The following is a 71,634-nucleotide window of genomic DNA, read 5'->3' as shown; positions in this document are numbered from 1 at the left end:
CCCTGCCAGCATTCTCACAGCCAGCTTTCCTGATGTTCCATTGAAGTGTGGGCAACAAATACAAAAGTAAATACTAATACAAAAACATTAAGTATCAGATGCACTCAGACCAAAACCCTAAGTGAGATGGTTTGGATGAGTTTCTTTATGTTTTTCTGTCATGGACAGTGTAAAACGCATGTGATTTACAAAGAAAACAATTGTAACTGGATTTTAAAGGGGCAAAATCAGATTTTTTTTTAAAAGAATGAATTGTAAAGCAAAATTTAAGAAAATAGATTTTTAACTTTATTGATTCTTCATGAGGAACAAAGAAATGGATCAGACTCTTGGTCTAACTCGTCCTGTATCCTAACTTTGACTGTGCTCACTACTAGACGCTTCAGAAAATGTTGCAAGAAATGCTACCATTGACATGTGTGGAATAATTTACCATATGGGAAGTTTCTTCCTAACATCCATGAGTTAGATATTCATTTATGCCCCAAATCAGGGGAGTTTACAGCCCTTCCAAATTTTGGTTTCTTAAAAACGCTACGTAAGCTAACTGGGGATAGTCTCACTACACATATAAACGTCGAATCCTTTTTCTGACAAAACTTTATCACAATGATTTCTTCTGGAAATGACCTTCGTAGACCAATTATCGGTTGGATTTTTATACACACTTATTAATATATGATCATACAAGTTTAAAAATCCAAAACTCCTTCATGTAAGGTGTGTACTGTTTTTATCTACATACTTTTAAAATATGTGCCGTTAAAACATCAAGCCCTCCTTCTTTGCTGGAGTACCGTGGCAACATCATTGAAGATGAACAGTGACAACACTCCATGCTGAAGTTTTTCACAGGAACAGCAAAAGGCACATCCCTGCCACCAGGGCAACGCCTCCCATGCCAAATTTCAAGTCCCTACATCAAAGCACGGAGGTGCTAGATCTTCTTAATGAAACAGTTGCAAAACATTTGTTAATATTAGCAAGACACTGTGTTTTTCCTAACCGGGTTCTCAGAAACAGCTGAACCATTTTAGTTGAAAGTTTCTCCCCATCTCCTACCCTCCTCCCCCAAAAATTTAGCCTAAGGCAGATATCAAATATGGAAAATTTCAGCCCAAACCATTAAAGCCTGGCAAAGTTACAAGCAACTGAAAACAGGGTCTTATAATGAAAAGCAGGGGATAGCACTGCCTAGCATTAAGGTGACCAGCTCCACCTATGATTAGGGCTCTACCAAATTCACAGTCCATTTTGGTCAATTTCACAGTCATAGGATTTTAAAAAACATAAGTTTCACGATTTCAGCTATTTAAGTCTGAAATTTCACGGTGTTGTAATTGTTGGGGTCCTGACCCAAAAAGGAGCTGCGGGGTGGGATCACAAGCTTATTGTAGGGAGGGCTGTGGTACTGCTACCCTTACAGCTGCACTGCTGCTGGCGGGGCGCTGCCTTCCGAGCTGAGCACCTGGCCAACAGCAGCCGCTCTCTGGCAACCCAGCTCTTAAGGCAGCGCAGAAGGATGGCAATACCGCCGCCCCCCCCAATAACCCTGTGACCCCTCCCCACAACTCCCTTTTGGGTCAGGATCCCCAATTTGAGAAATGCTGGTCTCCCCTGTGAAATCTGGATAGTACAGGGGAAAAGCACACAAAAGACTAGGTTTCACGGGGGAGACCAGATTTCACGGCCCGTGACATGTTTTTCATGGCCGGGAATTGGGTAGGGTCCTACCTCTAATCATTACCGACTTGGCTCTGAAGTGCTCAGTATTTTTTCACTGCGGCTGAACTAACTGGTGCAGAAACTGCCGCTGAGTACGAGACACATCGTGATGGAATTCTTGAGTCAGAAATCCTTTTACCATTCATCTTTGCCAGCGTAGTTACATTTAATGCCTGCCAATGCCACCTAGCCTTCTATGAGATTGTTACGGTTGGCTCCTTTTTTATTACCTTGCTGCCAACGTGTATATTAATTCTGAATTTTCCAATTAGGTCACTAATTTTTCAACAGTCCCTGGGGTTTCTTACCATATGATGCTGCTCACTTACCTCCTGTTCAGCACATAGGCCCTGCAACCCTCCCCCTGAAATCCATTGCGAGGGAGTGATTATTGCGGCAGCTGACCCATGTAACAGGGATACAGCCCAATTCTAGTTCTCCACCCTAGACAGATCCATAGAGCGATGCCAGCGTTCCCCTGGGGCCTTGTCCCTTCGTTTGCAATGTGGAGTATATTCTCAAAAACCAAACTCTTCTTTCTCTCTTTGTCTCAAACCTTGATGCTGTCATTTCTGAGATGCTTCCAGATACACTGTGTACAATTGTATGAGCAGCCTTACCTGGAATAACATAAATGACCATGTCCCACACTTCCTGTAGCACCAAAAACTCCACCCGCGTGTTTTACATCAACAAGACAGGCTCCAAGAAAGCACTATTATACATTCACATAGGAGTTCTCCACTTGGTCAAATAAAGCTTTAATTTGGGTATGAAACAGAGCTGAGGTCCAGTTTACAGCACAAACTGTAACCATGGTCCTGCTCCTGCAATGGGACTCCATAAGGTTCTGCTTATGTGGATCCACCAGCATTTGTAACCAAGTTGCAATCAGGTACCCTGATATGGTTGAATTTGCTCTGTAGACAGGGCCTACATCAAAGGTTCAGTTCCAGAAGCCGTCAAGTTCTAGACAGGTTTTCCTTTCCTCATGCCTCTTTCAGCTGCCACAATTGAGGTACAATGTAACCCCCTCCCCATCCCCAACTCTATTATGCACAAAATCTGTAGGTTTGGTATCGTCTGAGATATTTTAAGATTAAGGTCATTCTTCACTGCTGTCTGGCCATTACTTCTATACAATACCCTGATGCTGTTCAGAGGTTCCCTTCCAGTAGCTTTATGGCACTGTAACAGGATGGATCCTTGATCTCTTCTTGTTGGAATATAGAGTTCTGTTCAGAATCGTGACATTGTGTTTAAGATAATTCTACTAACTGTTCCTGCTTTTAAAGGCTTGGGTTAGGGGCTTTGTTTTGAGTAAGTTGCATCCGTGTAATGAAATGACCGTTTTGGTCCAGTGGTCTAAGTGCAGGCCTGGTAGCCAGGAACTCCTGATCCCAGCTCTGAAAATGACTCCCTTTGTTGAGTTTGGCAAGTCACTTAGGGAAACTGAGGCTGAGAAACTCTCTGTAAAAGGGGGATAATTCTTACCCACCTTACGGGACAACTTAATGTTGCAAAAATCAAGAAAATTACTTGAGAATTACTCAAGAGAAAAAACTCTAATTCCCAATTATTTGGCAATGGATTATTATAGATAGGGCCTTGGGCGTCAGACTGAATTTCTGTGAACCACAGATCATCTGTACAAGCTCTGAGCGTAATAGACTAGGTGGGGCATGTGTCTGATCACCCCCCTCTGTGGAACGCAACAGGCATGGCTGCAGACGGGTTCTTTCTGCTGGGTGAGCTAGTGAAGCCAAAGTCAAACGTGCTGACAGAATGGAAGTGTCATATGTTAAATTTCAAGTGAAACACCTTTCGCAATAGGAGACAAAAGCATCAGTCAAGCCCACCAGTGCTTAATGGTGCTGTGACATCATACTGTCCATATTCCTGTTAAAATTCTAATAAGAGATGGCAGATGACAAATGATGAGGCAGGATTTTTTTTAAATTTAACTTGTTATAGAAATAATATCCGGATATTTTATATAAATGAGACGATTACATAGTTACAAAATGCTATTCAACTTGTATGTTAATGATGGACTGCTGATTTTACTTCTGTTTGAAGGCCTCTGCTCTGTTTGTCAATCAGAATAGCAAATAAAGTGCACACTGTAAGGGTTCTGATTGTGATCTTCCTTGCACTTGTTTTACAACAGCATAATGCTATTGCCTGCAATGTTACTCCTGTTTGACACCAGAGTGACAGCAGAATCAGTACTTGAATTCCATAAAATAAATCAGATCTCACATTTTATTTCTATTTAATAAAGTATGCCAGCTACGGAGGAAGTTTCTTTGCTCAATATTTATTACCATTAAGGCTGCTTTCGGAAGGATGCTACAGGCCTGCCAATCAGCAATCTGAAAGGTTTTATCTAGTTTCACTGACCTTTCTGGAAACATCTCTGCATCCTCCCCCCCAAAAGTCATTTAATTATTATACTTCTTGCAGCAGAACTCCAGTGGTTCACAGGGAATATCCCACCACTCCCTGCAGCAATCATGCAATAGGAGGGGAGCTGTTTTTCTTTTCAGACCACCGCTGTCACGAAAGTCTGCACTACATCAAGATGCCTGCTCTCCTACAGCCGATTACTTGCTAGAGACCTCAAGACTAGTGCAGCCACCTCTGCAGAACTATGATAAATGCTTTCCCTCAAGTGACTTTCCCTGCCTCCCCTAGCAAGAGTCTGGAGATGCCACCTCTGCCATTGGACTCCAGCCTGTTACATGGCAGCCTGTTCTGTGCCCACCACCAGCTGGCCCAGGGGAGAGAGAAATGTGACTGAAAAAATAACACAAAGGAAATTTCCAGCGTACAAAACTGCATTTTTCTATTTAAATTAAAATGTAAAATCAAATATTAACAGGCAAACCTGAATCACTTCTATCTGAAGCTTTTCATTTTCCATTCCAATAGGACAGCGCCTGTGCTTTCTCCAGGAACCCATGCTGCCTGTGCCTTTCCTTCTTTATCAAAGAGTCCAATCCTGCAAAATGGCTGTGCTTCCCTAACACTGGCTGGGTACTCATCAGAATCAAGCCCAAACCTGTTCTTACGCACCCATCATTATGGTGTCCATGCGTCAGATTTATAACACAACACTACATCTGATCAAAGGGATCATTAGGACAGCAGCACAATCTGGCAATGGCCAAATGAGCCCTGTAAACTACAGATTTTTGCAGATCGGAGTTGTTTAGTTGGGCTGCAAAACAGGAGAAGAGGAAGATACAGGACAACAAATGAACCTACAACAGCCTTCAGCCAGATACTAAGAGGAGTTTCTTCATAGTCCAGCCCAACCAGGCCACCTCATAGATGTACCCAAGTTGTAATCATCCCATTATAGTTAAGAATCAGCCCAATCTCCCACCACATTTAGGGGTGCTCAGACTCAGGATGTATTTTAGTTTCACCGCTATGCAGAAATAGATTTAGCACAGTGGTTTTTTTTAAACTGATACTAATCTTTAATGATATAATACTTTACTGAAGGAAAAGCACTTGCTAATAATTCCAAAACAGATCCTTCTAAAACACTCCTTTCCTCTTACCCTTCTTAAACAGTAAAGAGTTTTCTATGCTCCTTCCACAGCTGTCTTGAGTTAGACTACATGAATAAGCTTATTGGATAACTACCTAATGGCACATTAGCACGGAACCCAAACCCTTAAAATGTCACTTTACATTTTCAAGATGACTAACTGTTTTAATTATTAACATAGTCCACAGAGGGTCATTGGGATGCAGGGGTTCAAACCCAAACTAGTCAGGAGAACAGAGCAGAAAGAGGAATAGGATTTTTTTTTTATTTCATCACTCACATTTCCATTAAAAAAAAAAAAGTCTGCTGAAGTGACTACAGCCTCAGTTTAGCTTGACTGGTGCTCCTATGTGAATGTCCTGAACTTAGTTACTGTGGATTGCATTGATTGATAAGGACACATGGAACCTCAGTACATGGTTAAACCCTTGTAGAAAGAGGGAATTACAGATGACATTTTGAAAGATTAAACTTATTTTTACAACTAGATTGAAATGTGCTCCCCAGCCACCACATGTGTAGTAATAGGACTTTGCACTGATGTAGCACCTTTCATTTCCTACATCTCAAAACATTTTACAAAGGGGAGTTTTATCTCCATACTGCAGCTAGGCAGGACAGGCGCTAGTGTTTTTAGTGCCCTAGGCGCATGGCCATTTCGCCGCCCCGTGCGCTGCTCCCGGGGACCTGCTGCAGTCGTGCCTGCGGAGAGAGTCCGGTGGTCCGCGGCTCTGGTGGAGCTGCTGCAGTCGTGCCTGCGGGAGGTCCACTGGAGCCACTGGAGCAGTGGACCATCCGCAGGAATGCCTACGGCAGGTCCACTGGAGCCGCGGGAACAGGGGACCTCCGCAGGCATGACTGCGGCAGGTCCATCGGAGCCACCTGCCGCCCCCCCCGGCAAAATGCCACCTCCCAATAATCCTGGCGCCCTAGGTGATTGCCTAGGCTGCCTAAATGGAAGCGCCGGCCCTGCAGCTAGGGAAACTGATACTCAGAGAGCTGGAGCATCTTGCCCCAAGTCACAAAGTCTGTGGCAAAACAAGCAGCAGAACACACCTGCCCTAGCTCCAGGTCCTACCTAGCAGCATATTGCACTGCCTTCTGTTAGTACGTTACAGAAACTAGTCTTCATTTTGTTTTCAAGAAACTGAAGTGACTGAACAAACCTAGCTGTGTGCATTTGAGAGATGCTATTGCCATTCTTTACCCTTGTTTTCTACCCTTCTGAAGCTAATTGCTGATGGTTCCACTGTGTACCAGACATGTTAGGATCTTTCAGTATATAGTCCAGTGTTTTACTAGGGATAGAAGTTGGACAGTAATTACCAGGATCACTCTTTTCCTTCAATGAGAACTGGCACCAAAATCACTCTATTACAATATCTCTCAAATTCTCTTTGACTTTGATCAGATTGTTCCAGATTCCCTTATACAGGCCAGCTGATTTGTATACAGTAAATCTCAGAGTTACAAACAACAGAGTTATAAGCAGACCAGACAACCACATGCCTCATTTGGAACTGGAAGTACACAATCAGGCAGTGGCAGAGACCAAAAAAAAAAAAGCAAATACAGTACCATGTTCTCTTAAATGTAAACTACTAAAAAATAAAGGGAAAGTTTAAAAAACAGATGTGACAAGGAAACTGTTTCTGTACTTGTTTCATTTGAATTAAGATGGTTAAAAGCAGCATATTTCTTCTGCATAGAAGTTTCAAAGCTGTATTAAGTCAATGTTCAGTTGTAAACTTTTAAAAAGACCAACCATAATGTTTAGCTCAGAGTTCTGAGCATTTCAGTTACAAATAACCTCCATTCCCGAAGTGTTCGTAACTCTGAGGTTCTATTGTATATGCTCCTGTTGATAGTGGATCCTTGTCTACTCCTAATGTGCAGCTAAAAACCATGTTATCAATACCTGCAGGCACAGGTGTTTGAACTGTGAACCCACGGTATTTAACAAGCTAGACAGAGTAAACACTTGGATAGGAGAGGCCCACAGAAAACTTGCATGAAGTACCTTGGTGATGCCTTTAGTGGTACTCTCGCCTTGCCATCAGTAATCAGCTTGATGGCAGTGCACAGAAGACGGGGCAGCTACATCATTTTCAATGATAATGTACAACAAGCTATGTTATTTACCCTAAACCAACCAGGAGTCCTTGTGGCACCTTAGGGACTAACAAATTTATTTGGGCATAAGCTTTAGTGGGCTAGAACCCACTTCATCAGGTGCACGGAGTGGAAAATACAGGGGCAGGTATAAATTCATGAAAGGATGGGAGTCGCCTTACCAAGTGTGAGGTCAGTCTACCGAGACAATTCAATTAACAGCAGGATACCAAGGGAGGAAAAATAACTTTTGAAGTGGTATTTACCCTAGTTTCACTTAAGAATCTTTTTTATCATTTGTCCTAAGCTGTTGTGTGTCCACTGGGCACTGAGATACTGCCATACCCCATTCCACATGCACAAATCTATTACTAAAGAAGGGCTCCCAGTGATTTTCTAGGCAGGAAAATGGTCCTAAGGCCATGTCTACACTACAAACTTCTGCCAGCATAGCTACATGGGTCAGGGTATTAGCTCTGACTCACACAGCTGTGCTAGAAGCAGCTCCTAGAGTGGATAGTTTATACTGACAAAACTACACTTTTGCAAGTACATCTTATTCCCATCCCTTTAAATGAAATAAACGATACGATCAAAAGCAGCTTTGGCAGTATAATCTGTATCCACACGAGGAGTGCTCTGCTGGTATAGCGTATTTATATACATATCCCAAGCACTCAGTGTAGACATGGCCTAAGGCACAGATTCAGTTCCCTTGTAAACTGATCTTAAGGCAAACTCTAGGCTCACAAAGAGATGAGCTGGTGCACTGATCTGTTACATGCACGCAGTCCTCAGGAAAAGACCATCTTTAAACAGGAAATCTAAAATGAGAAGAGTGCCTTGTTAACTCTTTAGGCCCTGAGGCTTTGGTAATAAAACATATGGTCAGGATTATTAGCCAAAGCAAAGCAAACAGCTCAATGTAGATGTTGCAATAAGTTAGAAATACTTTAACCTGGGTCACAATGTTATAATTTCTCTTTATATCAAGGTTTTCATTTTTAATGGAAACCATTTTATTCTGCAATAGTTTAATTTCGTCAAAGAATAAGGCTCTAGGATATTTTTTATAAATGAAGTTTCACGGGCTTTGGAGCTAAAGTTGACAGTATTAATATGCAAAAGTTTCGTTTTTTCCCCTTTTTAGCACACAACTGGGGTGGGAGATCTTTGCCTTCCATCCACTCTATCCAAAGCATTACTGACCAATTCGCAACTTGAAATTCGCTAAGAACATCAAGAGATTTACAGCTGCAGCATTCATATAAATCTAAAAACAATCCAGCAGATCTTTAAACAGACCTTTGGACACATTCTTTTAATGAAAGGACAAATTTCAATTTGCTTTAGAAATCAAATCCTACATATGGAAACTGGAAATAAATGTAGGAAAAATCAGGTGCTTATATATACTTGGTGCAATTCTCCTTTGGACATGAACATGGGGCTTGTTCAATGAGGGGTATATTATATTAGGACTTGGTTATCACTTGGTTCTAGGGGATTAAATGTTAGGCCTGGCTTTCAGATAGGTGGCAATGACTGGTTAAATGCTACATAACCATAGGAAAAATATCCACCAAACAGTATGACTCTCCTTCAAAGTAAGAGTCCTTATAAAATGTAAAACTAAGATGCCCCAAGAAGGGTGAAGTGCTTCATTACAGAGTCGAAGGAGCATTTTAAAAATTTTTGCAGATTCTTTTCAATTGCTTTGTGGGTAATGGAAGTCCATATTTATTACTGGAAGTTGCCGCTCTGTTTGCTCTTGATGCAACTCCTTGTATCCCTCAGTTAGTGGGGATTCAAAGCTTGGTCCCTGCCCTCAGGCAAAACATATGTTCCACTCTAACCTGACTCCACCAAGGCTGTTTGGAATGGAATAATTGTTTTATGTTTATTAATCACCTGCATGCAGATGGGTGCCAGTAATAAAAAAAACTCAAGGCAGATCCTTTGCCAGGACATAACAGGGCTTTAATGGCACAACCCCCACACCCATATTTTGGTGTCTGTTAAAACAGTGAGCCTCCTATCAGGGGATAGTTAAACACTTTTTCTATTTGGTATGCAGTGAAGAAAACCTCATACCAGCTAAGCCAATCTGTAACGATGGCTTCTAAAACAAACAGGAAACATGCAAAAACATTCAAGATTGGTGGTAAAATAAATTAGAGATGCTGCTTACTAAAAGCTAAAAAAGACATTAATGCAACACAGTAAGGGTGAGATTTCAACTACCAAAAAGTCAGGACATTCCAAGTTAAGGTTCCTCTGATCACACTAAATGTGACCTGCCAAGAGAAAATAATTTTGTTGAGATCTTGTTTCTTTACAATGTACAAAGTATGAAAAGTTTTTTTTAAAGTGCTGAGCTTAACTCAGAATAAGATTGTTTCAGAAAAGCATGAGCCACTGGCTTAAAAATAAAAGCTGCTGCTGCCACAACTATAATAAAAAACTGATAAATAAGTGCAGACTAGCAAAGCCAGAGGTCAAAATTAGATACAACTAAGGATGGCCTAGAAAGGAAGAATTGTTTCCTGGTTAAGGCACTGGACTGGGACTCAAACTCTGCCACAGACTTTCTATGTGACCATGGACAAGTCTCAAGTTCTCTATATGCAAGGATAGGGATTGAATACTCTCTCTGTTGTCTGTTTAGACTGAACTCTTTGAATCACTGCCGCAATGTGAAATCCTAGCCCCACTGAAGTCAATGGAAGTTTTGCCATTGACTTCAATAGAGTCAGAATTTCACCCAAAGCATATGCGGAGCACCCATGATGAGGCCCCAATCTCAGGTAGGCCCTCTAGGTCATATTGGAAATACAAATATGTCCATAAAAGGACATTTCTGTAGGAGATCAAGAATGCTTTGGAAGTTAAGATTGCCAAGTCTATGCCACTCAGAAGGATCAAATATCTCTACTTGGGAACTAGACCATGACGGGTACACAGTGCTGAAAATACTATGCATTGTAAAGAATTTTTCACATGCCCACCTTTATTTCTGAAAAAAAAGCACATCTCACATGCACCATCTGAAGATTTTAATAAAGTATTTAATTATCCAAGCACAAAAACATCTGAACAGAACACATGAAATGGTTGAAAACTGCTTCAGCCCCAGATCCAGGTAACTCACATTTCTGAGTGAAGTCTGAGCCTTTAAAAAAGTTCAATTCTAGGCCAAGATTGAACAAATGCCAGCCACTATATGGCAATTATTTGAGGAAGTTACATGACAGATAATAGGGGGGTTTTAGAATGGAAGCACCATCTTACCCTAGGCAGGTTAGTGATTGTTTTCATGGAATGAGAAAGGCTCTTTATGTAGCATGGAATAGGTCACAGAAGATCCACGAGAGGCACAAGTAACATGTAAAAGTTTCCTACTGAGCATATTATAGTTAAGCCCAATTCAAAAGAAGTGTTAAAAATGGATGCAGCTTAGCACACGTTCTTTTGGACAGCCTGACTTGTGGTGCTCTCCTAATTCATGATTCATACTAAAATAATTATACTGTTAAATTATACTGTTAAAGGATGGTTAAGATCCAACTGTCAAGCAAAACATTACTTTTCAGAAACTGGATTTCTTCCTCAACCACTGAGCCATAAAGGGTACTAGTTTCTGCAGATACTCATTTTCTATCCCTACATATACTTTTTCCCAAAAAACCTCTTCCCTCAACTTCAACTTGGCCTAAATAACAACTAAGAGACCAAGAGAAGTATATTAAGATGTTCTTATAGTTGACCCCTTTACTATAAAATAAAATAGGATAAATTATTGTAATTATTCTATAGATCAAGTTAAGCTGTTTAAGACAAATGGAAAGTTATACCAGCTGCTTGCTGCACTGCAGCATGTACTGAAATGATGGATACTGAACTGCTGAAAGGGAAAATTAATATTCGAACAAGAAATTAAAAGGGAAAACATTTGGAGCAGCAAAACTGGAACAAGCTAAGAAAGCACAGAGACCCACGGATAAGAACGCAGAACAGCAAGCAAGGAAGTTGCTATCTGCACAGTCATGGATTGACAATCCCAGAATCCCATCTGCAGAGTGATGACAATTTAATTTACTTTGGGAGAAAAGGGTTAATGGAATAAAGTGATAAGACTGATATAGCCAATGTCAATCTTTATTTGATGTCTCCAAGTGCAGTACATTAATTGTGTACATCAACAGAGTAGAAAAAAACAAAAATGAACTGAAAGACTGCTCAGGAAAGATCCCAGGGGTTAGGATGACACTTTCGGAAAGGGTATGTTGTCCACTTCGTGGATGCCATCTTTGTCAATAAACCGGACGCTGAAAGAAGGCAGGTTCAGGATGAAGCGTTTCTGAAGCTGTTTAACAGACAGAGAGAGGGGAAAGATTTGTTCAAGGCTTAAGTGAAAAACATGTCTTTTCTTTGAGAGAGACATTGTTGCATGTCCTAAAAGCATTAGTTTCTGTCCTCCAATTTCTGTCCTGCTTCCATTTTGTTTCCGGACACCAAAACTAAGAAGTGCCTTTCATATTCAGGAACCCTGGAGAGCTAGAACTGACTGTGTTCTCTGTGGAAGTCAGTTTGGAAATTAAATAGAAATGGGAGGGTTTGAATAGTCACCTTAAAGAATTACATGGATTTTACAAGTGAAAAAAAGCCACAAGCAGCAACATTTTAAGCTTACCAACTTGCATAAGCAAATAAATATATTTTATTCTGCTCTTATGAGTTTTAGTATTTACCCAAAATTCCTTTTGAACAAATTTGAAGCAGGACTTGGGATCTGAACAAGGAGCTTGCACACCCAGTGATGTAATATGTTAGACTCGATAAGAGAACAAACTTGTCATGCCCAAATTTATCTTGTTGTACATCTTAAAGAATTTGTCTTAAACTAGTACCTAACAAGAGAACAACTCTGTTGAAAAATTCACTTGACTGTGTGCCAGGGCTAAGTATTTAACAGGTCCCCACTGTACACACTGCTTGGGATATAAACTTGTCAATCATGCATGAGACACTGGCAGCATGGGCTCCCTCTCCCACAGTGCCTCTTATTTCAGCGTGAATTACCTCCCTTCTCTAACAAGATTTTTCATTCAAGTTAAAGTGGAGAAGACTACAATCATTTTCTACATTACACTTAGATACAAACAGGCAAACATTTTAGAGGGGCCTGAGCTCCTCTGCTTGTGATGTATTTACATTTGTAAACTTCCCCACCCAATAACCAACACATGAGTTAAGGTCAAACCTTTCTTAAGCAAATGCTGAAGTCACCTTTAGGGCAAGACACTTATGAGCTCATAATAAATGGTCAGTTTGATATACAGAGGATAACACCACTTCTTGCCTTGCTTGAGAGCAGGATGCCTTGATTACAGAAAATACAACGTGGTATTGTTTGTTCCTTGTATTAGGATGAACTGCATTAAGTAAAGAGGCCCTGCTGTCACGTTATTTTCTTTTATAGCTTATTTGTATGTTTTGAATTTTTGGGTTACATGCATTGATTACTAAGGGTGCACCAATACAGTGAGCACTTGTGACATTCTTGGTTTTAATGTTTTTAGTAGTAGTGATAATTGGAGATCCTGAGGTCATTGACTGAAACAAGACATGGAGGGCAAAATGTCAGCAGATCCTGCCCCATCTAGCACTGTATGGTAATAGACTAGCCTTCTTTTAAGATGATTCTTCACATGCCCCAAGAGTGTTCTTGGTTTACAAATAGTTACTTAGCAGGCCAACTTCTAGAAGAACTGGTCCTGCAGTTCTTGAGGTATATTCAAGGCAGGATCCCTAGATTTATGCACATTTCTAAAGCACATTTACAATGGCATCCAAAGTTAAGCAAATTAGTTGAACTTGGTAGTTTTTGTTGCGTCCCAGAAACCATGAGCTCAACAGCATACGACAGCAGCAAAGCTAGTGTGTACTTATCTAGCTGCTGAGTTACCATGCGAGACTATCCTTTCAACTCACTAGCTGTAAGACATGTAATGGCCAGAGAACTATACAACACAACCTCTGTCAGGATAGGGTTGGGCAGCATACACCCAAGTCATTTGTAAAATACTTTGCTAACTAGTAGACACCACAACTGACAATAAAGCCAATAATCTACTAAAAACCTTACATATCACCAAAATGCTTGTAAGGCCCTCTGCAGCAGACTTCTCCCCAGTAACACCAGTTTAACTCTTTAACCTCCAAGAGCCAATGGCACGGAGTACTGCTCTTATAAAGATTTATGGTGTGAAAAGGATATTTTTGCTGAAGTTGCTGATCAACCGCTTCAGTGCCTGAGGTCAAGTTATTATCAGAGTTAAACTTGGTTATTCAACTTATGAATTAAGGCGTGAAAGCAGTTTAAAAATGTGTAATAGAAAAATAAACCTACCACAAGCACAGGGTAAGTATCAGAAGGATAAAAACATTTTAGGCAGAAATAACATAAAAAGACAAAAGTCAAGGGCTGTCTACATCAATATTATGTTAAGTATGGAAGGACCAGAAGTAAAGAAAAGCAATTAAGCTTAAAGTTTACATTCTGGAGGACATGAACCATGCTAAGACAACGTAAGTACCCACAAATCCTTTTCCTCAGTAGCTGGATCCACATCTGGCCAATGTATATTTATTACCCCTTCTGGCAAAGGCAGGAAAAAAACGTGACAGAGGAACAGGAAAAATATCAGCAAATGAAGGCAAACAAACATTCCTTTCTCAAGATCACACAGGCCCAAGTCTTTGGCGACTCACCTCCTCTAGACATTTCTTAAGGAGCTCCATTGCCTCCTCGCGTGTGATACCTGAAGGAGAAAACACCCACAGATTGCTTTAGTTAGAGGCCCTCTCTCTCAAGTCAATCTTTTTATTAAATTTAAACTTCAGCTGAGCACCGAAAAAACCCTCCTTTCCAGTTCACAGAAAACACATTCCATATGTACTGAGGATGCCCTGCACTGAAGCACTCGCGCTGCAAATAAGCCATTGAGAATCGATTTGTTATACCAATGGGAAGCATGACGGAATTTTGCCTCCCATGGCCAGGGACTGGGCTTCGGTGAAGACCAGCCGTCTCTCTCTCTCGAGTTTATTACAGTTTTAAATCAGCTCCATCTGTCCACAGCCGGCTGCAAGTCAGTGAAAGTGGGCGGGGATTGGTTTTAGCGCTACATTCCCTGCTGGGTCTGAGCTTTAATAATGGGAAAGGCACGTGTGTGATGCTCCTGCTATTCTCACACATTAAGATAAAAAAAATCAGCATTCAGTGGGGATGGCCAACTGTGACAACATATTGTACTTCATTTTTTTCCTTTTGGAAGGGGTGGGGAAAGAGAAGAAAGGCAGCATCGCTTCCAGGAAAGGCAGGTAATGAAAAAATTACAGAGATGCATATTTAGCATGCAGCCTACTTGGTTCAAGGGCTTTTGTTTCCGTCTCACACCTGCTGCTCAGGTGGGATAAGCTCCAATTAGAAGAGAACTGCCAGATTCCTGCTGCACGGACTGCAGGAGGCAGACAGAAATACTGCTAAAGGAAGGTCTCTGCTATGAGTCAGTAAATTAAACTTTGCACACAAAATGTTGCTGCCAATGGGTAAGGTCCTTTTGTGGCTAAAGTACAAGGAAGTCAGAAAAAGCTTAACTCTATCCCCAGCCCTGCAGACTTCCAATGTGGTCAAGTCATTTCAGTTGTGTTTCAAGCTTCCTCATCTGTAAAATGGGGATAATGTCTCCTGGCAATCAGAGACGCTAAGTTTGAATGTTTTTAAAGCTCTGAGAGCTACAGATGTGCAAAGAATTATTCCTGCTGTTTAGTGTTTACATCAGAAAAGGTTGCAAGGCACTCAAAACAAAGCATCCCCATACACCAGACCTGCAAAAGGATGAGATAAACATATTAGAAAAGAGTGCCGTTTTATTTCTCTGTCTTTTTAATATGCTATGAATTGAGCTGATGCAAGTTATGGACAAACGGGAAACATGGCTGCACTCTGAAGAGGGACCCTTCGAGAGATAGTTGTATGCACATCATAGTCAGCAAACCAGGTAACATACAGCAGGAGCAGAGACATTTGAACTATCGCTTATAGAGGCAGAGTCTAGTTAAACACATCTTCCTGCCTCACTGTTTACTTTTGAACACCGTGATTTAACTACCATTTGTTAGCATTTCTATCTTCAGATACCAAGAGATTAAGTAGTAAATTATCAGTGCAACACCTGGGGTAAAAAGTCAATAGTACCCAAAATACTGCAGTCAAGCCATCAAAACATTCATTATTAGATGAAGATGGCCAGGAACTAACAAGTAAGTAATGCAGATTAAAAAAAAAATCTAACTTCCTAACTTTAAAACAGGAACTGCAAGCACGTGAAAAAAGTCTAGTGTCAGTACAGCCTCCATTTCTGCTGAAAAGCTAATCTATAGATTTTTAGATCTTAACTCCTGAATGAATATCTAATCTCTGTGCCTACTACAGTAACAGAACCAGGCAGAGTGACTCAATATGATTCACAAATCCAAGATCCCACTTTATTAAGCCTCTGATTTACCAGTCAGTAGAAAGAGAATTGTTTCTTTGTCATAGGCTTCATACTTACTTGGCTTGTAATAGCGGTCAAGAATGCTCAGGGTTAGGAATGCACCATATCCATGTGCTGCAAAGGGAGCTTTAGCCAGGGCTGCAAGGTAATCCATATAATAAAGGGCGGGGCCTTCGTGTTCATCATAGCCGGCCAAAAGAAGATTGACATGGTAAGGGGTCTGCAAGCAGAAACACAGAATTTTGATTAATGCAGCAATACTAACCAGCCTCCCCTCTACTGTCCCCCATAACATGTAGAGACCGGTAATCCAGCCCGTTTCAATGTGCTCCTTTGGACACAAAGTGTTTCTAGCAACTGTGTAAATCGCTTCTGAGGAACACATTTGAATTCAAAACCCCAGAGTGGCTGAAATTTTGTTGTTGTTGGGAAGCAAACTTCTTTGCACACTGCATTCCTTTCAAAAGTGTAAGACTCTTACTTTTTCCCTTCAATCTACTCCTTGGGACCCTTTCACTGTTAGTGTTTCAATCTTATGGGGACAAATCATAATTAAAATACTTTCAAGCCACCCACCTTCATCTCAACAAAATGCTTGGATTTTTGACTATCATCATGTAAGCACAATGTGCCCTTTTTTGGCCGGTACAAAGTTTGTTAATTTAAAATGCTGTTTGTTTAGTTACACTGAGTTAACTATGCAGCATTTTAAGTCAGTATGAAAATAGAATACAGTGTCAACAGTTTTATATATAATGTTACATTGTAACATTAATTGCCAATTAGACTTTTATTCTATTACCAAGTTTAACTTAAAAATCACTAAGCTAACCTGAACAAATTTGCTTCCATCGAAGATTGCAGACTGGCCCACTTTCTTGTTATTGTAAGATCAAGATAATCAAAGTTCCCTCCCCCCCACCATCACAAACATTTAAGAAATAAATATTTTCACTTTTGTCCTTTAGGTTTCAGAAATGGTTTGACAGATGCAGAGAATTAAGTGTTAGTCTGCTCCAGTTTAATTCTTTCCTCCCTATTCTTGTTTAAGACTTTAAACACAATCCATTAAATAAAGATGTTTTCATGTTTATTCTTTAGCCAAGACAGACCACCCATTTCCACTAATACAACCGTGCCTTTTACTAGGTTATAAATACAGATCTAGTAATTCTGCAAAGCCCCAGGAGTCTGCATCATGTTTTATATGGGTTATCATTTTCTTTAAAAACCCGTGTATTCTTATTGCATTTTCCACAGTGGGGAAGTGGTTGTGTAAGCACATAGCTATAGATATTCCAAACACATGTGAACACATTATATATGATTCCATACTGTGCACGCACACACACACGATTACCAGTTTGCATAGCACAGGCTCATAGAAGGAGTACATGGAATCACCATTTGCCTGCTCAACACTTTTACACTTTTAGTAGTTCCATACTGATTTTAATACTTAGCATTAATAAGAAACTGTCATTGCAAACAGTGTGTTCATTAGATTTTCAGAAAGTTTAGATCAAACAAACCAGCCAGCCAGAGTAAGGAAGTATGACACCTACCACCAGCGCCAGAGCAGAGAGCAAACTCATTTTGAAAGTCTGGGATACATGCAGTTGGTAGGAGCTTGTTTCTTATATAATTGAGAATGTAAACTAGAAAGTGATTAAATCCTTAGGAGCAAAATTGATTACTTCCAACACATCCTTCCCAGGGTGCTATCTGTAGTTATTCCGTCACACTGATTCCTTCAATGAGAACTTATTATTATTTTGTTAAAAGATTTTTAGATTAGTATTACATGGTTGGGATAACATTAAGTTGAGAGCACAAAACTGTGACAGTAAAGGACCTCACTGGATGCAAGTATTACAAAAAACCTTGAGTTGAAATAGTTTTTCAAATGAAATTATAGTGCTATAGTTTGAATGCCCTCCTCACAAAAGGAACTGAACAGGGTGCTGATCTTTCCCACTTTATGTACCAACATATCCTCACAAAACAGTTTAGCAAATTAATTCACTGACTGTTTTTGGACATTTTATTTCACTCCATTGCTTTTATTATATACATTTTAAGGGTTCATCAAACTAACAAAGACAAGCTCATCTCAATCCTAACAGGCCAGCTGCATCCAAATACTGCAACACACCATATCTTTACAAGGCTTTTTGGTTTCCCCTTTCTTTAGGAAAAGTAAGGACAGACAACAAACGACAGCCTCATTTACCTCAAAAATATTAACTTTTAAAAAGTGTTACTGAAAGATATTTCATGAAAGATTGTTTCAGTCATTCTAGAATCAAGTTGCTACACAAATGTATTAGTTTAATTAGCGTGTGTATTATCATTTATTTATGCTTAAACATCGCACATGCACACCAAAGTTGTCATTTAAAAGCCATGACACGCAGCACAGAAGACAACTCACAAATTATTGTGCTACTTCGAATTACCAACTTTTGCATGTGTGAGAAGCTTAAGCACAAATAAGTGGTGTCACAGACTAATTAAATCAATACAGCTGGGTAACAACTTGCAGTTTCTGAAATTCTTCTGCAGAAGCTCCATGAAACATCTTTTGTTTGTGCTTTTTTAAAATTTCAAATGTAAATATATTATCTTATGCTAGTTTACTACTTGAGGAAGGTGAGGCTCAAACATTAGATAATTATTTTCACATTTTATTTACTATTTCTACATCCTTTCTAACTGATTAACACCCTTTGGGATGCATATAGTTCCTGACCTGTTTCAGAGTCTATGCATACAAAGAAATGCAATATTAAAAGCGCATTTTCATACATTTTGGGGAATAAAATTCACGTCTTCCATGGAAGAGCTCTCTTTTCAAGCCACATCTTCTCTTGATATCTAAAGTTATCTCTGCTTCCCGCTGCAGTGTCCATGACACTCACCTACTGCTAGAATTTTAAAGTATGCCAAGATTTGTTTCAAATCTAGTAGTTCAGGACTTGAATCCAAGGTCCCAGCAAGGCTACATTTTGGAATGCGGCACTCTAATGGGGAATTGTTTTGGGTTTTGTCACAACATTTTACTGGTTTTAAAACAAATATATATTTTCATATATGAAAGTTAAAATGGTTTAAGTTGAGTAACCTTAAAATATTTTAATTGCAATGGTAGTTGGAGCAAAAGGTAAAACACTAACCCAAGTGCTGTGCTCTTAACACCAGGTACTGCAAATTTTTTCCTGCTGTGAAGGCTTAAGGAACGAACTTCTAAAAACACTGGACCACAAGGAAATACCAAACTCCACATCTGTTGAATTATGTGCTTCTGACCCATCAACCCCACAATACTAAAATCAAATTTGTCCTACTCTTTTTTCAGTTATGCTGCAAATATCATGCAAAATGAGCTTTCCAGTATCCAACAAGCTGACACTCCCATTTACCAGAAGCACCAGCCAAACAAATAAAATCAAATAGTATTTACCCCCAAAAGGGAGGAGGATCCAGAGACTCCAGAAGTTCACTAGGAACTTTGCACTTTCTATGGAAAAATTAAGGCCACAGATACTATGGCGATGGGCAGCATTACAAAACCCCAACAAAACCTTCATATGAGCATTAATGTTAAGCTTTTTAAAGTGCATGGTTCTAATCTTTCAGAGCATGGGCAGGCATGGTGGAAGCTTCCCCTACAACAGATCATCGCTGCATTTTAACATGGACCAGCAACAACCTTGCTAGTCTAGTACCGGGGTCCTCTTGCACTCTTAATTCTTCTATGCCTGGTCTTCCAACTCTGAGGTTTCGAGCAGAAAAGCACCAAGTCAGACATTTGTTAAATACTCTCCATATTGAACTTTAATAGCAGGATGTTTATCAATTTCAAACTATGCATGGAATTTTGTTGCTAATTACCACGAGCAAGAGCTTTGAACTTTTTAGATTACAACTGTGATTACAAAGGTTTAACATGAGAGATGTTGGGCTAACACTTTGGGACTGAGTCAAAACAATGCATTTTTTCATCTCTCAAAAATACAAGCTTTCCCTTCAGTTAAAGGAAATATTTTCCATCCCCATCTAGCTTTGCACTCTATGCCGTTGGATTTAAAATAACTGCAGTGATTAAGAAGAGCGTGAAATTCTTCAGAATTTACAGCTGAAGAGAACAGTTGTGAGAAATACATTGAAACAACAAGATCAGTGACGGGAGGCTGGGCGGCGACAAGCAGCGGTGTGACATCTGGCGGAAGCCAAAGTCACAGCAAGGGGGAGAGAGGTGGGCGTGAGGAAGCATCCTGCCAAGCGTGGACAGCAAGAGAGGAATTGACAGTCTTCCTTTGGACTCAGTCCAGACCCTGCCACCTATAATTAAACATAACATCACAATAAGAAGCTGCACTTTAGAATTTGGGTTTTTTTAATTTAAACAATGTGCTGCAACTTAGTAAATGTACCAATCTTGGCACTGGCATTCCCAGCAGGTAAGTCATCTGGGAGGTTGGGGAAGGCAGTAGGTTGAGAAATGAAACATAGCAATAATTTCTGCACCATTAAAAAATGGTACCAGAGATGTATGTATGTATATTTGTGCTGCAGCAGCCAAACAGGAACTGACAAAAGGTCTTTTCAGACACACACAAAAAATACACTGATCATGGCAAAGTGGGTACTCACCTGCGAGGGTGTATACCCAGTATGAGGAGTGCTGCACATCAGAAGTGATCAATCAGAATTAAACACTTCCCTAACCAGTACAGTGCCAACAGTTCAGCCTGGGAGACATTTACAATAAAGCCCTTTGTCTCCTCCCTGGGAGTGTAAAAGGGCCTTCAAGTGAGTGAACATTGCCAGAGTAGTGTGAGGAGCCCTTCCCATAAATAAGAATCAGGTTCTATGATCCCAGTGGAAAGTCTGACTTCTACTCTGAGCTTAGGCAGAGTTCCACCAGAAATAAATCATGGACCCCCTCCCATAAGCTAAGGGTATGTCCACACTAGGGTGGGGTGAGGTGGGGGAAGCTATACGATTCAACTCGAGTTGCTAACCTGACTTGCCATGTCTTCACTGCTATATTAACCTGAGTTAAGAACACTTTCCTTTTTTTGCAGTGTAGATATATTTGGCTTCATTTTCACATTCCATACAGAAAACTAAGGCCTTGTCTAGACACAGTTTTACACCATTTAGTTAAACTGGTGTAAACCCAGGTGGAGGTTCTTATTTTGGTTTAAAAATGGCTTAGTACAGCTGTTTCTAACAGAATTAAACTAAACCAAGAGAAGCCTGGTTTAAAAACAAAATAAGAGCATCTACAAAGTGTTAACCCAATTGAAACTGATTTTTTTTTTAAATCACACCTGAAACTAAAACAGCATAAATGCACATGTAGACAAGCCCCAAGTCTAATTGCAATCTATTAAGTGTCAGAGTGTAAGGTTTATAGAGTTGAAAAAGTACCAGTTATAGATACTGCTGTGCGTCTTCAGGATTGCAGTGCAACACCACAAACTTGACTTAAATTAACATTAGCTGTTGTCCATCTGCAAAGAGGTGGACCATTTCCTTGTTGCTACACATGATTTTATACTCCAGCAGCAGCTCCAAGTTGCCTGCTTTCTTGTTAAAGGTGCAGCCATATTGTAATTAGAGGGGTTTCAAAATTTAATGACTTAAAATGTAACATGGCACAGATGCCTTATTATACCAGCTAGTTAACACAGTATTTGTTTTCTCCATTCATTTCACTTGCTAATCCAAAACGCTGTCTCTACCCAGCAAATAAAACTCTCAGATAAAATCACTGACTGTCCAATGGCAAAATGTAACCCCTGTGTTTGCTAATCAGTAGTGGTTTTAAGGGGAATTCAGGCAATATTCAATATTCTGGAGCAGACTCTACACGTTGAAGGAGAATTACATGCTGCAAGGTAAATGTAGCAAGTTATGAATGCTAAACACTCAGCGAGTGCTAGAAATATGAATAACTATGACTGCAGAGCATTACATTAATGCTGGATCATTCACAGAGATAGACAATGAATTCAAGCTAGCTGAAGTGGTGAGGGACACAGATGGTGGTTAATAGCGTAGAACATGCCTCGGTTTGGGTTGGGCTGTAACACTCAAATATCCTGCAGAATATTGTTTCAATATAACACACAAAGATCAAAATATCTATTTCAGCTGGTGAAATTTCACTGAAGTAGACCCAGTGCAAAACATCAAGGCCTCTGTATTGCCTTCACTGTGTAACATGGACAGCCACAAAACCAGGAAACAGCTATGAATGAAATGATTATATGAGATGTCCCCTCTCTCCTCCGCATCTGGCACTTCTGTAAACACACTGTGAGCAAAAAGGGGGAGGGGCCAGAAAGAAGGGCAACCACACACCCAGCAAGCTCCACCCCCTCCACACACTAAAGGACCCAAAACCGAAGATTCGTTAATGCAGCTCCTCTGTGATCTGCAACCCCCACTGAACAGGTCAGAGCACAAAAGCTGCCAATACCAACTGCCATGGGGGAGTGGGTCGTGAACAACAACAACAACTGAATGGAGCACACAGGGAGAGTTTCTATGGCCAGGGCATCTTGGGACTGAGGCATTCCACAAGTGAACGACCTCCTGGAAATTTTCTTGTCTTTCCTCCGCTTGCAATACAACACCTATGGGTCCCTCAAAGTAGGGAGTGGGAGAATACAGTTGAACTACATATCCAGTCCCAGGGGACTAGTGTGTGAGTTTTACCCCCCACCTCCATTACTTTCCACACAAAGGAGTGTCAATTACTAATTATAACAGGAAACTGAGAGCTGGATCCCTGTGTTGCATTTCTGACTGACACTACTCCATGACCTCGGGCAAGCTGCTTCACTGCTCTGTGCCTCAGTTTGCCCATTTTTGTAAAATGGAGATATTATTTATTCACCTTCCTAAAGTGATCTGAAATCCCTGGGAGGATGCAAAGTATTGTCATAAAGTTAGACCAAGACTTCAACAACAAAGCAGCACCAAGTGTTTCTTAAACAGCAGACGCACAAAGCTGAAGCTCAGATATAGAAAACTCTTCTAGATTTTGTAACCCACTAAAGTGATTTAAAGGCTACTGCATATTAATGACTAAACGCCCAAAAGTCCTGCTCATACTCAACTTTCTTCCTGTTCAGACTTATACCTTGTAACACTGGTTAGCCAGAATAAACCCAATAATTGAGGTGTCCCAGATATATGTGAATGGGGCCCAAGCACCTTTCGGCACGGAGCCAGTTCGCAACCTATTTGGAAAGACAGTGTTGAGAAGTGTTCGGGATTTAACTCGCCAATGCCAAATCATAGGTATTACGACAGTTTCCATTATCAGATTCTCAATAACTAAAACAAATGATGTTTATTCTGAAGATAATTTTTCTAATCAGTGTATCTACTGGTTTTAGAGCTGAAGTTATAGATTTAAGACAGCTGTGAGGGGTTAGTGTGAAACTCCTTAATGAGTAGATATTCAGAAAAATAAGGGATCAAGTAGACCTACAGGGTCTTTTTCAAAGCCAAAATCTTTCATATAAAATCACTATACTTCCAAAGGGACTATTTAGCACAGAAACAGGGATTTCTGATCTCAGCAGGCACCTAACTGGGTAGCACACACTCTCTAGGAGTGAGAAAGCAACACCTTCTCACATACAATCCTCCTGAGAGAGAGGATTTACACCTGAAAACTCCTAACTGTATCAGCGCTGTGATGGGCAAAACAGCAAGTTAAAAAAAATTCTAGTTAATTTAAACCAGCATAGCTCAGACTACAACCTCCAACAGCATTACTGAAACAGGAGAGTGATTCTATAGCCTGGCTCTTCCTAAAGGCCAACCCAACATAAAAGGTAGGGCTTTTGAGGGTACAAGTGAAGGAAAAGGCAGACGTGATCATGGATGAACTACACCCAAAAGCTGGAGTAAGGTAATACCAATACACAAATTAGGGGATGTTTTCTAACTTGCCTGCTCCCCTGCCCCCAAAATTAGGGGAATAATCAGAGATTAGTAGGGTCATCATCCTTTATAAAACTCTAGTTTCAGGTTTTCAGCCCACTAAGGTAACATTTCTCATTGCCAGACCTACATAACCTGTGCAGACACCTGATCCCGAGTTTGAAGTGTCCACTTATGTCAGTACAGAGCAGAAGCCTCATGCAACTCAGGTTCAGTCATAAGTGACTTTCCAAAATACATTGTTAAGAAATAAATTGGGGTTGGGCAAAGAAAATTGGTTTACACATTCCATTCTTGGCTACCTGAAAAAACCTTTTCATATTGGCCAGGCCAAGTATTAGCTATTAGTCAAGGGTCTAGGCTCAACTCAACTTGCAGGGAACTTCCCCACAACATGCTATGCATCAAGATGAAAATATATATTTAAACCTGTAGGTAAACAACCTAGTCCCCTCCACTTCCCTTCCCCACAAAAGTATAATTTAGCTTGGCATATATAGCCATAAAACATTATATAACCAACAGTATTAGATTAATAGACTTCCAGAGTCCTATGTGAATGATTTCTATGTACAAAGCACTACTGGCTATATTTTTATTGATTCTAATTGGGTCAGAACAGGTACAGTAATATAACCAATATCTTCTAAGTGATTGAGCAAAGAATATAACTTTCTGATGCCAATGTTTGTAGCTTCGTATTGAAAGCTCCGCACTTTCATACAAGCACTAAGAGCTAAGTTTCAAAAGATGATAGTGTTCTCCCTACAGTACAGAGATCCCTGTAGTGTGACAGTGGTGTCAAAGTGCGCCATTTGCTCGGGGGCACTGCCATCTGCAGCAGCACAACATTTTGTCTCCGGTAAATAAACACATCTGCCTTTGCCAGTGTCCTCCCCACTGTGCTGCCCATCTGGAGCAGGTGAGCTGGAAGGCAAGCCCAGGCACAGGGAGGAGGAGGGGATGCAGAGAAGATCAGGCCTCAAGGGATATGGCACATAGAGGAAGAAGACAGTGCCGCATCATATCACATCCTGCTAACCGCATTTGCCAAAAAGCATGTTAAATTATTACCCTTGTTAGTGATATTTTTATCATATGTAACAAATGGCTGTCTGTGCTTAAGTAGGCAGGACGTTCAAAGTCAATTTCACCTATGCCATCTGCTATGAGGGTCCTGTGACCTTGAGACAAGTAATCAGCCTCTTAAGCAACTGACAGACAAGGCTGTATATGCACAATGGAAGGAGGAGAATGACAATACTGCTTCTAATGTCACTCATGGAAAACTCAGAACAGCTCCATGCAAACATACTAGCCTTTCAAAATGTGAACATTTGAATGAAAGTTAACGTAAGTATAATTTTTATACATCTAACATCTACAGTCCAATTTGTATCCATTTAATTTGCAGGAGGTATATTACATTCATTTCTAAACAAAATGAGGTGTGTTTTAAACAGAGGACTGGGAGTCGGCACTCCTGTATTTTATTCCCAACTCTGTATGAACTTGGGCTAGTCAAAATCATTCTGAGCCTCAGGTCTCCCCTTCTTCCACCCCTCTTTTGTCTTGTTCATTTAGACTGAAAGCTCTTCGGGGAAGGCTCTATGTACATACGGGGCCTAACAACAGGGCTCTGATCTGGGTTGGGGCCCATAGGTACTACCCTAATACAAATAACGAACACTGATTGCAAGCTTGAAAAAGGTTCCCTGGGAAATTTCTATAAAATGTCCTAGCAATAAACAAATCTCATCCCCTGTTCCTCCCCATACAAATGTATTTGTTCAACTTAATTCACAGCATCAATTCTCTTGTTTTCGTCTTTTCTTCTTTGTGGAGAATATACATGTGCCAGGAAGAGGACTGTTGAAATCCTTAAACTTGTATATTTAGATATCACTTTGCCCTTCTGTAACAACTTCCAGTGAAGAATTTTAAAGTACTTTATAAGCAGTGAATTAAGCCTCCTCTCCTTATGAGGTACCCAAGGATTACATATTTCTACTCAATACCCATTTTATAACTGGGGAAAAGTGAGGCACAGAAGTGGCTATTTGACCTTAAACATGTCACATGGCAAGCCAACAGCAAGTGTAGAACCCAGAAGTCCTGACTTCCTCACTATAACTGCCAAGCATCAAAGGGCACTTATATAAGGCATCTGAATGATGAATGAGAAGACAGCATGTATTAGCAATGCTCTGAAATATTACCTTATGTCAGTCAGTCATTAAATTCTGCTAATTCGAAAAAACAGCTTCAACTTGGTTTGGATATTTACTGAAAGCTTCATGTCGCTGTTTACAAAAGGGGCTTGTTTTGCTAAGTACATCAAATAGCTTTGCTCTATTAAATCATTTTGGGAGAAGATTAAACGGATTCAATGCATTTGCATGAGAAGTGATTGTCTTATCTAGATTTTAAAGGGGCTTAATTCACTTAGCTGTTTGGTATTTATCACAAAATGTTTACTGGGCCCAGAGCTGGAATCTTAACACTGTAGTTGTATTAGTTTCCAATAAGTGAGGTGATAGGCACTTTAAAAAAAAAAAAAAAAAAAAGGCAAACCGTAGCTTACAATTTCCATAAAACAGACCACTTTGATGAGGAAAAACCATAGTTAAAGAAAGAAGAAACCTCTCAATTACAGAGTTCATCCAACTGCAAGTGAAAGTGATTCTCCAGTAGTTCACAGTGGGTAGTTAGAAGACATTTGGTCGTCACCAAGACCCTGGATTCTGGACTATATCCCAACTCCTATGCCACGCTTTGAAGACTATTAATCAGATCATGATTAAAACAAAATCTGAAGTTTTTCACAGCTGAAAACTCCCCCCTCCCCCATTACATTGCTTCTATCTATTTTCCATTTGGAAATACATAGATATAGATAATCAAAATGAATAGTAGCAGGGTTAACAGAGTAGCCATTTGGGGAAAGATATTAAATGATACTTAACATTTTTAGTATCCTTAACATGAAAACACAAACAAGCCTATTATAAAAATAGGTAAAAGTCCTTTCACAGATAACACTTTACAGGAAATAGAATAGTTGTCAATGTCATCTCCTTAAAACTGAACACAACGTTATTGTAGCTATTATATAACTAGTAATTCAGGCGAACTTTAATTTGCCAGATGTCTCCAGGGTCCCCAAACCAATAGGGTTTTTTTAAAAAGAGAACATGAAACAACAAACACAAGCAGACAAAGATGGACAACAGGAGGCACTACCGTTGTACAGTAATTCTTTATTCATACCACTGAAATTATTTAGGGCATAATATAGCACGGTAGTATAATTAAGATACAGGAACCACCAGGGTGGAGCTTAACACATGTATCTCATAATAGCAGTAGTTTTTAAGGTACTTTGTGAGGTTTATATTTTTCAGATAAGGCATTTCAGAAATTTGGGTTTAAGAAAAAATCAGGTTTGACTATACACAAGTTACATCAAGCAACTGTGAAGTAAAAAATCTAGTGACGCTAAATGAGAAATTAGCTAAAAATGATATGTACCAAGCGTAAGAAGAGAGCATGGAATTACTAAGTGAAAGTGAACTATATAAAACTGATAAAGGGAAATGTCTTCTCCACCCCTTTTGTAGCAACAAAACCTGACTGCTCTCAAGGGTCTCAGTTCCTCACTACTCACTGTGGGGAGTCTGTGGCTTCACTAACTCAGACCATACTCAAATCATTTGCTTGTTTCAGAAGGAGACAGACTTGGCCAGTCACATGTTATTTTCATTTTTATTTTGTGTTTTCTGCCCTCAAGCATTCAGTCATGTGTAAGCACATGTTTAAATTGTGAACCCGAGGGGAAAAAGCGAAACAAAAATATTGCTGAGAAAAAAAAGCAGTTGCAGTAGAAAGGGACGAAGGGAGGGAAAAGGGCAAACATATTGTTAGATTTTTGCAAGAAGGCCTTAGTAACTCCGGTCATTGCTAGTATGCCTCAGTTATTACTTACCCGACTGCGTAGGTAGTCAGCCAAGTTTCTGCGTGTAAAGTTTGCTGCTGCAGTAGGAGACAACTCATACCCTTATATAAGAAACAAATGCATTTATGAGGAAACTGGAGTGCAAATGCATCATTCTTACTGATATACTTTCACTATTCGTTTCATAATAAAATCAAAAGGCAACATGATTGAGGGCAATTCCAAGTTCTTATTCTGCCTCTGACAACCTATTTATTATGTTCCCTTTACCTCTGTCTACATTTTCCCTATGTTAACTGGAAATAATTATACTGACCTATATCAATAGGGTGCTAAGGATTCAAATTACTCATATCTGTACAGGGATTCAAAATACAAAACCCTAGAAAAGTGCAGAATATTACACATCTGTATTCTGAATATTTTTTCACACAAACTGTATCCAAAAAATGGTGTGGAGTTAAATAGGAGAGACACGAAGAGGAATAGAGAAGATGTTTTTCACCCAGGATTTGAAGATAGATGGAAAGTTCCTGCATTTCTCTAAATCACACGGTATGCCTACACACCAATTAACCATTCACAGCTGACCCAGGTTATCTGACTCGGACTGTGGGGCTATAAAATTGCTATGTAGACATTTGGGTTCGAGCTGAAGCCTGAGCTATCCACTTTCTAACAGCTAGGCTATCCTCCCTGTTTTGTACAGACTAAAGTGTACAAATTCTGGTGTGTAATTATACTGGGGCATATTGTTGATAGGGAAGGGAAATTAAAAAAAAAAACTGATTTAAGAAATGAATTATTGAAATCAAAATGGAGATATATATGAATGTATCCGTTTCAATTATTTTTATATTTTTAATATATTTTTATATATATATATTTCATTCAACAGGAATTAACTTTTTATGAATATATAAACCTGAGTGGATTCAATGCCAAGTATTCAAGCCCCTAACTACCTATCCTGCCATCATCACCATATTTACCTGAGCCCGTAAAAGGCAGAAACCCACAAACTAGACAGACTTTAAGAAAATGAAGTGTAGGCTCCCCCACCAACACCAACCAGAAATAATCTAATAGTTATCTTTAAAGGGACAACAACTTTATTAAGACTCACTCCTTGTGTCTGAATATTTTTTTAACTACTTGTTAGAAGCAACTCCTAAAATTACTAAGACTAAAAAAATTAGTATATTTCACAGTACTTTTTATACAAGTTTTACTGTTTCCCTTGTAGAAAATCTGTTTATTAGTTTTTCCTGTTTATGCCAGTTCTTCACACAGCAACAGGAAAGGTCTTCTAAAAAAAGGTTTGCAATAAACTATAAACCCACAAAAACTGGCATGGTCACTAAGGGACAGTGTAATACTCTCATATATTTTATTAAAAAAACCCCACACACAAGATTTCCAGCTGTCCTTTAAACTCTCAATATCAAGGATACTGAGCCTCTGACAACAAGCAGGCATATTAGTTCTTATTCATATAATTATAAAACATGACCTCTTGTTCTTACTACACTTTAAAACAAACCTAGTAAGGAGCTGTTCTGAGTTCTGGTTTTGTACTTACCATTTCTCATTTTATAGAGCTGAACATTCTTCTGGATGTACTCTGCAAACTGCACAGTGTCTCCAGCTTCTCCCACACACAACAGCAAGATCTTCTCACTCATTTTAAACATTTTATCATGGTCTAAGCAACGAGACAAGAACAAACACTACAGTCATCAGCAAGAATATGCTATTTTGCCAATACCATAGTAGTTTCACAATTTATTTAATAAGTACCAAATTAAAGGATTTTAATCACTCAATTATGCTAATCATAGCATCCCAACTAAATTAGAATATTTAGCTTCTCTCAGTCTTCCAATTTAATCTGTTGCATAGTGTTCCTATATGCTGTTAAAAGCTGTCACACTTCAGAGAGGTGACTGCATTCCAGTGGTTAACGTAGCACCCTACATCTACTTTGAATCAGTGTATGTTCCCAGTTGTGCAATGGGATCCATGCTGACAGCCCCAGCACCTACAGGAAGCACTCATGGAGACAATGGAGCTCAACACCAGGGTCCACATGTGCAGATCGAAGAGCAGAATCTGGGACAAAATAAGTGCTTTGATATTCTTCAGGAGGAAGATGCCACAGAAATGCAAGGTGTTACTCGTGTACCAATGTTGGTTAAAACTGCACAAACACAGAACAATACATTTAAAAAAATTAAGTATTAGCTCTTTCATTCTATTATTTACTCATAAGCTATTATCTTTTACTTTATATAAATACATGATGTGTCAGGGCAAGTGTAATTCTGGTTAGAGTTGAAACATGTGAACACATTAAGCAAAGAGAAATTATGAAAAATGTAGGATCAAAGTATATGTCAAAAGACTTCCTTTTCCTAGAATATCCAGATCCACTAACAGCTGTTTCAGAAGGGAGTAATTTGGACAGACAACGCTTGACAAGCAAATCCACTTATTTAAAATACAGGGGTATTCAGTGTCATGACTGAACTCTATCAGAACACTGGTAATAAGAAAAAATAATAAATATCAATTACAAATTGCAAAAATAGCCCATTGAAAAGCAACAAAATCATTAAATTGTAAACCAGAATTCTGTCCTGGAAATCAAAACTTTAAAACTGTAATTTTCTGAGGTATTTTTCAAATCTCAGCTATGACAACAAAACCATAGGAACACAATTTTGTACTACTCCTAATACTGTAATCTTATCTGACCACCAGTCTGCTTTAACTAGATAAGATAGATAAATATTCAAGCAGATGTTAGTGCCTAAGGAAAACTGCTTCTCCATATTCAGGCTTCGTCTACAGATCAACAGTCAGAAATCTCCATATCTGAATCTCACTTTCACTTTCAATTTACTAAATACTGCTGAATAATCTTCCCTGGAAGACATGCTTGAAAGCTTCTGAAATGTCACAATCCTTTAATAGGATTTGGAGAGTATTATGCAGTTGTTAAATACTTTAAAAGTTGCTTTTGAGTGTTCAGGGATTGCTATTCAGATTGATCATTCTCTGTAATTTGTTTACAATTTGAAGGAAAAAAACTACCAAATACCAATATTTTATATGAATATTGTTATTACACAAAGTAAAACTATTTCCCCATGTTTATTTACCGCCTGTTCAGTTCCTCACACCTTCTTCTCAACTTCTGGAAATGGGCCATTTTGATTACCACTACAAAAAGTTTTTTTCCCTCTCCTGGTGGTAATAGCTCATCTTAACTGATCACTCTCATTAGAGTGTGTATGGAAACACCCATTGTTTTATGTTCTCTGAGTGTGTACGTATGTATGTATGTGTGTGTCTCTAATATATATATATATATCTTCCTACTGTATTTTCCACTGCATGCATCCAATGAAGTGGATTTTAGCCCACAAAAGCTTATGCTCAAATAAATGTGTTAGTCTCTAAGGTGCCACAACTACTCCTGTTCTTTTTGCGGATACAGCCTAACAAGGCTGCTACTCTGATACCTATATCTTACTGTTTTTCAAATTAGGATTGATAAATCCCATGTCACTACGTTTGCCTGAATAGATTAAATAAATTCCAACAGGGATTAAACATGGCTAGTTTACAAAACAAACTTTTTAAAAACGTTATCTGTATTTGGTAATATTTAGAGTAAAAACTGCAATTTATTACAGCGATTTCTCCCTAACTTGGTATCCTGTTTATGAAACAAGAATACCGCCTCTGTTCATTTTTGTAGACATGAAGTAAGATATAATGGTCAGATTCATCTAGCAGCATAGCCAATCTTTGCAATTTTATTGAAATGCTCCCAGTATTTGGGGGGAAGGTGTGGTGTTTAGTTTGCTTTATTTTTAAAGTCCCAGCTGCTGGATTCATGTGATTATGTGAGAATATACATTTTTAAATACAGGAAGTTTAACCCTCCTCGTGGAAGAAAAACACTTGGAAGTGGAACTGCATTAACATAAAGGCTCATATGTGAACATGAAGGCTGAAACCCAAAGTCAAATTAAAAACTTTTTTTTTTCCCATCTCATGGTTTTGGGGGCCTTTTTCTCCAGGCTTGTGGCTGACAACACAGATTTAGTACAACTTTTTAAGAGGAAAAAATTATATGTGGAACGTGAACAGCTGACTGTACTTGTTTTACTTTGCTAATGTAGAACTCAGTCCCACAAACACGTGCGTAGCTTGGTGCATGCGAATAGTTCCACTGACTACCTGTAAATGCTTGTAGGATCAGGCCCTGAAATCCATTGCGCAGTGGGGAAATTTTAAAGTGTCCCCACCACCAGCTGTAACACTAGTTCAACTGAACCACAGTTAAAGTTGGTAGAAACCCTAATGTATAGAAGATTTCTGTCTGGACCCATGTTTTCTACCCCCTTCAATTAGGCTTACTTTTTAATAGGATTAACTAAAACAATAGTAAAAACAGGTCCACCCATGGAAACCTTGGGCCCCACTGGTTCAAATGAAACTGTGTAATTGCTGGGGGAAATATTGTATACATTTTTCAAGTGTAGACATAGTCAATTTCCTTTGGATAAAGGCTCAGAAAGAAAGTAAAACCTGGGAAAATGTAGTATCTGTACTATTCTCCAACACTTGAGTAGATAAAAAGATACACATGTTTGGGTAACTGTTATTGTTCAGCTGGCGCAGCACTCTAGCAACATTTTTTAATAACGAAAAAAGTTAAAAAAGCGAAAAGACCAAAATAATGGGTGCTTTATAGAATCTGAAGATCAGCAAAAGCTCCCTGTAATATCTTTTCATCTTTGGTTGTTACGTATGCACAATCTGAGACACAAAGTTAACTCTTTTGGTCTCACTCAGCTCTCTCACATGAGCAGTTACAAAGATTTTTCTATTTGAAGAAACTTGGAAATGGGCTGACAACTTAGCTCTTGGAAGATGTAAGAGCCAACAGCTAACACTTTACAGATGCTCATTTTTGCTGAACAGCTCTCACGTATCTTTTCACTTCTATGCTGCCCCTCATGGAAGGGAGGAGAGCCAAAAGAAGTCAGAAAAACCACTACACCATTAGCCATTAAATCTCTCCTTAAAACGCACCTTTGCTGTGATGCCTACGCAATGCTCAACAATGGCTAAACAGTGGGTATAGGGTGACTATTGCTTATTATACCAACCATGATAATTTCACTGATTCCTTGACCTCCCTGCTGCTTCTTTTTCTCCACCAGTTGCCTATACACCATGCACTTAAATACTCTATGCTGCTAGGATAGAGTTTTCTTTTATAAACGTGTGCAGTGCCAAGCACAAGGGAACCCTAACCTGGGTCTCTAAGCTCTATTGCAAAAGACTGAGGTGACAAATTCATGAATTCACAGTAGAACCAATAGAGAATAAATAAAAATATCTAAAGTCACAGTATAGAAAATAGGAGATAAATTGCTTTTTGAAAACTTTTCCCCTCTGCCAAGTTTGCCACACTGTGAAAATACCTTTCCAGTGGGCAGTTAGCAGCTACACAATACACGTTTTGGGGCAGAGGCCAGGCCCTGCTGGGTGGCTGCACTGCATGCAGCGTAATGGAACCCCGATTCTCACCAGGGCCCCTGGGCGGTTTCACAACACGCCACCACACATCTTGATGAACAGCTTGTTTTTTAAATAAGAAAAGCAAGTTCCTTCGGGTTCTGTTTCCCGGTGCAAAGGTGCATAAACAGTGACTGGCGACACAGCAGCAGGGGCACAAAGAGACCCGTAGTCAAGGGGGCAGGACCCTCCCAGCGGGCTGCAGACACGTACCAGACCCCTGGGCTCTGCAGCAGCGGGGCAGGGAGAGATCTTTGCGTCCCCCACCCGCCGAGCAGCTGCCCCCTCCCTCAGCTACTGCCCCCCGGGCAGCCCGGCCCCACACCGCCCCCGGCCCCGCCTCTCACCGCGCTTCATCTGGACGATGCTGGAGGCCGCCACCGTGTCGGAAGCCACCAGGATGTAGTCGGGGCCCTGGATGCCGATCAGGTACTCCATGGCCGGGGCGTTGCGGGGCAGGGGTGGGTGGGTGCGCGCGCGCGCGCGGTTCCTCCTCAGGCCCGGGCCGGCGGCAGCTTCCGCCGCCTCCGCAGCGCGACGTGACACAGCGAGGCGGCACGGCCGGCGCAGGGGGATGACGCAGTCGCCCGCTCTCGCGAGAGTCCCGCCCACACGCGCGCCACGTGACCACAGACGCTCCAGGCAGCGACCTCTGACCTCTGACCCCGCCTTTTACCCTGGGCCTGGGGAGCCTGCCCTTCTTCCGCCTCCTCCCCCCCCCCCCCCGCCGGCCTTTCCTTTTTTCCTGCCGTGTCCTCTGTGCTTCCTGCTGCTGCGCCCGCCCCTCCCCCCGGGAGACAGAGGCCTGGGTCCCTGCCGGGGGCGGGGCCTTGGTTCCCCCAAGCCCCCCCCGACCTTTCTCACCCCCCTGCAGTGTCTGAGCACCTGGCTCGGGTGCAGGCCGGCTGCGGAGTGTTCGCTCCCAGTGGGCCCTGGGGCGGTGCCTGGCAGGCCGGGAGGAGCACGTCCCCGAATGTGTTTCCTTCGGGCAGGCTCCTGGTGGCAGGACTAGGAGGGCATCGCGCTGCTGAGCACATCGCCACCTTCACCTGCTCATACTGAGCAGGCATATCAGCTCCCTATGTCCACATTCAACACCCCAGCCAGCCACTAGACTAAACTCTTGTTGCTCTGAGAATAAGAATGTCTAGACTGGGTCAAGCCAATCGTCTGTCTTGCTCAGGATCCTGTCTTCCGACAGTGGCCAGTGCCAGGTTTTTCATATGGAATGTACAGAAGAGGGAATTTATTGCATGATCCATCCCCAGTTGTCCAGTTCTATTTTCTGGAAGTTGGAGGTTTACCTCAGAGCATGTGGTTATGTCTTTGACCATCTTGGCTAATACCCATTGATGGACCTATGCTCTATGAACTTATCTGAACAATACACTTCGTGCAGTGGTTGTATGCCAGCCTGGAGTACTCTGTGCAGGTCAGGAAAGTATTCTGCAATCACAGCCTGAAGGGAGAACTAGCCACTCCATAATCTTTTCCTACATCACGCCTATCTGGTCAGTGTGACATCCTGGAACCCCAATATTCACTGCTCTCATGTAATTAGGATATGTTTTGTACAAAGTATGCCGTGTGAGGTATCATTCTAAAAATCTTGATCTGCTAGACATTAATATCTCGTTGGACTGCATGTGCTATCATATGTGAAGTTATGAAGTTTAGCTATGTATGTGTTACTGAAACATGTTAGGTTGAAAACACCCATAAGCAGCCTTTCAGGTACAACGGTAAAAAGGCCAAACAATGTTACTGGCTCACTGAGGAAATGCACACAAGCACAAGCATTACCCCAGAAACTGGGTACAATGGAAACCTCTCAGAGATAGCACTGCACAATGGGAACTGTTTGACCCAGGTCACAGGAAAAGAGCTTTCCAGCAAGTGGGAAGAAGATATAAAGGGGGGACAATGACATCATAATGATACCTCACTCCCCCTACAACAACACACCTGGAAACACCTGAGAAACAAAGATGGAACTGGGGGAAGTGATAGTCCCAGGCTAGAGGGATTTCTAGCCTGTGTATGAAAACTTGGAAAATCCAGGCTTGAAAAGCCAACGTAGCTTGTGCCTTAAGAATCTGCCAGCCTGTTTATCACTCAGGATGAGAATTTGTTAATTCATATCCTATCTATCTAGTGTGTTAAGCTCAGTTTGTGGTTTTGTTTATTTACTAAGGTAATCTGCTTTGATCTATTTGCTGTCACTTATAGTCACTTAAAATCTATCTTTTGTAGTTAAACTTGGTTTTGATTTGTCTAAAACGAGTGTGTGGAAATCCTAATTAGGGGCAGAAAGCTGTTGCATATCTTCCTCCACATTGAGGGAGGGGGTGAATTTCATGAGCTTACGCTGTACAGTTCCTTGTGCAGTGCAAGATGGTATAATTTTGGGTTTGCCCTTCAAAGGTGGGGGTGCACTTGAGTAACTAGGCAGTTACTTAGCTGAGCCTTCCCATGAAGAGTTGATCTCAGGATCTGTGTGAACCTGCAGCTGGGTGTGTCCCTGACTGTATGTGTGCTGGAAGGGGCTTGGGGGCCTGTCACAGCAATACAGTGAAAAAGTAGCCCAGGCTGATGGGTCAGGCAGGCTTAGTGGTATCCCAGTTCCAGACAGCACCCTGGGACTGGGGAGGGAACCCAGGGGAACCCATAACAATGAGGACACTAAATAAAGTTAGACACAACTTCCAAGTAACCCTAAACACTGTTATGCAGGCAGGTATGTGACTGTCTTCTCATGCCATCGTCAAGTGCTAGTCCCTGATGTGGCCAAATCTATGTCATGCTGAGGTGTACTTATACTCTAAAAGGTACAAAATCACACTGTAACGTTCCCTATTGATTCCCTTGGTGATTACAGATCAAATGTGCAATGGTTACAAGTCAAAAGATTTTTCCCACTGGGAAAAAAAAAAAGACAGCAGAAAACTGGGATCTGAGTGTCTCTTCAGTTTGTCTCCTACATCATCCCGAGAAATGAAGACTGCAATTAAAACTTGCAGACAATTTTTGTGATGATGTGCGAGACAGGATAGCCCCCAGCTTGTTTTTTGGTTTCTAGCTGTCAGCTCAGCAGGATCTGAAGGCAAGAGATAGAATTACTTTGTCAAAAATCAAGATAATCCTGGAAAAAAAAAATAGTGATTATGACTCCAATTATAGAAGAGGCCGGGTCAGGGAAGCATTTTTCACAATAATGACTCAACTCTTAACTTTAATAAAATATCTTACATTTACACACCACTTAGAACTGGTTGGGGGGAAAAAGTGATTCCCCCCTCATATCATTTTTCATGGAAATTACATTTTTTTAAATCACTTCTGTTATTATTCATATAAATGTAGCAGCTCGAGGCCCCATCGTGCTAGGTACTGTACATATACATAGTGAGAGACGGTCCCTGTCTCAAAGAGTTTACAATCTAGAAAGACAAATTAGACAAAGGGAGTAGAATTATACCTCTTTTACAGATGGGGAACTGAGACAGAGAATAAGTGACTTACCCAAAGTGTCTGTGGTGGAACCAAGAACCAAGCCTAGATCTCTTGAGTCCCAGTCTAAAGCCACAAGACTGTCTTTCCTCACTAATAACACTTTTCATCCCAAAGGGCTGGGATGGGAGGATGGCAACGAATAGGTGTACAGTTTGCTGTAGGGCAAAGAGATTTTGTCCAAGGACCACTTTGGTGGATGTGTTGATCAACGTGTGGGTTGTGTGATATGTTGACGAGTGTGTCTAAATTCCTGAATAGTAAATTTGCCTCTATATCTCCCTGATCTCTTTTCTTGTCTTTGAGGTCAGGCTCCCAGGCACACTGAAATTCTAAGATGTTCAAAGGTTTTCTGAGGGTGGTGTTGAAGAAAATGTTTTTGCGTCAGGAGCAGAACTGTGTGAATGAAATAGAAAACCAGTTAATTCCCCTGGTATCTGGTTTTGCTGTGGACCTGAAGCCTTGTCCAGGATAACTGATATATGCCCTGAAGCTAATGCACCTTTCAGGCGAACCTGGCCTTAGTACCAGGAGAACCCCAAGGATTTAATGTTTAAGATGAAAATTGTGTAAATCTTGTTGCTTTGACCCCAAGCGTTTTGGGGTATAAATGTACAAACCTCAAAGCAAAACTCAGAAGGAGAAGGAAGGTGATTGAATTTGTGCTGTCTAAACATCACTGCTCCCTACGAATATAGAGTTGCCAGCCCTTCTAGCAACATAAAACTGAAGAGGTTTGATCATCTCTACTAGAAACAATTAATGAGAGTGACTAGACCTACTTTCTAGTGAAGCTTTTTGATACTCCAAATAGAAGGGAAAATTATGAACCCTGTTTGTAAGGTAAAAGTTCTTTGGGCATGAATTCTTTCTGAAAGAAATGACTGCTGCCCCCACAGCCTCCAGTCTTTGTAGTCAAAAGGAGCTGAACTGTAAAGACAGCCAGTGAAATCATTCCAGGAGTGACGGAGTAATTTATCTGTTGCTCAGCTTTGTATCTGAAATAGCCAGCAATGCCAGCTGCACGCAGGAGCTGAGCTAGAGGTGTCTGCACATGTCTCTTAGTGACTCTCAGTAGTGAGAGCGCTGGATGAGATGTAGCAAGCAACTGAAAATGTGTATCCGATAGTCAGCCACTGTCCCCATCTGACCCCAGTAACACGTCTCTTGCCTCCCCCGCCCCAGAACCTTTCGGAGCAGCCCATATTATACAGTCCATATAATAATGGTCTGATCCTGATCTCATTTAAGTCAATGGTAATGTTTCCTTTGGATTGAATGGAACAGGCCTTAAATTTTGACCCATCCGGTTGTTCATCAAAACTTTATTTTCCTGCAGAATTATTCTGTCAGAGTCAGAAACCAGACACCAGGGGAAAGCTCCTGAACTTGAGATGTCAAAAGCATCTGGTCTGCTTCCTATTGATCGTGGACTTGAACAGTTTACTGATGGAGCCAGCAACATTTCCTCCTGTGACGGTTATTTGTCGGTTTCACTCCATTGACTTGAGCTTGAGTTTCCGTAAGTAAACCCACAGCTGATCTTCAGCAAGTGACAATTTCCATTGTACCCCACATAATATTTCCTGTCTTTCTCCCACCCTTCGTCTATTTAAATTGTAAGCTCCTCATGCCAAAAACTGTCTCTTATTATGTGGCTGCACAACACCCAGCACGTGGGTGGCTCCAGGAGCTACAGTAATATAAATAATTAATACTAATAACAACAACTACCAATGTTCTAACTGTCTGGCCACTGAAAAGCAGTCACTGACTTGTCATGCAGAATAACCCCCACTGGCACTTATTTTATTGATTAGACTCCACCATAGGTTGGGACCTCATCTATTATGCTCACTGAGGCTATGGCTACATTACAAGGCTTTAAGTGACATGGCTGTGCCTCGAAAAGGCATGCAGTGTAGCTGCTGTTTATCGGCAGGAGAGAGCAGACCTGACAACAAAAACTTCTACCCCCGCACAAAGCGCTATCCACACTGGTGCTTTTCATCTGTAAATCTTTTGTTGCTTGGGTGTGTGTGTGGTTTTTTAACACCCCTGAACGACAAAAGTTTTGCTGACGAAGTGCCAGTGTAGACAAAGCCTAAGAGTGGTTCCATAAAGATTTTGCAGTCCATTAGTGAAAGGGCCCACTGATGCTTTAAAAACCCCATCACTAGTCACCATACCGGTCACCATAAGGAAAACTGCCCCAGGAAATAAAATACCGCACGCTGTGCTGCATGGCATATACCCGACTGCAGCTAGGCCAACACATTCACATTCAGTGATGAGAACTGGACATTGTCCTTTTGGGTTAAAAAAATTCCAGCTATGCCAAAAAGCAACAGCAAATTGTCTTTAGGAAAATATAAATGAGAGTAAGCAGCAAATTCACCATTTTGACTGTTTTCCAATTGCCCATAGCTACACTTGTTAAATTGAGTGCTGTGTGCATAAATCAAAACAGGATGTTTCCTTTTACCTAACAATGGCAAAGCTCTGTGCCAGTTTTTAAGTGTTTTCCTGTGTGGATCCAATTTGAAGTTTTAAAAACATTTTTCCCTATAGGTATCTATACATATTGCACATATACACACAGCCAGCCGGTTTAACTTAGCAGGTTTGGGGGTTTTTTAAGAGAAGGTTAACAAAAAATCAACAACTACCATCCTTGTTGATTTTTATTGTGCCCTTGGGTGCAATTAAATGTTGAGATTGTTATTGAATTTTCTTGACAGATTGAATTTTCCTGTTTAGGAGGCACATACCTACACTACATACCTACAGCTCTATCGCTGCCCCAACACACTGCACCATCATCTCTGTCTTGCAGTGGGTTTGCACGCCCTTGCCTCATTGACACATTGGTGATATGTCTGCCCTTGCATAATTATTTCCCCTGTATGTGGACTATATGGAGGCTTCACATGTTCATATGGGGGGAGGGATAGCTCAGTGGTTTGGGCATTGGCCTGCTAAACCCAGGGTTGTGAGCTCAGTCCTTGAGGGGGCCATTTAAGCATCTGGGGATTAGTCCTGCTTTGAGCAGGGGGGTTGGACTAGATGACCTCCTGAGGTCCCTTCCACCCCTGATATTCTATGATCCCTTTCTGGGGCTAAGGCATTTCAGAAACATTTGTAGTGGTGTGATAAAGACAATGGTGCATTTGTGCCAAGGAATACTTGGGAAATGGAGATATCTAATAATTAAATGGACACTATCAGGGCCACTGTGTGTTTTAAGATTTGAATGGCTGGATTTTGTTCCTTATACTTGTTTGCAAATTTTATTTTATTTTCTAGCCAAATATTTTAGGATTTTTATTTTATTTTAGGGGTGTTGTAAATAGTCCAAAATTTATATGCAGCTATCTATTTAGATATCTTTGGTACTTACCTGGCTTCCCACTGATGTAGAATCTGAGCATCTCACATTCTTTTAATGTATTTAGCCTCCCAGCACCCCTGTGAGGTAGGGAATAGCTATTATCTCCATGGTAGGGATGGGAAACTGAGACACAAAGAGATTAAGTGACTTACCCTATATCATACAGGGAGTCTGTGGCAGAGGAGGGAATTTAACCTTGTCTCTCCCAGGTCCCGGCTAGCACCAGTAAGAAGCGCTGCATGCGGCTTTGCTCTTATAAGGAATCCAACAATTAAAAAAAACCCTATGTGTGTGTGACTGACTTAGCGATCATGAATGACTCAACAAACCTGTGTGTGTACCTAGCCCTCACAAGTAATTACATGATAACAAATCAGCTTGGTTTTATGAGCTATCCTGCAATTACAAACCAGGGCTACCCTACAATAACTTTGACAAGGAACTTTACAATAATAAATCAGTGTAACGTGTGAAATGTGGGTAGAAAGGTAGGCTAGGATGAAAAACTGTAGTGTTGTCTTCTACACCAAGGTGGATAGGATATTTGACTTTACTGGAAAAGCTATAAACCAGTAAATGTCAGTAAAAAGAACATGCAACACAGGTCCACATATGAGGAAGGCTCCAGCAGAGCAATTCTGATTTTCACCAGCTGTGGATCTGGCCCAGAGAGTGCCCTTTTGTCTTCTTCCACTGACGTGGGCAAAAACCTGTATTTACTAATTTAAGATGGCATTTGAAGGGGAAAAGGGAGGAATAAAAATCTGTTTACTAGGTGCTGATTGCCCCAGCCGAGAGCCAAACATGGACAAGTCTTTCCACCAACAACTGGAAAAAGATAGTGTCCATGGAGTCATTCACTGTTTTTTCCAGCAGCTCGTTTTTTATCCCTTCACAAGTTGTCCACCCAATATTACAGTTGTTATTGGTACGCTTACCCAACAAGCAAACAGTTAACCTGATCAGATTGCAGTCTTTCTCATAGTGTCTGTCCATCAGCTGTCTAGCTATCCTGGAAGAGACCTGTAAGCAATAGCGCACATCAGGGTGTAATAGTAATACTGAGCACTTCTCTAGCACTTTTTACATTTGTAGATCACAAAGCCTTTAACAAAGGCCACCCCAGTGGATCCTTCCCAGATTTTACGCAGAATCTAGTGCCCACCGGGACAGGCAGTATCATGTGAGTAGTCGTGCAACATAGACATGACCAGTTTTTGTAGATGGGGAAACAGGCTCAGAGCAGTTGTGAGTCTCTCTAAGTTACACAGCCCATCTACATTAGAGACGGGGATAGAATTCAGACCTTTACACTCTTGAGTCTGATCAAAAACTCCCCCAAAAGCATATTAGTTTATCAGGGATAGCATAGGGCTAGAAACAGTGTTATCTGTTGGCTAGAGCAGGGGATTGGGAATTAAGACGTCTGGGTTCGATTCCTGGTTCTGTCACTGATACACCATGTGACCCATGGCTGTCAATTAATCTAGCCGTTCTTCAGTTTATTTAGTAGTAAATGGAGCTGTTTTACCTACCATACAGCAGGGCTGTATAATCCATGTGTAGGGTTTAATCCATAATTATGGAATGCTGTAGGAACACTGAGCAAGGGGCGTTTTGGAAGAGCAAAGCACAAGGCTCAGAGTTTTCATTTTCTAGATGATTTGATTAGTATTTGTGTTCTGATGCTACCCCACGTGTTTGTATGTTTCAGCATTGCATTTGTGGAGATAGTTGTATGATGGTTATAACTCTTGGCACTCACATCTCATTTTCTAATGAGGATCCCAAAGCCCTTCCCAGAAGTGGAAAAGTCTTGTTATCCCCATGTTACAAATGAAGGCACAGATTGGGGAAGTGACTTATCAAAGGTGGCATAGTAAACTAGGGGTAGAGCTAGGAATAGAACCCAGGTTCACAGGTCCCAACCTGAGCTGCTGGACCGGGCTACCTTCCGATCATGTAACACATGAATGACACTTTATGAAGCTGAGATGATTCTTTGTTCTTATTTAGCCTGTTAGCCCAAGCTCCACAGATGCAGCTTTCAGCCTCACTTCCTCACCTTGCTGTGGTTTTAAATAAAAATAAAATGAAAAATGGAACTTTCTCTAATCAAACGGGAAAGGACTCCTGCAGCAAGAAACCTCAGGCTGCTCCTCCTCCACCCCGGCAAGGCTAGGATGGTGAGATCCCTTTGTCATGCAAGTAACCTGATTTTGCCCAAGCTTACTTGAGTCTAGCTCACCTGTGGTGAACTGTGCTTGTCAAGGTTTCAACTGGCAAGGTTTCCATTGCTGAGCACTTGTTTTATGTGTTGTTTGTTTTGACAGATGGGTGTTAAACACTACCGAGGTAAACGGGTTTTGTCAGTTTATATTTAAATCATGAGTTTGGTTCTCCTGGGATGCCGAGTCAACTATTAGCAGGATGAAAGGCACTGTAGTGCTCGCTTTCATACACACAGCAGCTTTGCATTGGTGTTCTATGAATATGGAAATTCTCCCATTCATCTGACCCGGGCATCCTGAAGCAGTGGTGATTATTGTTAATATGGAAAGAATGTGTCTTTCCCATATAGAGATGGTGAAGCTCCTTGCTGAGGGCCCGCTCTCACACTGAACTTGAAGGAAAAGCTAAATGGGAGCTGCATGCTCCAATAATTCAAGATGCTGAGCACCCAATGCTATCGCAAACTGGCATGCAGCGGGTTAACTGGCTCCTCCACTTGGAGCTATAACTGTTTCCTGATCTCCAGTCATTTGAAGAGTGTTTTCTCTACACCTGTGATGGCAAGAATGGAGAATCGATTGGAGTTTTCAGGTGAAAATGGATTGTAACCTGCTGTCCATAGTGTCAATGGAGCTGATTAGCACATGTGTCTGTCTCCAATGGATTGATCTCACAGGTGAGAATCGTTCAGAGACCAGCTGGGGCCATGGCCCTCCTGTAGGGTGCTCACTCAGTGCAGCCCTCACTGTGTCATTATTCAGTCTGTGTCGACAAGGGGACGTTCACTGCAAAAAGCAGCAGAATGAGTGTAATTTGGATTTAATCTAACCAACGATCACTGGGACATGGGAAATGTCAGAGCTACTGTACAGGATTAGTTCAAAAGACTCCCCAATAGCATAGCATGATGCATTCCCTTCCTACTGTATTACAGCTCAAAAAGAGAGCAAACATTAGGGAGATTAATAGGATGCCCATCTCATATTACTGACTGGGGTTAGAATTGAATTTGCTTTTACCTAGCACCTTTCAGGGCCCAGATACCTCAAAGCAGTTCATTAGTTAGTGATGCTGTTATTATTTATATTCCGAGGAACATTTAGAGGCCCTAGATACGGATCAGGGCCCCATTGTGCTAGGCACTGTACAAATATATAGTGACAGCCCCTGCCTTAGAGAGCTGAGAATCTTGTGCAGTGGCTCTGCTGCAACTGTGGCTGCCCTGGCATGCTTCTTGGTAGCCTTGGCCATTGGGCTGTAGCCCATGAAAGCTTATACTCAAATAAATTTGTTAGTCTCTAAGGCACCACAAGACTCCTGTTCTTTTTTTGACATTAGAAGCAGTTATGTTAAGAGGGGGAATTTAGATGGAGGCACCAAGGGTGATATCTTAGGCCCATTGAAGTCAATGGCAAAACTCCCATTGACTTCAGTGGGGCCAAAATGTCACCCCCAGGTTCTTTGTCATGGGATTTTTTAATGGCTGCTATGGATAACCCACAGGTGTTGGACAAGAAAGGACTTTGCTTTAGTATAATCTCCATTGATACAATTTGATGAAATTGCAGAAATATTAAATCACTAAATCATCACATAGTAATATGATCTTATATTTACATGGTGCATAGCATCAGCAAGGTGAGTGATAGACTCGATGTGATTAAGGAATCCCTTCACCCACAATTGCAATGCAGCCACATCTTGGGTGGAGCCTGTCAGCTCTTAAACAGCATTTAACAACTCTACACAACAGGTTAAAGGCAGGAAGGGGCAAAGAATCCCATATCTAGTTGAAACAGCCAGGAGGATTTAAATGAGCAAAATCAGTGACCCAAAATGGAATTCAGTCAGGAAACTGGGGTTAACATCCCTGCTCTTGGAGAAGTTGTCATGGTATGATTGTTCAATCGGGACAAGCACTTAGTGAGACTAAAGGATAAATCAGGAATGTCCAGGTACCTTAGTGAGATAGCTGCTCATAACTAAGATAACCCCAGGAATGCCTGGACTCCTTGGAGATCAGGGACCACTTCATCCCTGGTATGACTCCACTAAGTCAACACCATATTAGCACCTTCACTCAACGGAGACCCCAGGACTGGAGTAACAAGAGCAGGTGCAGGTCATAACTGGAATGTATCCACACAGCTGTCTGGAGGCTGAAGTCAACTTGGGGGCAGATCAGGACTGCAATGCATTGAGAGAGCTGCAGGTGGGCTCAGAACTAGAATGGAGGTAGCAGTGCTGCGGGCCAGGAGCAAGGTATTTTAGGAAAGCTGCGTAGGAAAGTCTGCCTGTGCTGTACTTCTTTCTAGCCAGTGATCTCAACCCCTCCTTTTCCTGAATGTCAAGTACACACAGAAATGTTTTTTTTTAAAAATAGCCCACATCACAATATGTGTCAAAGGATCCCCTTTTTTTTAACAGGAAGGAGCTTTGCAAGTTGGTACATGGACTGCTTACTTTATAATAATACTGAGAAACATAGAAGTCATTTCTATTCTTGAGAGTAAGAGCCAAGAATAGGCTAATTTCATTGCACATTTCAGGAGAATTGCCACAGTACAATCCACTGCTATGGATAGATGCTTCTACCGTGGCCACTTTCTAATTCCAGAAAGGCAGCTACTTCCACACATGGATGTTGTAATAGAAGGGGTGCTGGGACACACACTCTGGACCATCATGTACCAAGATGTAGCAGGACAATCTCAACACTCCAGAGGTAAAACATGCAGTGGGAAAGGTCATTTAACATGGCCATTTGCTTAGTGCTGCTTCAGCCTTGAAAGGAAGGAACCTGCAAATCGGGGTTGGGAAACTGTTGGGGTTCAGAGCTTTGATCTGGTTCCTTATATAGACAGGGGAGAGCTGTAGCATTCAGATCTGGATTCAGACTTTCCCAGAGTTTTGGGATGTTCCGATCTGGGATTTTGCATGCTTTTCTACTGCAATCTCAAGAAAGCTTCCCCGATAGAACTTTTTTCATGCAGGTCCTAGTTTTATGCCATGTAAGGGCGAGGCAAGGAATTGAAATGTGTTAATTAAATCAAAGAAGTTGTGTGAAGCATATTATCTGGGTTGTCGTATTTCACTGATTTTCATGGTATCCTCCAGTTTGATGCTCCTGTTTGATCTTTTTGGGGAGCCTGGGAGGTACAGTTCAGAGCACACTTGTACTCCAACAGCTGCATGAGGTGAAATAGTTCAGTGTGTCCAAAAATGATTTCCAGTTTCGAGCAGCATGAACCATAACTGTGGAGGTCTGTGAAGGCTAGTGTAATGATCAGATTTCACAATCAGTTGCTAATCTTGAAATCAAGCCATGGAGAGAAAAAAAGCTGCTTCACGTTATTTGATACTTTTTTCCCCATTGAGAACAGACCAGACAGGAAATCAAGACTCAGTGAGCTTTTAACAAAACAAATGGGAACTTCTTTAATGCTCTGGATGTTTCATAGACAGCAGCATCAATTCAAACCTTCCTCCAATTTCTCTAACTCTGTCCTTCTGTTTGAATTCCTGCAGGTCACTGAAATGTCTGTTTTCTCGCCATTTCCTGTGTTTCAAAATTGGGGAAAGCACAATCAAATTGTCATCATGCTTATTTGGTTAATTACTTGCTTAGTTACTTATTCAGCTAATTAAAAAGACTGACTGCTGCCAATTCTAAGGAAATTCGGAGAGGCAGTTTGGAGACAGGATACAGGTGAAATGGACCATTACTCCAATCCAATGTATAGCAATTCTTTATATTCCTTCATTTCCACTGTGTCATTTCTATACATAGTTCATTAAGGATTCTCAACAACCACAAGAGAAAGATAAATCTTTGGCTAGAGATTCTTATTATTTGTTCGGATTAATGCTAAATGGATCCTAAGTGGCATGGAAGACCAGACCACATATTTAGGGTTTCTTTTTTTGTTGAGAGAAATACAGTGCTCCACAGGTCATAAGATGTCTGTAATTATGATCCTGAATAGATAGAAATGTTGTTTCTTGAGACAAATTCTATCTGACAGTTTTTACAGTACGTTCGTTCAGAGCAAAATGCCCTGTCCCCTGTCACCCAGATTGAAATTATTAAGAAAGACAGACATTTCACTGACAACTCTAGCCTCAGGGAGGAAAATATTCCTTCTGTTCCCCTCTGAAGGTCAGAGCTCACATAATGCAAAACACTTACAACACACACACACACACATGCACAAAATAAAACTTTATCTTCACTGGAGCTTTGTAGCAAACAGGAACCCATTTTATATACATTTAATAGAAAATTCAATAAAAAAGGAGGATCCTTATCATTTTTTACCATAAAGCTCATATTTTTTCAATGTAATTTCTATCTATTATGTATGCATGCACATATAAACACGCACATAAATATATAGTCATACATATATATTAGAGAGAGGGAGAGAGAGAGAGGGAGATTAAGTAGCTGAGCAAATAATTCAATGTGATTTTTTTCCTCTGACAAATTTCACCTGGGAGAAGATCACAATTTCTTTGTATTTCTTTGTTATTTGAAAACAAATGATGATTTTATTTTTTTCATCATTTTTGAAAAATATCTGTGATCGAATTATATTCACTGTTCACTAGCCAAGTTGTGATGTTGACTTTTGATTGGCCAGATAAGTCACACAGCATTGCTTCCATGCCAGGATTGGATGAACACACGTGCTTTCCATCTGAACGCTTACTTATGTGTCTCTATATTTGAGAGACTGTTTGTGCTGTGGAAGATACAAGGCATGGATGGCTCCTTTATCTATCCACAGGTCTGATTGCATGTGTTAATATGAAGGTACACGGCAGCATATGAGCTGTCATTCACTAAGACTTGTGTGGGCAGCACTCAGCTCACTTAATATAGGGCTGCAAATTGGACTTGAGCCAAAGTTGCCAGAGGTGAGAAACTGGAGTTCAGTTCATTAAACTCCTTCCATTGCAACAGTTAAAGCAACATCCCTGTCTTCCAGCTCAAACCAGCTCTTCACCATGCTGACCACAAGTGTGTCCTCTTGGCCTTGTATCATTTGTACTAAATATCTTTGAGCCTGAATCAAACTGGGTATGCACTTTAGGTCTTTCTTTGTGAATGCTTTCTAGATCATGGCATAACAGCCTGGCTTTATGTTCAGAATTGTGGAGTCAGTTTTGCTTGGGAGCTTGGGGCTACCCTTTGTGATTTGACCATGCTATGCTATGGTCCTGATGCCCTTTCAGTCAATAATCCTCTGTTTGTCTCCACAGCTCTTTTAAATGTTAGTGAATTCAGATGACACCCCTGTGAAGTAGGTCTGTATCATTATCCCCACTTTATCCATGGCAAAAGTTAGGCGCAGCAAGGTTTAATGGACCCCCCCAAATCAGCAAGCAAGTCAATGGTAGACATGGAAATAGAATCCAGGAATCTTGGCTCTCAGTTTGCATCACTGGACTACACTTGCCCTCAGCCACAGAGAGAGTCCTGACCTGTAATCTCCTACTCTAGGCACCACACTGCTCCCTCCTAGCACTAAAGACAGAACCCAGGAGTCCGGTCTCCCAGTCTCCTGCTTTAACCACCAGATCACGTTTCCTCTGAAAGCTGCACATAAACTTTGTTGTGGAGAGCAAAATAATTTCTAGTTGTGCCTCAGTTATTCCACTTCAGACACCCCAGGCCCTCTGTCCTCCTAACATCCTGCAGTCCCCTTTTAGGGCTGGTGTCTTGACATTTCTTACATTGGTGGATGCTCTTGAAGAGAACAGAGGTGATGTTAAATGGAATTCATAGTGCCGGGTCCATAGCTTTGGGCCTATGCTGAGGATAAACCTCTCCAGATGTCGGGAGATCTAGCCTCAAGTTGGCTTTTGCATTTGCTTACGTGCTATTGTTATTCTTCACTGAGTGCCATATGGGCACAAGGTGCTCTGGAAGCATGACAAACGCCCTCCCCTGAAGAACTTACAGTCCCTTAAGTATTCAGTCCTCCAGGCTGCTGAGTGCCTCCTCAAAGGCGCTGCTCCCATTCAGCTTCTTGTGCTGAAGTCAATGGGAGTTGAAGATGCACAGCCTTTCCACAAGATCAGTCCCTAACTCAGACTGATCCAATGCACTGGATGCCAGCTGAAATGCAAGACTATGAGGAGCTATTATGAATGAGAAAAGCAAGGGCAAGTTGTAGAGCGGCTTGAAAGAGGAATTGGAAGGTGCTTCTCACATGAGGAACGGGAGATTTTGCCAGGCACAGGGAGGTGGAATGGAAGAAGGAAAGAAGCTAAGTGGGAGAAGGGCAGAGAGAGATATAGGCAGCAGCAGTTATGGGAGAACATCTAGGGGAGCAGAAGAGCTCTGGGATCCGACCTTCAACACCAACGATCTAGCCCTTGTGGCTTAGCTTCCCCTCTCTCAGGGAAACCCCAGCTCCTGGACAGCATCATCTTTTCAAATTCATGAGAAACTTAAACTTTTCTTTCTTCTTCTTCTTCTTCTTCTCTCTCTTTTATTTATTTATTTAAGTTTAATTCTGAACAGCCGGCTGCGTTCAGCCTGACTGGTTTGTTATGGCTTATAATTTGTGTTAGGATTAATTAACTAATTACCGACAAATGTCCGTTGGCAAGATTCTGCTTCTGCTTGTCAACTTGAAGTATTTAATTATTTTAATCATTTACTTTCATCTTCAGAATTTATACTCTTCCAAGAGCGTTTCTGGGCATCTTTTAATTATTATTCTGGGTTTTTTGTTCTGGGGTGGTGTGTGTGTGGGGGGGGGGGTATAATTTCTCATTAACTATTTCAGCAAGTCAATGCGCATTGCTACCTCCTAGAAACTTGTCCCTGATTCTTAAGCTATGGCTCAGAGGGAGACAGGCTGAGATCAGAGTTGTGTGAGTGAATAAGAAGGGATGGGTGTATGGTCCATAAGCACTAAGCAGGGGCCAGCTTACCAAATCTGTTTCAAAAGAGCCATCCCTTTCTTGGAAAAATATTTTTACAGGGTTTCTTGGGAACAGACTTTGGTCACACCACTACATTCAGCTTCTTATTCTATGAACCCAGTCCTACATAGATATATGCAGATGATATCCTTTATTCCTTCTGAGTGGTCACACTGCCTGAAGTTAAGCACATAAGTAAATCTGTTCCTAATTGTCTTTGGGTTCCAAACCAAGACTCTCTTCTCCACTAGTAATAAAGTAATAAAATAATGGGGAAATGTCCATTGATACAGCATCTTTTATCCTTAAAGGATTCCCCGCCCCCCTTTTTTAATAAGATAGAGGCCAAATTGCATGCTCACTTACACTCCATTGACTTTAATGGGGCTGCAGGGGGGCAGGTCAGTGAAGAATTTAGCAGTATAGACATATTGCAAATGCTGTTCCTCTGAAATGCAGCCAGCTCTGGGGTGGGAGGGCAGCAGACAGCTAGCTGAATGACAGCAGAGAGAGGGGAAATTTCAGCAAAGGGCAGATCCCTCTGTTCTTACTGAAAGTGCTATGGGATCATCAGTATCATCGGCCCTTCCTAGGAATCCCTGTATTAAAGAGTGATCTGCTATTTTTAATACATCTAGTGGAAGAGGGACATCCATTGAAGTATATATGCAATTTCCTCAGTGAATTCTATGTCCTTCAGAACATGTTGAACCCTTAATGTTCCTTCCCATCTTTTGGCTTAAATTCAGAACAAGGCACCTAGTTACATCATAGTTTTCACTTGCCATTCAGTTTGTACACAAATCAGATGCTCATATACAATACACTGATATATACACAATATGTATGCTGGTACGACATGTAGACATGCTGGGTGTCCAGTCAATATGCATGTATAAGGTACTCACACCATGCACAGGTGTACACACAATATGTTGGTATACATCCAATGCATTTGCAGCATACCGTACCCAAGTCTGCATGCACGGATATGTGTTCAATAGCCTGCTATATATACACAAATGCATATGGTCTGTAGAAGCATATACACATACGCAGGTGCACATAGAGTTTGCAGATACACCTACTGCATAACAGCAGTGTTGTCCAGTTACTAGTGCTAAACACCCACAACTGCCATTCTCTACAGTGGGTATAATGGATACTCAGCACCTTTAAAAATCTGTAGCTAGACAGAGACGCCCATACGCACATACACAATGCCTAGGTATATATAAATAGAAATGTAAAATCAAATAAGCATATACAGTCTCTCTCTTCCTGTCCCTTTCTCTGTCTTTCACATATCAGGCAGAGGGTATTTCTAGAGGGTTGAAAAAGGAAAAAGGAAAACAGGATGAGCTGAAAAAAGAAACAGAAAGTCACTAACGTTTTCATTATTATGGTTCATCTGATTTTTCCCCCAAAATACTTTATACTGCCAATGCCCCAAATCCCGAGGTCCATGCCAAATTTTTACTTTGTGAACAGATCCTCAGCAGGTGCAAATCAGCATAGCTCCATTGAAGCTGATTTGCACCTGCTGAGGATCTGGCCCACAGACTTCAGGAGGCGTTTTTCCCAGGTAAGGATTGACGAAGGATTTGGCCCCAAGAATTTTTCTTTTAGGAAACAAATGAATCCCTTGGACCAGAGCACTGATGAGACTGTGCTATTTAAAAGGTTTCTTCAGGGTACATAATTATATGGAAAATAATTAGGGACAATGCAGCAGTATTATTACTACTTATCATATCACTTGAAAGTTAATCGAGAGTGATCTCTAGAAAGGCACTGGAAGAACTGAAAATGGAACTTCCTTAACTAAGGTTACTCCATAATGCTGCCAGCTTGCCGGACTGATGTTGGTGATACTGGGCCAAGTTCATCATAGGCATAACTCCACTAAAATCAATGGGTTTACACCAAGGATGAATTTGCTACAGTATTTCTAAGGCTCTGATACTGGATAGTGCTCATTCCCCTCATCCCTCCCCGCCCCCCCAGTGGAAATTGAAGGTGTTCCAATCCTTGCAGGTGAAAGTCTAAGCATTGTTCCATCCTGGGATCAGAAACATGCTAGTTACAATGGTATTTGAATGTAGTTGGTATTAGATGAGTCCTAGAATAACTTCCCCAAGCAAGGGTTTTACTAGCCATTGTCATCCGTGGAATGACACGGAGTTACACCAGTCAAAGAGCTGTAAATGAGGTAGTTACACATCTAACGCTCTCATTCCTACCCACAAAATTGCAGTCACAAAATAAAATGCTGGTTTGAGAACCCTTTAAAATGTGGGACTAATTGTCACCACCATGACACTCTACTGATGAATGCTTTAGAAATACAGATAAGATAGATAGGTAAATGACATTTGGCCAGTTCATTTTGTTATTTTTTAAATGTGCCCAAATGCCCAAAGACTTAGTCATGAGCTAATTTTATCAAATCAGGGCATCAATCTCAGAGCGGGACTTATTCTCCAATATAGCTCCATGCAGCCTGCAACAAATTTGCCATGATACACATGGTATATTCCTATACAGTACTGTTTCCTTAGTTCTGCATTTCAGAAAGAACAACACCCACTATACCAATAGATTTGCCTATTGACTCACAGACAGATGCTATCTGGGAAGCTCTTTACAGTCCCTCAGTCCTATTGCCCCAGTTTAATCTGATGCTAAATTTGCATTGAAGCTCTTTTTTTCAATCCCAGAATAAGGTGTGGACATGGTGCCTGCTGGCGCTACCTGTTGATGAGGAGTTTTGTTAGACTGGGAAGCCTATTCTAAATGCCACTGTTATTACAGCTGCTTGGCAAGAGCCCCTGATTCCTAGGGACAGTGCAGTGAAGAGCTGAAATGCAATACTGGACATGCTGGGGTATTAGACATACTCCGTATTGTTATCCCTTCAGATGAGCATACGTTTGTGGATCTGTCAATCTTTTCAGATGGCATTCCAAATCCTTGACTTGAAACATGACAGATCCTGCAATGTGCACTTGGAGGGTTAATAAGGGCTCTGTAGCAACTCACCAAAAGCGACATTGCCCTGGTAAACTGTAAAGGAGAGATCTAAATGAGTTTAGAAAGATTGTCTTAATTAACTTCAAAATCCCATTAATTAGAAGCCTCACTGCATTAAAAATTGTTTCAATGACCCGGCCAAACCACAGCTATAAATGAAGACTGATACACTAATGGCACTGGGGCACAAGCAGGAGCTGGACTGCATCCAGCTCTGGGGCTTTTTCAGTTTGACTATTGTATTCCAGACAGTATTCTGGACTCTTCCCTGCAAAGTGATGTCTGTAACACAGGTGAGAGAGGGGAATCTGTACACAAACACTATTGTTTTCTCCTCTTTCCAAGCCCAGAAACCCCCTCAGTACACCCTTCCCCAAACAGACAAAGAAGTTCGGACATACACACACACAGAGCTCCAACTCCCTGCCCAAACTCAGACCCGGGCAGGCACCCACACACATATACACATACTCAGAGGCATGGAAACACACACAGAGAAATGCACTTTCAGAGGTTGACACGTAAATGCAAGTTGGCACACACAGTCCCTTTCCATCACCCACCATCACACGCATGTGCACAAACACACATAGCACATACAGGATCCTGCACACACACACACACACAAGAATCACCCCTGCTCACACATTCACCTTGGCCATCCACCCACCAACACACACAGACACGCGTGCTCACAATGTGGGTCTCCTCCACACCAAGGACTCTGCACTAACTTTGTTTCTCTTTGCAATGTATCTGGAGATCTGGACATTTCTGCCCTACACCTGTAGTTATTTATACCTATTGGACCAGATTTTCAAAAGTGCCCAGCACTCCGCAGCTCTTAGTGTGATAGTCATTTAGGTGCCTAAATGAGAGATGGGCTTTTATTGAAAATCTGGTCCACTGTTTTATCCCTCACAGAATATTTCCATCCTGTTCTTTCTACCTGCCTATGTGCCTGGTCTTGTGTTATAAGAGAAGATGAATAAAAGGGCCCAATTTACCTTCTCTATCCCATTCTCTGTATACCTGTATCATGCCCCCTCTTATTTTGCTCCTCTCTAAAGTAAAGAGTCCTGAGAAACCAAAGACAAGAGAGGACAAATAAGATTTCACCTGATGGGGCAGCAAAATACAGGGTGGCTGTTGCAAACACCAGCAAGGGAGAAGGCTCTTGAGTCCATAATGATGACATGTGAGAGGGAAGGGGAGGTAGAGAAGTGCTGGATGAACAATGCGAGGGAGGAGCAGAGTGGAGAGCATGACACAGGCCTTGAGGTTGCTGTTGGGTTCAATTTCCACCTCTGCTGCTGTGCAACCTAGGACAAATCACTCAATCAATCTGGGCCTTGATTCCCTATCTGTAAAGTGGGGATAATAATGCTTCCTTTTCCCCATCCTTTGTCTATGCTGTAAGCTCTTTGGGGCAGGGACTGTCTCTCAGGCCATGTCTACATCTAAAATTTTGCAGCGCTGGTAGTTACAGCTGTATTAGTACAGCTGTATAGGGCCAGCGCTGCAGAGTGGCCACACTTACAGCAACCAGCGCTGCAAGTGGTGTTAGATGTGGCCACACTGCAGCGCTGTTGGGCGGCTTCAAGGGGGGGTTCGGGGAACGGGAGAGCAAACCGGGAAAGGAGACCAGCTTCGCCGCGGTTTGCTCTCGCGTTCCCCGAACCCCCCTGCAAACCGCAGGGAAGGAGACCAGCTTGCTCGGGGTTCGGGGAACAAGAGAGCAAACCGGGAAAGGAGACCCGCTTCGCCGCGGTTTGCTCTCGTGTTCCCGAACCCCCTGCAAACCGCAGGGAAGGAGACCTGCTTGCTCGGGGAACGGGAGAGCAAACCGCGGCGAAGCTGGTCTCCTTTCCCGGTTTGCTCTCGCGTTCCCGGAGCCACCCAGCAAACCGCAGGGAAGGAGACCTGCTTGCTCGGGGTTCCGGGAACGAGAGAGCAAACCGGGAAAGGAGACCCGCTTCGCCGCGGTTTGCTCTCGCGTTCCCGGAGCCCCTGCAAACCGCAGGGAAGGAGACCTGCTTGCTCGGGGAACGGGAGAGCAAACCGCGGCGAAGCTGGTCTCCTTTCCCGGTTTGCTCTCGCGTTCCCGGAGCCACCCAGCAAACCGCAGGGAAGGAGACCTGCTTGCTCGGGGCTCCGGGAACTAGAGAGCAAACCGGGAAAGGAGACCCGCTTCGCCGCGGTTTGCTCTCGCGTTCCCGAACCCCCTGCAAACCGCAGGGAAGGAGACCTGCTTGCTCGGGGAACGGGAGAGCAAACCGCGGCGAAGCTGGTCTCCTTTCCCGGTTTGCTCTCTCGTTCCCCGAACCGCCGAGCAAGCGGTTTTCCTTCCCTGCGGTTTGCAGGGTGGCTCTGGGAACGAGAGAGCAAACCGCGGCGAAGCTGGTCTCCTTTCCCGGTGTGCTCTCTCGTTCCCGGAACCCCGAGCAAGCAGGTAAGGAGAACCGCTTGCTCGGCGGTTCGGGGAACGAGAGAGCAAACCGGGAAAGGAGACCAGCTTCGCCGCGGTTTGCTCTCTCGTTCCCGGAACCCCGAGCAAGCAGGTCTCCTTCCCTGCGGTTTGCAGGGTGGCTCCGGGAACGCGAGAGCAAACCGCGGCAAAGCTGGTCTCCTTTCCCGGTTTGCTCTCTAGTGCCCCGAACCGCCGAGCAAGCGGTTCTCCTGACCTGCTTGCTCGGGGTTCCGGGAACGAGAGAGCAAACCGGGAAAGGAAATCAGCTTGATTACCAGAGGCTTCCTCCTTCCACGGAGGTCAAGAAAAGCGCTGGTAAGTGTTTACATTGGATTACCAGCGCTGGATCCTCTACACCCGAGACAAAACGGGAGTACGGCCAGCGCTGCAAACAGGGAGTTGCAGCGCTGGTGATGCCCTGCAGATGTGTACACCTTCAAAGTTGCAGCGCTGTAACTCCCTCACCAGCGCTGCAACTTTCTGATGTAGACAAGCCCTCACTATGTGTCTGAAAAGTGCCTGGCACAGTGAGGCCCCAGGCTCTGTCAAGGCCTCTACGTGCGACTGTAATGTAAACAGTAACAATAATGGAAAGATTTAAAAAGAAAACAGGAAATTCTGCACCAGGAATAGAAGGATGTGAGTTTATGTGACACCCTGTCTGGTTCACTCTCTGGTACTGCTAAATGTCATACCGTTCAAAAACAATTCGAACCACGCCTCCTCCGAAAACAGTGCTCCTGGATGTGAACATGGGCCCGACTCAGACTCCGTGTGCTCCAATCCACGTGGTGTAGAAGAGCAGAGCTGAGTTCACAGGGCTGCAGCAGGAAGCAGCATGTTTTTGAACAGCAAGAGGAAGAAACTACTGCAAAGCGCAATGTCAAATGCAGCAAAAGGAGCAGAGAGCACCTCATCTGACCTAGTTTTAATGCTGTTGAGGAAGGAATCTTCCAGTCATGCTTCAGCAGAGCTGCGAGTCGCGCCTGTGTGCTATGTATCGGGAAGAAAAGAAAAGCACAACAAATAAAATCACTGAGTGGGTCAAAAGGGGAAGGATAATTCACAAGCTCAATAATTAGCTAGAACAGAATAAAAAAGCCACAGCCATCTTCTATATATGCCAACCAAAAGACCTCTTCTTGGGTATTTATCGGTTTATAGGCATTCATCCCTATAGGCAAGCATGAATGAATGTAGCCTCCCAGTCCCTCAGTGAGGAAGCTCACCATGATCCTCATTCATCAGATAAGGAAACTGAGGCACACAGAGAGGAGGAGGTGACCTGGCCAAGGCCACACAATGATTCAGTTCCAAAGCTAGGAATAAAACCTTAATCTCTGGGCTCCCGGTCTTGTGTTTAACTATCCCTCCCTTACAGAGAGAGAGCGTGATGGGTTTGCAGAAATCGCTATAGGAATCTATTCTCTCTCCCATATAGAACTTGAAAAATCACTGCAGCTCACTGAGGTGCAAGGCTAACATTGGCTCTGAAGGGTATATATGTGGTTCCTTATAGGAAGGAATGCCTTGCCCTAGTGCAGGCTGACAGAATGAACTTCAGTTTTTGCCCCTGGCATTTTTTTACAGCTCAGCTGTTCCATTTAGGACTTCAGAGCCAGTGGAAGGAAGCTCAGATCGCTTCACTGACCAGCCATAACATCTAGCCAGTACATTAACTGCCCTGTTGCCCTGATCTGATGTGGTTTTACAGACAATAGCTACTGGCTATTTAGGCAATGTATAAATTAACATATTCTGCACAAACTAGGAACATATTTAAATTAGGGGAGAGTGCCCTTTATTTGTCAATCATTCAACATCCACATTCAAATGTTCTTTCATAAAGACAATTCCAGCCTTTCAAATTATAACTCCAACGATTTGTCTTAGCAAGGGGAAAACATTGTTTGATTGTTCAACTGTTTCTTCTCCCTCTCCTCCCCATTCCCTCCCCCCCATTTAATTAAAACAATAGCAATCTGCCGCCATGGAATTTTGTTCCCAGTTTGGCTCAGTAACTTATGACCTTTGAGTCAGAACACCTTTATTTCTGATCATGCTGAAGTTTGCCTGGCATTCCAGGTCACAGATGCAGAGATAAGGAAGTCAGATCTCAAATTAGGAGCCAGAATATGGATACACAGCACAGTCTATGGGACGCTATAGTTGAATGTTATGTAGATGAGATCTCTAAGGCTGTTTCAGTCCCAAGCTTTCCCTGTCTTCAGCCATTCTGCTTGTTGCTTGTTGGTGTCTAATGCTGCAAATAAGCTAGAAATGGGCCAAGACTGGAGTTGTGGGTTCGGACAAAATGGAACTCAGTCCTGAAAGCAAAACCCAAACATGACCCACAATATTTTGGAGATCTCAAACAGCCAGGATTTTGCCCTTCTCTGCTATTGCAATTCTGGAAGCAGGTTTAATTTGGTGCAAAATTCAAAATGGTATCTGTGGGTACGGCCCTGGAGCCCAGCTCACAGCCAAACTCCTACTGAAACCCAGGGTAAGTTAGCATGAAAAAGGACAGAGTGGTTTGTACTGAAACACATAAACTATCTGTAATGATGAGGCACAGGGGAAGGTTCTGAGCTGTCTATTTCTGCCCTCTACCCAAATGAACATGGTATCCGGCATGATGACCAAAATGAAACCTCTGCTCACCCTTCTCCCAAAATGGAAGTGAGCAGCAGAAAGAATTCCATTCAAATGGGAACCTTGTGCTTGCCCGTACTCATATGCCAATCTATCTTCACTTGGACCAGCCAGGCAAGCTACGGACACGATGCTGTCTCAGTGTTCTAAGAACTATATCAAGGTTCTAGACCACCCAGCCACTCACACTGGCAAGGACACTGCCTCAGGGTTCTAGAGCACAAAACACTGTGCTGCTTTTGAAGGGACAGTACGCATTTTTGAGAACACACCTTGGTTCCAAGGAGCAACATTCACTCTGTGTTCCAGGTGCCCTCGGCATGCTAGAACATATTTCCAGATGCGTCAGACTTCAGGAACATAAAGATGCACTGCATTCAAAAGGGCATTGCTATTCTGGGACCGACATGCAGACAGCACATTCTAAGTGTCATCTAGGATGACCAGACAGCAAATGTGAAAAATCGGAATGGGGTGGGGGGTAATAGGAGCCTATATAAGAAAAAGACCCAAAAATTGGGACTGTCCCTATAAAATTGGGACCTCTGATCACCCTAGTGTCATCAGCATTCTAGAACACACACATGCTCTGTGTTCTAAAGGACTCTGACAGTCTAGAAATCACAGGCTCTCAGTGTTCTTGAACAAAGTTATTCCAAATTCTGCATGTCACTTCCTGGGCTTTCTATCTTTTCCCTGAAAACTGTAAATCCAGTAGAAGTAAATTTCTACATCTTAACAAATTATCAAAAGGTCTTTCCTTCCACAGCAGCTGTCATAGGGCACCTGCTCTATCTGGCTAATCTGGCCAATCAACAACAAAATACCTGAGAATGCTCAGTGGGAAAATAACACTTGATACCGGTTTCCCTTGCAAATATTTCTCTTTGTAAAGAAAACACAATTTAGCTGAGGAGATCCAGATCACCCATGTCTCCAAACCTCTACAACTGTCACATCCTAGCTTTTCCGGATCTTTTCCCAGCATCTATGCAGTAATGTTATGGGGGAGGTGGGGTGCAGAAAAGGAAAAAATAGTTCTCTGTTGAAGAAAGAGAAAATAAATGTATATTTTGCAACTCTTCCCTATCTCTTTTCCCTCTAAAGCAAATGCCGACACCTCGCACTTCCCCAGGAAACAGAGGCCATTGTGTTTATGTAAGATCAAAATCAGCATCAATCAGGATCTTTCAGTCATTACCCTGGAATAAACTGCTCAGGATGCCAGCAGCAGGTTTTGTAAAACAGGGAGACAGTAATGGACGCACGCTTGAATGAGCTTCCAGCTATTTGACAGATAGCCCCAAGGCTGGGATTTTTATTATTATTATTTAGAAAATAAACTTTTGTTTGTTAAGAAAATAGATTTAAAGGAGCTGAAATGGAGTGTCTCTTTAACACCAAGAGGCCTCTCTCACAAATGGCCTTGGAAAGGAGACCCTCATCCAGGCATCCTTGGAGGTTATAATGTATAAAGCACATTAGAGCCACATTGTGAATTACCTTCCCCTTTCATAAAACAGTAACCCTTCCAAACGTGCTTCTAACCTAATGGTTTGCTTAGTGTAAAGTGATCTCCGTCCCTGATGGGTTCACGGTACCATAGCCATTTCAGACACACAACACTGATCAGTACAAGAAAGGGGAAGCAAGTGCCTTTCTTTTTATTGCATGTGAAAGGCACCAGATTGACCCCCCCAGAGACTGAAGTCTGGTGTTTATCCACAGAGTACATACAGTGTGGACAATATCAGTCACTTCCTCCTTGTTTTGTCAATGCATCTCAGCCCTGACCTAAATGCAGTCAGATTGCATGGTCCATTCAACCTTTTACCAAGATTGCTGACAAGGGGGACACTTAGTGTTGGTCACAGAGGTATTTTTTTTGTAATGTGAACACTAGGGAATGGCCTGAGACCCTGCCAAACTCATTTCACAAGCTTGGTAGCAGCTTTGTGGATCTATCAGCTGTTTCCCCACTCATCCACCACAGATATCACGCAAAAATATTGTGGCTATTACCCCAGTCCTGAATTTGGAGTGACCTCCGTGGGAGGATTCCTGGGATCTTCCCAGCACATATAGTGGCCGCTCAGGCTGGGGCTTCAGAATTTGGCCCGAAGAGCATCTATTCCTGCAGGTATTTCTCAGTGAATCATGTCCTGATAATGCTGGCCAATGCTGGGTGCCAACTCCCAGACTATAGCAATGCAGGCCAGGGAAGTACCGAGACTAGAAGCTAGAACCGCTGGGATCCAACCACTGAGCAGCTTCAGCAGAGTGGGGAGAGGAGAGCTCTTACTTTAGAAGGACAGCACAGATCCCTTAAAGTTTTGTAGTGCTCCCAGATCCCACAGGGATGGGCATGTTTGAAATGCACAGTAATAATGAATGATCACTCAGGGACAATTACTCGTTAATAACCTGTGCAAGAGGTTTTAACATTGGAGCCTTTGGGATATTGCAAATTATTAATAAACAAGTAAAAACAACAACAGAAAAAGCCCAACTGCATTCAGAATGGTGCCTTTCTCCTCCCTGCTTCCTCCCACTCTCTCCCCCTTCCCCCACACCGACCTGCCTTTCATTTCTCTCATGCATGGAAGGTATTAATTACTAAACTTGCTTTAATAGCTCACAGGAAGTTCCCTGCAGCGATTCCAGTGCAGAGTCAGCTCTGTCCTGCACTGCTTCCTAGCCTGTACGGCTGGTACAGCTCTTTGGGGCTTTTGCTCCCTAGCGGGCAGGGGGAAGGAATAGCCAGGTCTGCCCATTGGCCTGCCCTGTTCTGTTGTAGGTTCCAAGCTGCACATGCTGAAGGCCGAGTGAGTTTGGTAGGAATTTTTTGTGTCTCAAAGAACAGCTCCTTCCATGCTTGGCTCAGTGACTTTTCACAGGAGAGTTTAGTGTGGTTTGGGTCTCACACTTACAACCACTTCTTTAGGCAACATAACAGTAACTCTTGTGAAACATACTAGAGCAATTGGACCAAACCCACAGCTGGATCCTAAACAGGAAGGGCGATCTTCAGACTACGACTCAGACAATCTGAGTTCCAGCTACGGCTCTGCCACAGACTCCTTGTGTGCTGTTGAGCAAGGCAGTTAGACTCTCTGTGCGTCAGTTCCCCACCTATAAAGTGGAGGTAATAATCCTTGCTTTCTCCCACCCTTTGTCTGTCTTGTCCATTTAGATTGTAAACTATTTGGGGCAGAGACTGCACCTGGTACAACGGGACCCTGATCTTTTCTGGGGGTCTAGCTGCTCCTGGAATACAGATAATAATAAATGGAGCTGAACTCCCTCATTCTCAAGGGAAGTTGGTATTCAAATCCATACCCAAACTTTGGAGCTCAGGTCCTTCACACAGATCATCTGTTGAGGCCAAGAAATTTGCCATTTTATATCCCAATGTATAGATTAGAGTCACATGGTCTGCAGTGAGCCACAAGGAGCCAATACCACCCACTTCAGTGCAGTACCTTTGCTCTAATTGTATGCACCTGACTGTTTTATATTTGCTATTGGTGCAGCAATTGGTAACAACAGAGGGAACACTTATGGCAACAGGGATGGGAGACACTACGAGTGCAACAGGGATAAAAAAGATATAATTAGTGCAACAGAGACAGAACAAACATTAATGCAACTGGGGCAGAAGGGAAATTACTAGTGCAATGAAAGCTGGCAAAAAGAGCACTAATGCAACACCTCATGTTGACATGGGGCTTACTGTCAGACTAACGTGATGGTGACACAGGACATACTGCTTGTGCAACAGCTGAAGGTGACAGCAAGCATCATTGGGTCAAAGACCAATAGTGACTTACACAGAGCTATCGGTGTAAGGGTGACAGAGGAGGTGCTGTGGACAAGGTGCAGAGGAGCAGAGTGGTGGCTCCAAATGTCCACCGGAGATAACATGTTGTGTGCCAAGGAAAAAGGTAGAGAAAACAGAGTAGACAGGCAGCTGTCACTGACTGTCGTGTGAGCGCTGACGTCCTGAGAGGCCCTCTGACAGTCACACCAAGCTGTCTCAAAGTGATGTGGATGCAAATGATCCTCCATTAGAGGGTGGATGATACATATTGCTCAGGGTCTGCAGACGGAGATCTGTACAAGAATGTTCTAGGTACTATTCTCATTGCCCTGTGCTGGGTGCATGGGAGGGAAGGAGAGAGAAGGAGAGAGGAGAGGTTGTTTTGAGGATGAAGATTTCCCTGGGAGCTTATTATACATGGTAGAAAAATGAAAACTTATCTGTGCAAAAAAGAAGTGAATTTTCTAAATTGTCTTCACTTCCAAGTGTTTGTAATGGACCCATTTTTCATACTTTCAAAATAAGTTTTTTAGAATCTTCGCAATTTCTTCTATCAAACTCATTGAAAATCTTTCCTGTATCACAAACCTGGGTTTTGGTTAAAAAAAAATTGTTAACATTTTATTTTATTTAAAAAAAATACAAGATTTTTTTGAAAAATTAATTTTTGACAATGTTGAGAGAATTTTTTACAAAAAAAAATCATTTAAGGAAATGGCCCCATGAATAAAAAAAAAATGTTCCCCTCAAACTTTCCACCAGCTCAGAGATTATGCCCCTTTCTTATATTTATTCTTAATCCCATCCCATTATCAGATCCTACCCTGTTTGTCCCATGTCCAATAATTCCTCTCCCTTCTTGATTCTCACTCATTTAAACCCTGTAATTGACATGTGGATACCACAGTGATTACCACATGCTGGCAATACATGAAAGCAAGCAAGCAAGAAGTTAGCTTGATCCCAGAGATGTATGTCAGGCAAAACACCTACTGCTCTCAATGGGAGTTTTTCCTGTATAAGGACTGCAGGTTTGGGCCCAATATTGAAATGTTTATTCCCCCTGGAGTAACACTTGCTGATATGCCAACTGATTTTTTCAGTGATCTGGTCGATATGCCTGCTCTCATTAAACAGATCCTAATGTCCAAGGCTTTGTGTGAGTTATCAGTGAGTACAGAGGGGCAGCCTCACCCAGGCTGTGCAATAGAAGTATCCAGCTCCCTCCCCAGCCCACACGTAGAGACACACTTTGAGGCCTCTTGTTCTTTGCTTTCTGTTTCTACAGCACCTGGCACAATAGGGTCCTGATCTATGACTAGGGCTCCTAGGCACTACGGTAATGAATAACTAATAATAATCTAATTACATTGGTACAGTCATGCCACTATACAGGTGCCTTTTATTGCTAGAGTTTATTCCCTTTCCCGTGCTGGAATAGCTATACCATTATAAGCACCTTTGTAGCGATATATAACTATCCACCCTAGGGAATTGTACTGATTTATCTGTTCTCTTCAAGTGAAAGTGGTACAACTTTGGAGTATAGATGAGCCCTAGGGCTCTGTTTTATTCTAGTAGCCTCCTCTGCTACCTAACTTTGTCTGATGTTGATGGCGCTTGCATGTGATTAGTTTGTTAACCTTGTTGACATGACAATGTGTTAACCTTTCACCTTCTCAGTAATGAGCATTGCAGCTTGGTCCCATTGACTAACTGTTTATTCCCTGGCACTCATCTGTGCCTAACCTTGTTAAGCTTATCAGCTAGAAAGCCAGTGAGATAATAAGTCTAGGTAATTCACCCTCTTGTGTGCGTATGGGCTGGCAAATTAAGCTTAAAATGAGGGGAAAGAGGATTGCTACACTGCCATATCTTGTTAACACTGTAAATGATTCCTAAGTCAAAATTAATGTAAAGATCAAAGCAGAGATATGAGAATGAACTGAGATCTGAGAATCAGGACTCCTGGGTTCTTTTACTAGCCCGGGGAGGGGAGTTTGGTCTTATGGTTAGAGTCAGGAATCCCTATTCCTGGCTTTGGGAGGGGAATGTGGTCTAGTGAACAGAGAAGACTGGGTGATGAGACTTCTGGGTTCCATTCCCCACTAACTCACTGAGTTGATTCCCAGTGGTTTCAGTGGGTGATGAGGGAGTTCAGACACTTGCACAATCATGTCCTTAGTGTCAAATATGCAGAGAGGAGGTTTGGGTCCAAAACACGGGTGCACCATTTCAGCCCTGTTTGCACTTGCAGTTACACCACCGAGCCTGCAAGCTGGCAGCTGCTGCTGTTTGCACTGACACAGGTGGTGAATGTGTGTAGGAAAGCAAGAGTACTCCTTTTCAAACACATCCCTGACCCTGTCTGTGACTTAATTTTCCCCATCTGTAAAATGAGGGATGATCATAGTGACCTATCAGAAGTTGAATCATTAGGCTGCTTGAGAGCCTTGGATGAAATCTCCTAGATCCATCAGGACAAGATTTGTTAATAATCTCTAATCCATAGTTTGTCCTAACACTCAGACCCAAAGCAGATTCCAGGCAGATCCAGTGCATGGCAAGCTGGGCTGTCCATTCTGCCCTCCCCCTGTTTCTACCTTCACATTCTCTCCACCCCTCTTGTTCTGTCATCCCCGATGACCCTCTGCTGTCCAATGGCAGCCATATCCTGTCAGTAACTCAGCAAGGCAGTTAGAGGGAGGGACAGAATTACTATAGTAGTACCTAGTTCTTATACAGTACTTTTAATCTGTAGAGCTCAAAGCACTTTACCAAGAAGGCAAGGATCATTATATCCATTTTTACAGATGGGGAAACTGAGGCACAGAGGGGTGACAAGACTCCCAAGGTCACAGAGAAGGCCAGTGGCAGAGCTGGGAATAGAGCCTAGCTCTCCTGCTTCTAAATCCAGTGCTGTATCCAGTAGGCCAGACACTCTGGAGAAGGGGATGGAAGAGAGTGTTGGGGAAAGACCTATAAAGTTCCCTGCTTTATACCAGCAATTTTGCAATTTAATAACAAGGGAGTAAGAGAATAAACAGGCAGAGCAGCAATGAGAGAAAGGGAAGAACAGGTGCTCCATCCTCAGTACCTGCTGTCTGCTTAGGCACTGCACTTATTACATTCTCTGGAGATGTAACTAACCCACAGCCTTTGATCCAGGTGCTCACCGTGCAAGGGCTGTTAGAGGAAATTACCACGTGTGAAATGATTTAGCAGCGAATGCCCATGAGACAGGCACAAGAGATGCACCATGGGAAAGGCATCATTTCCAACTGGGCAGGTCCCTTGGCACTGCACTGCATGTGACCATCACTGGCAGTGGGTACCATTTACTCCTGATGAGTATACCATGCTTTGTCGTGCTCTTATACAATAATGAAAGCCAGATGTGGAAGCCATTGTTCCCATTGGCAACATCTGGCTCAGTAACATGGGGCAATGGTGCTGTGGGTAGCTGCTCAGCCACCTGAGGGATGGGTGAATGATTTGGCTCCTCATGGTCTGTTTGTGTTTGGGCTGTCCCCTGCCCCCAGGCGCCATTTTATTTGTACCAGCCTAAAACAGAGAGTAATTTTTCATTGTATTGACACGTCTGTAATATCTAACGAATGTTATGCAAAGCCTCCCACTCCCATGTGATCCTGCTGCTGACTCTTCCAGGGCAAGCAGCGAAATAATCCCAGATCCCAATAGAAAGCTCTGACAGAGGAAAGATGTTTCCAGTCCTTTGAAAATCTGCAAGTTACAAGTCCTGGAGGGGATGGTTTTGGGTCTAAATGTCAGGTTTGGAATTCTTTACCTGCCTTCAGAACATCCCATACAGGGCCGGCTCTAAGCATTTTTCCGCCCCAATCATGGCAGGCAGGCTGCCTTTGGTGGCTTGCCTGCAGGAGGTCCGCCGAAGCCGTGGGACCAGCGGACCCTTTGCAGGCATGCCGCCAGTGGCTTGCCGCCCCAAGCATGCGCTTGGCATGCTGGTGCCTGGAGCCGCCCCTGATCCCATACAGCACTAAGTTATTGTAGAAGGTAACGCTCCAGTGTTGTAATCCTGCCTGTGCCCTGTGCAGGGCAGTACTTGAATAGGAAACCTTCAAGGAGCACCTAGATGCTAGAGGACTTGGTGTTTGTGATTCAGCAGGAGTTGCTCTTCCCTATGAGTCACACTGAAGCTGAGCACCCTTTTCCCAAGGGAAGATGTTTTAGCATGGGAGCCCCGGCCAGTTTCTTAGTTAATTACATCCTGCCTCCCCATTTGGATACAAGAGTCTCAAAGATTCACTTGATGTCCAAAAGCACCCTGAATGATGTGACAGGCTCCATTCCAAGGGGCCTTTATTTCCAGTCCTGGATAAAGTGTGTTGGGATCCTTCAAGTCTGTAAAATGTAATAAGAAATCTGCTCTCCGTGGAAAGCCATTTAATTTGTAGACTCAATGCTATGTTATGAGGCAAGGCCCTCGTTTTGGGTCCTGACTTGCGCCTCTTTTCCTGCTCAGTCTGCTCTGTCCCTGCTCCCAGCACAGGGAAGCTGAGCACTATCAACTGAAAAGCCAATTTGCTTCATGCACACCTGTATGGCACCTGCAGAGACAGCATACAGAACGATGGGAGAAAGGCAAAAGAACAGAACAGTGAAGCACAGGACCAGAAGGACATTAATCACCTCGCCACGATTAGGGGCTCACTGAACACAGGTTGCCTCAGGGCCTTTCTGCTCCCGTACCTCTGAGTGCCCCAGTTTGCAGCACTGTGAAACAAATGCAGCCCAGACGCATGCATGAACTTTAAGTCTTGGAAACACTGGCTGGTTTATAATTCAGCTCTTAGATTCTACTTGCTTTTTCTTCCTGTGCCTCCTTCTCCCTATTGATTCCGAAAGGCTGATGTGGCCCCATGGTGTAAATGACCATTTCTTATTTGTTTTTAGTGCTTTGCCATGTGACTGATCAGTAAAATAAGAGACATTTGTACAGAGATGGTTATTCCTTGGACAAGTCTAGACTGGAACCCTACATGGCTCCAGCACCTCTTTCCATTATCCTCCAGTGGCTTGAAGCTTTAGCACAGGCCATGAGATTGGTGTCTTGCTGGGAGCCTGAGGACTTGTAGCTTGGGCTCTTCCCCCTCTCTGTTTAGCAGAGGGCCAGTTCCTGGGGCCCAATGCATCTCCCACTGAAGTCAATGCAGGTATTTACTTTACTTGCATAGGAAGTGGTTTGGGCCCTGGGACAGGAAAGCAATTAGGGGTCACTCAAACACAAACCTCTTGTTGATTTCCATGGGAGCAGGATCAGGTCGTTGCCTGGGGGGCTAGTGCATTCAGAAAAATAACCTTGTAAGCAAAGAACCAGCTCAAAGGATGAAATCCTGGATCCCCCTGAGGCTAGCAAGAAAACTCACATTGACTTCACTGGGCCCGGATTTCACTATGGGTTTTAGTTTAGTTATGTCAGTGCTGAACTCTCACAAGAACAGGTCTACCAGTTTCAGTGGTGTCACTCCAGCCTTAGTGGCAACCCACCCTTGAGTCTGGAAGCCTAGTCTGGGATTGCATCCCATTACTTCCTCTTCAGCCCTTGTGTAGGAAGCAGTCTGGGCATGCTAGGAACGATGCGTATCTGGACTACAATGTTGTACGAGGAATAGCCGGGGGTGCAGTTCTGTTTGCTTAATGCTCTGTGTAGGGCTCTGAGGATGGATGGGTTGCTTGAAGGACAATCTAGGGATGTGCCAAGCCATCAGAAGGTTGGAGCATGGGGGGTATGGACTTGCAGATGGCTCGTAGGGAATCTCTCTGGCACTTTTCTCACAGTGAAAGCCGAGGACAGCTGGAATAGGGGTTGTTGGAGCTGGAATACTTGAGGCAATCAGCTTGACCATGGCAAAGAGCCAGGAGTCAATACACATTCTAAACCACAAGTTAGAAGAGATGGTCCCCTGGTCAAGGAGTGGACCTGATGAAAGACGGGGGCGCTTGGAAGGAGACAGAGTAACAGAGGGAGGGTAAGAGAGACAAAGCTGTAGAAAGCGAAAGGAAGAGGGTTGGAAAAGAGGGACAGGATGCTGGAAACCAAGAGAGAGGGAGACCCAGAAGAAAAAACACCATAACATATATCCCTGGGAGCACATCCAACCCTGAAAGGCCATGTGTCGAAAAATACATCAATGTTTTTCCATGCTGAAAGATGCAAACTCATTTATTTAGTGCCATCCATTTATTGCATGGAAATGGATGTATATGCACATATTACTTTAACTTAATGGTTCTCCCATCTGTACATAAAACAGCCCAGGGAGTCAAGGTTGATTCATCTGTTTGCCGCAGAAGATGGATCAGTTAGCAAATTATTTTATTGACCCACAGCTCTGCTCAAGGTCATTTGTTTCAGCGGACAAGGCAACCTGCCTGGCGTGGCAAACAGGAACTGGGATGGAAACCAACTTATGTTAAAACCTCAGCATGACTGGGTCTGTAGGATTTAAGCAGGAGCCTTGCCTCATTACAAAGCATCTCCAGTGTTGTGCTGTACCATTCACAAACCCTGTTTGTTCTCGGTATAAATTCAGTGCTCAGACTTTAATGCTTTGAATATCCAAGATCATCTGAGGCTTGCATTCATTATGGCCTTGCTGGGATTTTCTTTATAAAAATATGGTTTCCAATTTTTGGTGTTTTATAAGCAAAACATAATTTGGATTCGGGAGAGGTCAAATAACGAAAGGGACCCAAACCTCCATATCAAACTCAAACCAGTTGCATAGATCCATAGATGCTGAGGCCAGAAGGGACCATTGTGATCATCTAGTCTTACCTCCTGTGTAACAGGCCACAGAACTTTGCCCAGTGCAATATCAGTCTGAACTCAGAGAAAAATTCAGTTAACAACTGTCAAAATTCCACCCTAAAAAGCAATGCTTCCAACTCCCATTGAATTTCAATGTGCCTAGCTCCTTTGGGCACCTTTGAAAATCCCTGCTTTAGATGTCAGTTTTGTAGATGGGCTGATGCGCTCATCCTAAATGGAAGATGTATTCAGGAGCTTTGAATAGCTGCTTGGTTTGGGGCTAGCTGATGTCTTTAGTCTGCTGGAAGATGCATATAGATCCCCTATTGATTTTCAGTGTAACATTGCCCTTCATTGTGCAACACAGGGAGTCAATGGTTAGCAAGGCTGGGATAAGGATGATATTAATTACAAACAATGTCATGCAACAGATACACCACAAAACCAAACTTAAAACAAAGCAAAACCTCTCTCTGTCATCATCTTAACCATACCTCCTGGATCGATCGATCGATTTATCCCCATACATTGATCTCTCTCTCTCTCTCTCTCTCTCTCTCTCCCCATACACCCCTCTATCTGTCTGTTTATCTATCTAGGCTGATGGCTTAGTGGCCTTTGTGAAATTAACTGCAGGGTCTCAGTTTGCTTCTTAGGACACGTGTGTCCACATCACCAAACTCCCCTCCTTTCCTGACTAGAGGAAGAAATTGGCTGACTCAACAGAAAAACCTGGAACTGAACAGATCATGTACAAAGCCAGCACTGCACCCATCCATGGATCTGATGTGCACTTCACTGCCCAGGGCTGTCAATCTGAATTCACTTCAAATATTATTTACAGACAAAAACTAAACACTTCTCCTTATGGCCAAGGAGTGACTTTGGAGGTTTCTCTATTGCAATGGAGCCATCCTGTGCCTCTCTCTTGAAGTAGCTGCCTTCCATCCTTTTGAAGTCCCATCCATTCCACCCTCAAGAGAGGATCCAGTCATGTCAGCCGTTCACATTCTAGTACCCATGTTCCAGACGTAGGCTGCATTGGCCAATGTCTTGTGGACCAGCAGGTCTATCTCAGAGTTTTCTGACCACTTTGCTGCTTCTTCACTGTTCATCATTTTAGTTCCTTGTTGAGCTGGATCCTTACTACTTGCATTACTTTTAGCCTCCACATTTATTAATTGATTGCTGTAGGGTTACTACAGGCTTCTGCAGAAATTAGGTGTCCACTGAGTATCCTTGCATGAACTCCTGCCATATTTTCATCAACATTCATTTGGTTCTGCATCTGTTATTCTTGCTGTTGAAGCAGCTTTTAAACAAAGACATATGGGTCCCATTAACACAGAGGTTTGCTCATTTGAAGAGCCTGATCTTAGGAAACCCCAGTTGATTTTCAGTTTACGGTGAAAATTCTTTGGCCTAGATCTTCACTACTAGGTGTGAAAACACAGAGAAAATTTGTGCATGAAGTTACTATAATAATAAAAACTGTGCAGCTAGCCATTTGCATATGCAGTTTTGTCAGGATAAGGCTGATTGGTTGGAAAGATTATTGAGATCCTCTCAAATGAAAGTCACTATAGAGCAAAACATTAATTATAACGAATGTACAGCTCTTACTTTCTTTATTCTCCCTTTTTGTCTTAGCTTATGACAGACCCTTCCTCTGTAAAATGTTTTCATTTTCCATACAAAGGATGCTGGATGTAGCTAAATTATATGTTGGTACAAGCAGGGGCGGCTCCAGGAGTTTTGCTGCCCTAAGCAGCCAAAAAAAAAAAAAGCTACGATCGCAATTGCAATCTGTGGCAATTCAGTGGGAGGTCTTTCGTGCCAAGCAGGAGTGAGGGACACTCTCCGCTGAATTGCCCCCGAATACCTGAACGTGCCGCCTCGCTCCGGAGTGGCCTCCCCAAGCACCTGCTTGCTAAGCTAGTGCCTGGAGCCTGGGTACAAGATGGCAAAAGATTAAACTCTTCAATTTGTCTCTCTTGACTGACCTTTTAGATAATGGGCCAGACAAATTGCACAAAGGGGCCAGATTCTGGCCAGAAGTGATAGCAAAAAATTCCCCTGGTGGTTGGTGACTTCCTGATGATGGGAAGCCAGTGTAGCTGGCACCAGTGCCAGCTGCCCCTGCCTACTCCAGAATAGGGGGAACATGCTGGGGGAAGGAAGAGGCATGCTAGAGATGAGGTGGAGCTCTGTTCCCCTAGGCCAAATCTGCCCTGGCCTATGGCCTTTGGGACCTTATGCCAAAGATGTAATTTAATGTAGCCTTTAGGCTGCTCTTGTTGCTGCTGGGGTGAGGCAGCACAGAATAAGGAAGTTGTATGTGGCGCGTTGGCAAACCTCCATCCCACCCACTCCTCACCCCATGTGAGCAGAGCTCAGACATGGTGGAGAGCCAAAACCAGTGTTTTCTACTGATGAGAGCACACCTAATCAATACTCTTTAAAATGGTTCAGCATTAAACATGGGCAGCCTGTTTGATATTTATGCCCATAAAAGTTCAGATGTTCTGGTGGTTGCTGGGGTTTGGTAATTGTGGGGTAAACAGCAAATTGCTTTTACCGTGATGGCTGCCATTTCCTGGGATTTGGAAGTTGGTACTAGTTTGAAATCTGTATCGCCTAAGGGAGAATCGCCTAAGGGAGATCTTGTCTCACCTGCTGTCTGTTTAAATGATAGGGATTAGAATTTTGAGTAACAAAAGGACTACAGAGGCTCACCACATTGGCTTGTTTAGAAGAAAATGGTCCCAATTAAAGTTATCTGCCTGGGACTAATAACAAACCCTGGGAATAATCATATTGCATTATTTTTCAGGAGGCCTCTTAATCCCATCTCAGATACTTTTCCAAAGTGTGCTGTGCCTCAGAAGGTGTCTTAAGAAGGGGCTGGGAAGAGCTGGTTAGAAAATGGCAATGATTTTTCATGGAAAATGTGTACAGGTTTTCATTTATCTTCATTTTCATCTGAATTTTCCATAAAATATTTTTAGAATCCCACATTTTGGGATGGGGGATTTTTGAAAAAATAAATAAATTGTTTTTTGGTACAAATGTCCACTTTTTTATTTTAAAAAGTGTGTTTTGGTTTTCAGTTTCTCATTGAAAAACTAGAAAATTTGGTTTCAGACAGTTTTTTCTGTGAAAAATTCATTTTCAACCAAAAGCCGTTTTTCATCAAAATTATCTTTCCATGAAAAAAATTAAACCAGTTTGAGTTTTAGGGTTTTTCCCCCAAAATTTCCAAGTGAACCAGGAAGTAAGGCTGAGATTTGCAAAGCCACAGAGT

At 42.3% G+C, this 71,634-nt stretch overlaps 1 protein-coding gene and 1 long non-coding RNA gene across 3 annotated transcripts; one reads left to right on the top strand and one right to left on the bottom strand.

Annotated features, from left to right (window-relative positions):
• Window positions 1-11,539: 11,539 nt before the first annotated feature.
• PSMB2 (proteasome subunit beta 2) lies at window positions 11,540-34,060 on the bottom strand. Of its 2 annotated transcripts, XM_030538861.1 has the most exons (7): window positions 33,835-33,917; window positions 29,935-30,089; window positions 29,472-29,594; window positions 27,920-27,990; window positions 16,021-16,183; window positions 14,174-14,223; window positions 11,540-11,765 (listed from the first exon to the last, which is right to left on the bottom strand). In XM_030538861.1, exons 2-7 carry the CDS (start codon window positions 29,978-29,980, stop codon window positions 11,658-11,660), a joined length of 561 nt encoding a protein of 186 aa, XP_030394721.1. In that variant the 5' UTR covers window positions 29,981-30,089; window positions 33,835-33,917; the 3' UTR covers window positions 11,540-11,657. The 2 variants fall into 2 exon arrangements, with proteins under 2 accessions (XP_030394721.1, XP_030394720.1); XM_030538860.1 differs by lacking the exon at window positions 29,935-30,089 and having other exon boundaries at window positions 33,835-34,060.
• Window positions 34,061-34,096: 36 nt separating this feature from the next.
• Window positions 34,097-43,394, top strand: LOC115637536. Its single transcript, XR_003997285.1, has 3 exons — window positions 34,097-34,998; window positions 38,337-38,519; window positions 42,972-43,394. It is a non-coding gene; the product is annotated as an uncharacterized LOC115637536 (long non-coding RNA).
• Window positions 43,395-71,634: the final 28,240 nt, after the last annotated feature.

Source organism: Gopherus evgoodei, chromosome 20 (genome assembly GCF_007399415.2).
Source record: "Gopherus evgoodei ecotype Sinaloan lineage chromosome 20, rGopEvg1_v1.p, whole genome shotgun sequence".
In the NCBI taxonomy this organism is placed as follows: domain Eukaryota; kingdom Metazoa; phylum Chordata; order Testudines; family Testudinidae; genus Gopherus; species Gopherus evgoodei.
Note: the sequence above shows the minus strand (reverse complement) of the source record. Positions and strands in the feature narration are given on the sequence as shown.

What these genes read in the sequence shown, in the direction of transcription:
- PSMB2 (XM_030538860.1), bottom strand. Translation starts at nt 33,925, where the DNA reads ATGGAGTACCTGATCGGCATCCAGGGCCCCGACTACATCCTGGTGGCT. An exon ending in CATCGTCCAGATGAAGCGCG is followed by an intron (nt 29,595 to 33,834) that starts GTGAGAGGCGGG and finishes CTCGTTGCTTAG; the next exon opens with ACCATGATAAAATGTTTAAA. An exon ending in GCTCTATAAAATGAGAAATG is followed by an intron (nt 27,991 to 29,471) that starts GTAAGTACAAAA and finishes TTCTTATATAAG; the next exon opens with GGTATGAGTTGTCTCCTACT.